Raw genomic sequence first — 72,089 nt, 5'->3', positions numbered from 1 at the left:
GGTGCATAGCAGCAGAAGGCCGCCTCACCACTTCTTTTAAGTTTTGTTTTTGGAATTCTAAGCAGACACTCATTTGAGGATCTAAGGTTATGATTTGGAATATAAAGTGTCAGACAATCCGATATATAAGATGGAGCAAGATTATTTAAGGCTTTGTAAACCATAAGCAGTATTTTAAAGTCAATCCTGAATGACACAGGTAACCAGTGTAGTGACATCAAAACTGGAATGTGCTCGGATTTTCTTTTTCTAGTTAGGATTCTAGCAGCTGCATTTTGCACTCGTTGCAGGTGATTTATGTCTTTTTGGGTAGTCCTGAGAGGAGTGCATTACAGTAATCTAATCGACTGAAAACAAACGTGTGAACTAATTTCTCAGCATCTTTCAGTGATATAAGAGGTCTAACTTTTGCTATGTTTCTTAAGTGAAAAATGCTGTCCTAGTGATCTGATTAATATGCGATTTAAAATTCAGATTACAGTCAACAGTTACCTCTAAGCTTTTTACCTCTATCTTGACTCTTCTTTCTCCATCTGCATGAGAAACTGCTCAAGGCGGGTCTTGTTCAGAAAGCAGACGTCACTTGAGATGGCCTTTCCCTCGCACAAATACTAACCTTAAGGTAAATAAAATAGGTCCCTGATATTAAGTCACTATTTTAGGGCTAAAATGATAAAAGAAATGTGAAACCTACTTATATACCTAATCGTAATTATTGTGAAACAACCAAGTGGCGTCTGCTTTTTGAACAAGAGCCACCAAGGCTATACTCGATGTAACTGCACTACTAAGTGCTCAACAAATCGCTGCTCTTGCCTTTTTTCTTCCGACTTTGGCCGATCGCCCCATGCCACTTTGCAAACTGTCTGGCTAAATCCCGAAATTGAGGACGATTTTGGTTTTGGCCATAACATATATATATATATATATATACACACATATAGTGTAAAAGAGACAAGAGGAGACAGCATAAAGGTTTGGGGTTTCTGGCCCCGCATACTGTACAAAAATCCACAAAAAAGAAAACAGGTCAAAATATATAAACAAAAATTGTTCATATGCGCGACGCCATACAAGACGTCGGCGGCCATTTTAGAAGGGAGGAGCTGGAAGTGGAGGAATGCTGGGAAGGAAACTTGAGGGAGGATGGGACTGATGACGTCAGGAAAAATGGCGGAGGAAGGGCGGAAGTAGCGTACTGCGGGAATGAGGCTTATGGTGGCGGAGCGTCTTTTCGTGAACTTATAGGGTTGCAAGTCCAGAAACCACCTGGTGACCCGCGGATTCGATTCTGCAGGGACATCCACTGAAGCGCAGCGTGATCGGTCACTAAAGTGAACTCGCGACCCAACAGGTAGTAACGGAGATGGGTTACAGCCCACTTAATGGCCAAGGCTTCCCTCTCCACTGCTGCATACCTGGTCTCTCGGTCCAGCAGTTTCCGGCTTAAGTACATCAAGGGGTGTTCGACACCATCGACGCTTTGGCTCAACACGGCGCCCAGGCCTGTGTCAGAAGCGTCGGTCTGGAGGATAAAAGGGAGCCCAAAATCAGGGGTCCTTAATACAGGTGCCAACGTTAGGGCCTTTTTTAGGTCACTGAATGCGTGTTCCGCCTTGTCGTTCCATACCACATGCAGGGGAGCACCCTTCTTTGTTAAATTGGTCAAGGGTGCGTCCCTTTCGGAGAAGTGGGGTGCGAACCGGCGGTAGTACCCTGCCAACCCCAAGAAAGCCTGCACCTGTCTCTTGGTATTCGGACGGGGCCATTCCAGGATGTCTTTGATTTTGGAACATTGGGGTCTCACCTGTCCTCGTCCCACAAGGTAGCCTAAATATTTGGCCTACTTCAAGCCAAAAAAACACTTATGGGGGTTAATGCGGAGGCCGGCTTTAGCTAGTGTCGCGAGGACAGCAGAGACCTGCAATAGATGCTCCTCCCAGGTGCCGGAATAGATGACGACGTCATCCAGGTAGGCGGCACTATAGGACTGGTGGGGCTTCAGCACTCTATCCGCCAGATGTTGAAATGTCGCTGGGGCCCCGTGCAGCCCAAATGGGAGGACCTTGTATTGCCAATGTCCACTCGGGGTGCTAAAGTCCGTTTTTTCCTTTGCAGATGCCGTTAAGGGAATTTGCCAATACCCTTTCGTCATGTCAAGAGTAGTCAAGTATTGAGCCGCACCCAGCCGTTCAAGTAGGTCATCAATGCGGGGCATCGGGTAGGCGTCGACTTTGGAGACCTGATTCAGTCGTCTGAAGTCATTACAGAACCTCCAGGAGCCGTCCGGCTTGGAAACGAGGACGATAGGACTGGACCAAGGACTATGGCTTTCCTCAATAATGTCCATATCCAACATCCGTTGCACCTCCAGTTCCACTTCAGCGCGTTTTGCCTCTGGGAGTCTATAGGGTCTCTCCCGGACGATTACTCCGGGGTCCATGACTATGTCGTGCGCAATTAGCGAGGTCCAGCCCGGTGACTCGCTCACTACTTCGGGGACGGCCCGGATTGCATGGGTTATCTCCTGCCGCTGTAGGGGTGTCAGCTCGTCACCGAGGTTAAGGGCAGACATGCTAGTGAATAGGGAGAGGATCTACGAGTGTCGGAGACTCCTCCCTGTCCTTCCAAGGTTTTAATAAATTAACGTGGTAGATCCTCTCACTCGGCCGACGATTAGGTTGTTTAATTAAATAGTCGACGAGCCCCTTTCTTTCCTTAACCTCGTATGGCCCCTGCCAGTGAGCTAGCAACTTGGAATGGGAGGTAGGAACGAGCACCATCACTCGATCCATCAGGCGGAACTCCCGGAGGATGGAGTTGCGGTTGTAACACCGGGCCTGTGCTGCCTGCGCACGAGTCACATGGTCCTTTTGGAGTGGCCTGATTTTAGTGAGCCTGTCGTACAGTTGAGCCACATACTCCAATATATTGGAAGAGGGAAGGGCCTCAGCCTCCCAGCCCTCTTTTAGTATGTCCAAAAGTCCTCGGGGTTGTCGCCCGTACAATAACTCAAAAGGGGAGAAGCCCGTAGAGGCCTGGGGCACTTCCCGGTAAGCAAAAAGCACGAGCAGTAGGAGTTGGTCCCAATTCCTGCCATCGGCGTTGACTACTTTGCGGAGCATCTGTTTAAGCGTCTGATTAAAACGCTCTACCAGCCCGTCTGTTTGAGGGTGATAGACAGACGTCTTCAGGTGCTTTATCCGGAGTAATCTGGCGACCTCCTGAGCGTATCTGAGGTGAAGGGTGTACCCTGGTCCGTGAGGACTTCTTTGGGTATACCCACTCTAGAAAATAAGTTGACTAATTCCGTGCAATATTTTTGTGTTAGCGGGCGCGGGAACGCCTCTGGGTATCGGGTAGCGTAATCCACCATGACCAATATATATTTATGGCCACGGTTTGAGGGTTCCAGGGGTCCTACTAAGTCCACCCCTATTCTGTCAAAGGGAATGTCTATCAGGGGTATAGGGACGAGAGGAGCGTGGTCCCTCCTAGGAACCTGGCGAATCTGACATTCCTTACAGGATCGGCAGAAACGCCAGACCTCCTCGTTGATCCCAGGACAGTAAAAGCGGAGTTTGATCCTCTCCAAAGTTTTTTCGGCCCTGAGGTGGGCGCCTAGGAGGTGAGCGTGAGCTAGTTCACATACCTCCCGCCGGAAGATGCAGCGGAACTAGCAACAACTTCCGCACCTCGCCCTCGTGGGTCGCCACCCGATACAACAGATCATTCTCAAGAACAAAGAAAGGCTCGCATGGCATGGATCCGTCAGCTTGTGAGCTGCCTGTAAGAACAATCGCATTCCGGGCAAACCGCAGTGAATCGTCATTCCACTGCTCCCTTTTAAATGAGGCAGGTGTGGACCGAAATTGATGGTCCAAGTTGCTCAGGGGGTCTTGTGAGCAGGTCAGCGGAAGCGTTCCCTGGCTCGTCCCTTCTCCGCCGGATACTTCCGGGTCAGGGTCCGTCGCCGAGGAAGCGTCCCCCAATGTGCCTGCGCCATTAGGGCCTGCCCCAGAGCACGGCGTGGAGACCGCGGGAAGGGTGCCCCGCCCCCTCATAACCATACCCAATGAGGCTCCGGGAGCGGTGTGTGTCTTACCGCATTTTTTGTGTGACCAGTCTTGTCCCAAAATCACTGGATAAGGGGGTTCGGGCAACACCGCGACCATCAAGTTAGATAATTACCCCCTCCAGGTGATGTAGCACTGTGTGTAAACGGTATGACTTGGTCTCCCCATGCATGCAAGTGACTTGCAAATGTTGCTTAAGCCACTGTCGCGGTAATACATAGGCGGCGACAATGGTTATGTTGCTGCCGGAGTCAAATAGAGCCACCACGAATGCCCATTCAATAACACCACTCCCGTGTTCGGACTGCGCCAGGGTGCGGCGATATAGTACCTCTCTGCGGTGGACCAGGTGCAGTCCATCGGCTCCGTGGTGGTGTTCAGGGGACAGGTCGGCAGTAGGTGGTCGGTCTCACCGCACTTGTAACAGCGCGGGTAGGCCGGCTTTTCTTTGGGTTTCGGCGGCGCTTCCGCAGCGCGTTGAGAGGGCTCGGGGGTGGTCGGTTCCCACGAGTTTGCCTTTCCGACGCCCCAGCTCGGAAGACCGCGAGCTGACGTTCCAGGACTTCCAGGAGTCCTGGCATGTCCTTATAAGGGTGGCGCCGGACCTGCTGGGCGAGGGAGCTAGGCATGGCATTTACCAGGCCCTCAAAGGCCACTTGGTCGACGACTTTCCGGGCCTGGGGACAACTCGGGCTGTAACCAACGCCCCATTTTTCCCCAGAAGTCGAAGGCCTGTGCTCGGGCCGGCTTCTCAGGGTCAAACTGCCAGCTCCGCCATTCACTCGCCTGCTGGCCGGTGATGCGTGGTGCCAGGATCTCCTGTTTTAGGAGGTCGTAACTTGCGGCCTCCTCCTCGGGGAGATCGCAATAAGCCCGCTGCGCGGGTCCCTTCAGGTAGGGCGCCAGGATGGACGCCCACTCGGACCGCTGCCACTCGTTCCAGGTGGCCGTCCTTTCAAATATGCCCAGGTATGACTCTATGTCATCCGCTTCTGTCATAGGTACTAGAGGCAGAGGCGTTGGTCGAGGTGGGTCGGGCCTTACCTTCTGGGCTTCCGCTAACCTGGCCTTCGTTGCCTCCAACTCCCGGGTAGTAGTGGCTTGCGCTTGCTGCAGGGACAGGATCTGGGCATTCATCCCCTGAAGCACTGTGTTGAGGTCCTGTCCTTCAGTCATTTTACTCGGATTTGTATCCTGCTGACTACGCCACTGTAAAAGAAACAAGAGGAGACAGCATAAAGGTTTGGGGTTTCCGGCCCCACATACTGTAGAAAAATCCACAATAAACAAAACAATATATACAGTATATACACACTCATGTGTGTCTGTGGATCACCTTTTCGGCTCAACTCGGGTATGTGAGAAGACATTCCTTGCGTGTAATTGAATCCGACCTCCTTTGTCCATGAAGTCCCAAACAATCTGGTCTGAGCAAAATAAAGATGGCTGTTCCTGGAGTGTGGTGTCTCAGTCTTGACCTGATCCTACTGAAGGACGGAGCTCAATAAACAGACCTTAATGAAGAGCCATCAGTGACTACAACTTATTTCTTTGTTTTGTGCTTGCCTTATCGGCCACCTCTTTATTTTGTTTAAGTTGCAGATTCATAGGACAGCCAGAGTCCTTCCCCCAGCTGGTGTTCATTTCCTTGTTTAATGTCCTTTCTGGGTCAATTATTTATGTTCATTTTATTTTTGTTAATTTTCTGCTTTGCTATCTACAGTGTTATGTGCCTTGTGTCCATAAGCAGGACCACCTGCCCATCACTGCCAGGGACTGCTTTCAGTCCTATAAAGGTTAGGGTTTCCCTCCATTCCTGGCAGTTTATTCGAATGTGCTAGGGAGTTGGTGAGTTTACTTGTGTGTGTGTGTTTGTGTTTTTTGCTGTGCTTGTGCTTTTGTGATTTATTCTGGATTTTTTGGACCTCCTTCTCTGTTTATGGACCTTTTTCTGGATTACTGTATTGCAACTTGGTTGATTTTGCAATTGCCTTTTGCAGGCATTGTGTACCCTTTGTGCTCCTCAGAGCCTCACAGTGTAACAGAGACACACACACACAAATTAAATTCAATCACAATGGGCCATGCTGCAGTTATCAATTAAACAAGCACATCACATCTTTGAGATAGGGGAAGAAAACCCAGAGAATAAGCAACACTGAACGCTGAAACAGGTCCCTCGAGTTGGAAGGTAGCAACATTAACACCTGTGCACTGCCCTTAGAGATTAAGGAGCCCAAATATATTTAGAATTGTCTTCCAATTATTTACTGAACCTGTCTAGTCCAGCTAAGGTGGAGTGGTGCCATGTTCAAGCCTAATTTTTGCCTTACAATCCAAGCGATGCTATTAGGTCACAGACCCCAGCACCCCATAGCCCTGACCTGAAACGAGAGAGCAGTTAAAGTGGTAAAGAGAGGGAGAAAGAGAGTTTGAAAATGGAGGAATGTGTGTATTTAATCCAGTCTTTATGCAGGTCGAGAGCTCAGAGCTGTGGCGTGCCTGGATTTTTGTGCTTCTGTGATTTGGTGGCATTGTCATATTATTGCATGGAGAATGGGCTGATCATTCTGAATGGTCCTTTTGTTTTCTGCTGATATTTTTGAAAGATGTTTAGTTACATTTCTAATCCCTCTGAAAACCATGGTGGAAAGCATCAGCTCACAATAGAAAAATACAAAGATCATGCAACCTGTCTCCTTCACAGCACAATGTACAAACACAGGTCTCCTCCACTGGCACACAGTCACAGCGCACCGTCATGTATCACGGCTAAAATAAACCTCATGGTTGAAACTGAAGTCTCCAGAATCTCTTCATTCTTTCTCGTGTTTTCTTTTCTTATTGCTGTCTACCAACATGACAACTTTTCCAGGGTATCTTGAGCACTATTTTCTGATGCCCAGGTGCTCTTGGCATAACATGACATAATATAACAAACCCAGCTAATTGCTAATTCCTCTGTGCCCCATACATGTGTGTCCATGCCCAGTGCACTCCTCTTCTCTGCTCTTCCACTTTAAGCACAACCCGATGTGATTTAAATCAGCAGCAGCAGCCGAGAAGACTGTCCATTCATTTACATCAGCAAACTGTTTGAAACACATCTGTTCAGGGTCTGGGGAGACAACAGTAAACAGCTGAAACAAGAGAGGAAATCAAACATAACATCAAAGATCTCAAAACTAAAAGTGATGATGACAAAGGGGACAGTATGTAATAAAAGAGAAGAAAAGACAGTGATTTGTCAGCCTCCCACGATAGATACTGTACTTATAAGTGCCACACTTTTGAAATATTCACAACTATACCATTAGGCTCAGCACAAAACTTAGAATAGCTACATTTAATTAAATAACCATTGTTATTTTGGACTTCCAATGCACTCCAGTAAAGTTTAGGGTGCTTGATCACCTATGGGAAAAGGTATAATTACCCCCACCTGTACTCTAGTGTCGTCACAGGTACCCCATAACAGAAGGAGCTCATTCAGTTCTATTCTATTTCTAAGGTAAAGAATGCTAGCTACAGATTAATAAGTCCCTGAAGATAATGGAACTACAGATATCTAAATTAAACAGAGACCAGCAAGACTGCACCCTGCAGGGGATTAGGTTCCTTAATTTGGGCTAATTTAAGCCTTTTCGCAAACTGGTCGCCATGTTTTTGGAAATTAGGAGGAACTGCAATGAAAATTCACTTTTGAGACACAATCACATACCATTCTAGACTGAATGATGACCACGGAGCCATGTTATACAGTATGGCCTGCCACAGAGATGCATACGTCTTCAGCAATTTACTCTTACACTTGAATACATGCTCAGTGACGTTATACTGGAGATTGCAAAATATTTTAAAGCAAATACAAGTAGGGGCTACAGATGTAGAGATTCGAAATGAATGGATCTAGAGATGAGATTAAATTTCTCAGTGGTGCATAACAGGCTAGCTTGTTGGTATTATATTTTCTTACCTTATGTGTTATTTGTATCAGTTTTGCTAGCTCTTGTCTTTATTGCTCTGTGCTGGGTATGACGTTAATCTGCATCCATCCCTGCATGTAGGCCTTCCAACCTGCAGGGTAAAACTTGGGGGTTGTTGGCAGGATTGGCACTCCAGCCACCATAAAAAAACCTTCCACTCTTCCACTCCATCTGAACTAGTGTGGTGCTGAGGTGTTACCCGTTGATTGGCTGCACTCGGGTCCTAATCTGTGATCCTGATGTGGTTTGTCATGTGGTGGGTGTGGCAATGCGCTCTATCAGTTGTGCGCCTAACCTCTCTCTCTCTCTCTCTCTCTGATGTCTTTATGTTACTGTAAGGACACATTGCCATCTAGTGGAAATCTTTAGGAAGCACATTTTTATAGAAGGAACACAAAAATACTGGTTAAAAGAAATCTCCAGATCACTGCCATTTGGACTTATTCCATTTCCAACTGTTACATGTACATAAATGCATAAGTCCTCATTAGTGTTTGTCTGTCTATCTATCTATCTATCTATCTATCTATCTATCTATCTATCTATCTATCTATCTATCTATCTATCTATCTATCTATCTATCTATCTATCTATCTAAAAGCTTTTTATATTAATTTCTTTTTATTTCTCCCTATAAGTACACCACCCTTGTTGGTCTGAGAAATAACCATTCAGTATTCAGTGCCTTCGAAAATATGTTGCTATGTTGCCGCCTTGTGTTAAAATTATTTTCAGTTTTTCCCTCATCAAACATACTTAATACACTAGAGTGACAAACTGCAAAAAGAGAATTTAAGATTTTTTGCAAAATAATAGGCCAGGGCTTGGTAACATATACCTTTTAACAATAATCTCTGGAAGAACATCTTCTCAAAGCTTTTACACTGTCGTGTCTTCTCTCACCAATAGATATGATATTCAAAAAGGGTAAAGTTGTCATGAAAGTAAAGTTTTTTAAAGAAATTATGTCATATTGACTGACCAAGGATAAGACTAAGGAAAATTGTTTGAAAGAAGTGGATAAGAGAAAGTTTGAAAATAATAAGAAAAGGCACTTCAAAATAATAATAGACAGAAAGCAAGCTAGTAAGGTCAAGGAATTTTGATTTATTTTTTTCACTCAAAATCATGGGAAAGGTGCTATATAAATAAAACGTGTTATTATTATTTTTTTTAATTATTAATATTCACTGGTGCCAATTTTTTTTTAATGGATTTAGGGTATTTTGAGGGTGCTGAAATCAAAAAATCCCATTACTTTTGCTGAATTGGTTCTAGTTTTAGCAAGCTGATTTAGCATTTAAAGATATCCATCCATCCATTATCCAACCAGCTATATCCTAACTACAGGGTCACGGGGGTCTGCTGGATCCAATCCCAGCCAACACAGGGCACAAGGCAGGAAACAAACCCTGGTCAGGGCGCCAACCCACCACAGGGCGCACACACACACACACACTAGGGACAATTTAGAATCGCCAATGCACCTGACTTGCATGTCTTTGAACTGTGGGAGGAAACCGGAGTACCCGGAGGGAACCCGGACACGGGGAGAACTTGCCAACTCCACACAGGGAGGACCCGGGAAGCGAACCCGGGTCTCCTAACTGCGAGGCAGCAGTGCTACCCCAATGCGCCACCGTGCCACCCCATTTAAAGATATCTTAAAATGAATATATATCCATCCATCCATTTTCTAACCCGCTGAATCGAATACAGGGTCATGGGGGTCTGCTGGAGCCAATCCCAGCCAACACAGGGCACAAGGCAGGAACCAATCCCGGGCAGGGTGCCAACCCACCACAGGACACACACAAACACACACTAGGGCCAATTTAGAATCGCCAATCCACCTAACTCGCATGTCTTTGGATTGTGGGAGGAAACCGAGCGCCGGAGGAAACCCACGCAGACACGGGAGAACATGCAAACTCCACGCTGGGAGGACCCAGGAAGCGAACCCGGGTCTCTTAACTGCGAGGCAGCAGCACTACCACTGTGCCACCGTGCCACCCCATGAATATATATTAAATATATATATATATTTATATTAAAACAGCTCATTTTTTAAGATACTGTATGTTAAGCACGTTTCTAGATGTTCCTTTACATTTTAAGATACCTACCATACTTTTAAGATATCTCTTCAGTGTTAAATCAGCTTGGCATTTGCCATTTTCTAATCCTCTTAATCCAGACCAGGATCACAGGGGGGCTGGAGCCTATTCCAGCTAGCATAAGGTGCAAGGCAGGATCAAACACTGGACAGAGCGTCAGTTCATCGCAAGGCAAACAATCACACACACCCACACTCACACACACACGTACACACACCAAACACGACAACTTAGCGTCACCAAGTCACCTAACCTGCATGCCTTTTTACACTATGGGGGTACCCAGAGGAAACCCACACAGATACAGGAAGAACATGCAAGTTCCACTCAGGGAGGACCCTGGATGGAAACCCTGGTCTGTTTACTGCAAGGCAGCAGCACTTACCACTGCACCACCGCGGCTTGGCACATGAAGCAGGAATAAAAAGAATTGTTAGGCACCAAATGCAGATTCTTTCTGTCTTAACAGCAGTAGACTACATCACAGCAAATCTTTATTTTCCTTCACAAGGTGTCTGTTGTGGATATTTAGAAAGCACTAGAACTGATCGTCTAGTACTATATATCTCTGTGGTTTTTGTGCAATAGACTTTCAGTGAGGAAAAGTAATATTTTTTATAATGAGGAATGCTGAATTGATTTTATATACAGTACAGTATGTATTTAAATCTCTCAGTAACATCAATAAAGCAAAACCCTTAACACCCTTTGGTTTTCTAGTTGCTGTCAGCTTTTGGGTTGTGCTTAGAAACAAACCATTTGGTCGTAATCAGAGAAAAGGGCACTTGGACCAATGAGAGGAAAGGGGCAGGGGCTTGTACCACTGTGGCCACGCCTCTGTGCACATTCCTGAGTCAAATAATTTCCAGCCTGTGGTTTAATTTGACGGCACCGCTCACTCAGAGCATGTGTGTCTGTGGCACACTGGTTAGGTAGATCGCTCTGTGCCAAGTAGATGGGATCTGGCAGGTGGAGTAGGTGAGGAGCAGGTGTCCTCGTGTTATTTTATTCAGTGGTTGTGTCGTCTTATCAGTGACTTTCGGCATACTGACTTGAGGTGGGGAGGCTTTGTCATTATGATGCTCATGAGGAGCACCTCTGCTGCCGTCTTTACGATGACACATTACCTGCTTATGAACCTTTGTTTTGTGTGCTTTTAGGTCCTCTCTTTCTCTCTCACTGTCTCTCTCTTTCTCTTTTGTTGTTGGCCATATTTTTGGGCACATTGAATTTTCCTCTTTTTCACAAAGAGGTTTTATGATTGTAATTTTACATACAGCAAATCAAGTGACGCTACTAAGACAGATCTTAGGTGTTATTTTACTGTTTAAACTTACAGTTCTTGAGTGCTATGCACATTGGGAGGGAGAGTGCACAGGGAGCGCATGTTATATGACAGCAAAGAAAGGCTTAAGTTGAAGACAGACCAACAGAGTCAACATGTCTTCTTTCACAGTTTCAGTGGCATAATAAAGACAGAAGGTAAAAGTCCAGCATGGCCTCAGGATGTCTCTGCAATCACACATTCACTGCTTGCCTTTGCTGCTTGAGAACACCGACACCATATGTCCGACTTCAAGGAGCTGGACTAAGAAGATGACTGTAGGACTGCTGCCATACACTTTAAAGGTCTACTGGAAGAGGAGAGCTCTGCTGCCACAGACACCATCTCCACCCTGGTAGTGACAGTATTCTCCTCCCAGCGAAAAGAACATCCATCCATCCATTATCCAACCCGCTATATCCTAATACAGGCTCATGGGGGTATGCTGGAGTCAATCCCAGCCAACACAGGAACAAATCCCAGGCAGGGCGCCAACCCACTGCAGGGCACACACACACACCAAGCACAATTTAGAATTGCCGATGCACCTAACCTGCATGTCTTTGGACTGTGGGAGGAAACCCGGGCAGACACGGGGAGAACATGCAAACTCCACACAGGGAGGACCAAGTGAAGCGAACCCGGGTCTCCTAACTGCGAGGCAGCAGCACTACCACTGCACCACCCTGTGCCACCCTGAAAAGAACATGACACTTTATATTACACCATAAATGTACATTTAAATCTTGAGCACAAAGTAACTTTACAGTTTATTTTTAGAAGAGTGGCTGGTGTGCCAAAATGTGTTTGAAGTCGCATAACCAAAAACACTCATGGTGTACTGGTGCTGATATTTCTAAATACTATTTACAGATCTGTATTTGATACAGTATTTATCAAATCGCAACTACACAGTACAACTCGTCTCTTGCAACTTGTAATAAAGGGCTCATCTGAGCGGATCAGTCATGGAGAGTTCCAACGTGCAGAGGCTTTTCCCTGAAGTGAGATGCCCTCCTCTGGGAATGTCTCAGCTTTATAGCATTCCAGTCTGAAGGGGTGGGGCCTCTGGGGTGCTGTGGGTGGAGTTCAATTGCCCTCATGGGGAGGTTTCTCGTTGCTGTAGAAACAAAAAGAGATGAGACAGTCAGTAACCACGCCCCCTTTCATCCCCTGGGTGGTATTGCATATCGTGGAAGAGTCTGGAAGGTGATCCTCAGATGCCCATGTGTGACAAAGTGTACAATCAATCAGAAAACAGTCTACTGAATGCAATCCTGTAACAGAGACCTATAAATAAAATATTGGTTTAGTTTTAATCCTGTTATTTGAAAACAGATATATTTTAAAACAGTGTGATCTGATGGTTCAGTGGCCTTGTGATGAGAGGTCTGTGGCAAAATGCCATTTTAAATAAATAATTGCATCCCGGGAAGTGCAGACTCCAATTGGGTGCGGACATGCGTGAGTATGTATTGATGTTTGGGGTGCTTAGCTGATTGTGCATTCACATGCAAAAGTGAGCAGATCAGTCACGTGTCTCCTTCATAATTTGTAGGTAGCAGCGTGTCACACTTGTACCTGATCAGGCCATATAAAGGGAGCCTGCGCAGCAGACAGAGGGATAGAAATAGAAACAGGAAAAGTTTAAAGAGGAGAGAAAGAGAGAGAGAGAGAGAATAATGCAGCAGGACTGAAAACAACCAGAGAGCAAGGAACCAACTCGGACCATAACAGGCATTTGTTTGTACCTCGAATCTTCAGGGTCTTGGGTTGGGGATGGAAAAATGGGATGAATATTAGTTACTTCACAGCACATGAAAGACAAAACATACATTTTTTAATTAAGAAGTATTACTGATACATTTCCAGTATTCTGTATTAAAGCAGGTAATCATTCATGGCACACTCACTGATGCTAATCATTTCATACGTACAGAGAGAGGAGAACATGCAGACTCCTTACAGGCCCTGGCGCTGGGAAGCAGGAATGACAGCTCTGAGCTACAACTCCGCCAGTGTCAAAATGTCTGTACTAAAATTCTAACTGGATTAAAACTAAATACCTATATCTTTTATTTAGTTCTTATCACTTGGTTTGCAAGCTCCGTGCACCCCTGAATTGTGAATTTCCCCTTGAGATTAATAAAGTATCTATCTATCTATCTATCTATCTATCTATCTATCTATCTATCTATCTATCTATCTATCTATCTATCTATCTATCTATCTCTCTGTCAATAACTGTCACTAGATGACTGAAACATGCTTGTGCACAATGATCACGGAAGCAGCCTGCAATGTCTTTGAGAAAGAATGCAATAATTATTGTGAAATAATGCAATACTTTTGTGAAGTAGCACAAGATATATTGGCAGCACGGTGGCACTGCTGCCTTGCAGTTAGGAGACTCGGGTTCGCCTTCCGGGTCCTCCCTGCATGGAGTTTGCATGTTCTCCCTGTGTCTGCATGGGTTTCCTCCTGGTACTCCAGTTTCCTCCCACAGTACAAAGACATGCAGGTTATTTTCATTGGCGATTCTAAATTGTGTGCTTGGTGTGTGTGCCCTGTGGTGGGCTGGCATCCTGCCCAGGTTTGTTTCCTGCCTTGTGCCCTGTGCTGGCTGGTATTGGCTCCAGCAGACCCCCATGACCCTGTGGTAGGATATAGCGGGTTGAAAAATGACTGACAATGTGGATTTTATTGTGGAAGGAATAAGCATCCATTCCAGGTAAGAGACTTCTTTTTAATTTTTACATTTAACAGCAGCAGGAGCCATGAGCTGGTGTATGGTGTGCATATGCACCTACCCTGGAATTTTAACCAACTGTCAAACTATTAAGAGAAAAATATACAAAATATACAAGTTAAAGCAACCTATTTCAACATAAATTTGAAGCAGTAAACTCATCCATAACTGAAGCTTACTAGTATATTTCTCTGTTTTAAGACAGATGAATTTGCGAAGTCGACAATGCTTTTCAATAGGTGTGATCAGAGGTCTGGGTGCAGTGCAGGTTTTTAAATAAATGATGGCGTCCTGAGAGCATGCAGGCTCCTAACAGGTGTGGGTGTGCATGACGGCGATGCTCCAAGGTTGACGGTGGTGCTCGGTTGATTGCACACTCACTTGAAAATGCAAGCGGATCAGTCAGGTACCTCATTCACCCCTCGGAGCGGGTGGAGAGACACATCCTGACCCGATTAGGCCGTATAAAGAGAGACTACATGGCAAGGGGCAGGGGGCAGAAAGAGAAAAAGGAGAGAAAGAAAACAAAAATAAAAAAGAGTCGGAGGTAAAAGAGGTGGGAGAAAGAAGGTAAGATCGTGAGAAGAGAGCCGGTGCGGGAGAATGGAAGTAGGCAGCCAGGAAGAGTCCCAGGAGAGGAGCATGTGGCCGCGGCTCAAGATGGGTCTGAGGTTTGGTCCTGCTGAGAAACTTGGAGGAGTCGGAGTGACCAACTGCTGCAGGAGGGCTCCCACACAAGGCAAGTAGGAGGTGCAAGGCTCAGAGAGGTGCCCTGCCAGGAGAGGGTGATGGAGCAGGGATCCAGGACAGTGAAAGGGATGGTTGCGCCTGTTGGTAGGACGGCTCCTTGTGCTGCAGGATTTTAGAAGAATGCACCAGGGCTTGTGTCTTTTTTGTGATTTTAACCTCATTTAATTGATTATTTATTGAACTGTTTTAACCTCTAAGTTCACTTGCTTGTACTGTATGAGATTATTTATGTATGTATTGTGAACTTTCATTTTTGTTGGTTTATAATGAAAGCACGGACACTTTTTGCACAGCCCCTTGCTGAATGTGTGTGTCATCATTTGCCCGGCTCATCTTCTTGATTATCGACGGTGCCGGGTTGAAGAGGCTACCGGTTGTGACAAGGGAGAGTGGAGCTAACCCAGACTGTCACAATGGGAGATTCTGAAATTTCAAAAGGTTGTACAGTGAGTCCTACTTGAAATATGTCAATGAAAACTGAACTGCCTTAACAAGTTTCTTTGAAGAATAAGTACAATACAATACAATACAATTTATTTTTTGTATAGCCCCAAATCACACAAGAAGTGCAGCAATGGGCTTTAACAGGCTCTGCCTTTTGACAGCCCCCCAGCCTTGACTCTCTAAGAAGAGAAGGAAAAACTCCCAAAAAACCCTTGCAGGGAAAAAATGGAAGAAACCTTGGGAAAGGCACCTCAAAGAGAGATTCCTTTCCAGGTAGGCTGGGCAAACAGTGAGTGTCAAAAAGAAGGGGGAAAATACAATACAATACAATACAATACACAGAACAGAACAGAACAAATCCTAAGTACAGTATAAAAATAAAAATTTTAGAAGTACGGAATAGAATTTATCAGTAGATGATATCACAATATGATTTGGATTTGTTTAATGTCACGGAGACCTCATGCATCAAGCTGCCTCCCCCATTTGGCCATTCCACAGCTGAAATAGCGCTAATCCGATGAAAGGACCCCTCTTTCCCATGATTCCTGCAATCCTCCAACAGGGATGACTTTACTACTATTATTGACTAGGCAGGCAAAACAACTTGGCAGGTGGGCAGTGGCATCAAGTGCCACATTTGAGTACCAAGAAGAGAAACAGAATAGGTGAGGGTTAGTAACAAATTATAACTATCATGTTACTTATGTTTTAATGCTAATGACTAACAACAGAGATGCAGTCTGTACAGTTAATCAGCAGCTCTAGATAGGGTATGCTAAACTGAAGTAGTGAGTCTTCAGCTGGGATTTAAAAGCTGAGACCAAAGGGGCATCTCTTATAGTAGCAGGCAGACCATTCCACAGTTTAGGGGCCCTGTAACTAAAAGCTCAAACTCCCACTGTTATTTTATTAATCCTTGGAATCATAAGCAGACCGGCATCTTGAGATCTTAATGTGCACTCTGATTTGTAAGTCATGATAAGTTCAGACAAGTATGCGGACCTTGGCCATTTAATGCTTTATATGTTAAAAGGAGGATTTTGAAATCTGCCCTAAACTTAACCGGGAGCCAGTGTAAGGATTTAAGAACCTGGAGTTATGTGTTCGTATTTTCTTGTTCTTGTAAAAGTTCTTGCAGCAGCATTTTGGATTAACTGGAGGCTGAATAAAGAAAAGTTTGAACATCCAGTGAACACCACATTGCAGTAGTCAATCCTACTAGAAATAAATGCATGAATTAATTTCTCAGAATCCTGTTTATTTAGAAAGCGCCTTAATTTCCCAACATTTTAACAAAATCAATCCACTAGGAGATGATTCATGTGGACAGACAGACAGACATGACTATCACAGTAGGTGCTTTTTATTAGATGTGAATGCCCCAATAATTAACAAAGATCAGTATAACCATATAATAAACATATGTATTCATGCAAAGTGAGCTCTGCACGAGTGAATGCAATATACATAAAGTATGTACTGCTGTAATCAATGAACACACTGGTCTACAAAAAAATATTTTTTGTTTGCTACTGGGAACTTCAGATCAGCTCTCTATTAAGTTTTTTACACTGATTTCATATGTGAAATCGGGATTAAGCTAACACATCAGATTTTTGAGATACACATCATTGCCGTTTTGACACTTTTGAATAGCAATATAATATATCAACACGGTATCTGGAGTTGGACTGTGTCCCACCAAAACTGTTTGAATGTGTTTATTCTGAAAACAAACCAGAAGACGATACCAGAGACACTTTAAAACATGTTTATGTCAATTTACCTCAATATAAAAGCGAGGTCAATGTGCTCAATGTTGTCTAAGGCAATTGCTTTTGTGCTTGTACTGCACATCCTGCTCTCTTTGCATGAACCAACAGTAGTCACCCATCATGCTTGGAGTAAATTTTCCCTGATATTGATTTTCCGTCACCTTTATATCTTGATGAAATCTTTTCTCATGCTCATCTCTGACATCACTTAGATTTGGTGGAAAAAAGTCGAGATGAGAATGTAAAAAATGCATCTTCAGTGACATTCTGGCTCCCGTAAGCTGATATACTTTCAGCATATTTTCTACAAGCTCAGCATAATTCTCTGCACTGTGACGGTCAAGAAAATTCTGGACAACCTGCACGAATGAGGGTGCTAATTCAGTTGGCTTCAGTTTCCCTTTGAACTCATCGTCAAGCATCAGTTCACGGGTTTCAGGGCCAACAAAAACATCTTCCTTAATTTTGACCACACTTTTTTCTTAAATGTTGAAACGCATCACCTTTACTGTCCAGTCACCCTAGTTGTCCAAGACCTGGAACATCATAACTAAAAAATGGGACGTGCTGGACGGAAACGGTTTTCAGATTTGTAGTCAGCAAGTGAACTTTGTTAAAGAAAAGTTGAAAGAATCACAGCAGCAAAATGCTTGTTGACCAGAGTAATACATTCTGGGAGAAGTAATAGTTTTTACCAAAATAACACCTCCACCATTTTGGGTTTGTCCGCAGGTCTGGGTAATCGTTGGAATTAGCTGGTGACTCTACAATAAATGTCTCTAGAATAAGTGTGCATTATGCATGTTATAAGATTCACTAGTTTGATAGCAGCTGGACAACCTCACTAAGGATGCTACATTAAATCTGTCAGCTTCTTCTCTTGTGAGGCAATCAAGGATCAATCTTTTATTTCCTATATTTTACTTCTGTTTAAAATTCTCTTTATTAGGTTTGATGTCAGCTGTATGTGCCAGAAAGAAATATGCAATACATTTTATTAGTTCACAAATGACAAATGCCTGACATTGTAGGTATCACAGACTGCAGTTACACCAGGCTGTCTTCATTTCAGTTAGTTTTGCACTTAAATTTAAGAGTTAGGTCAATTGACTGGTCCAGCTAGTACATGTATATTTCAAAACAGCAAAACCATAAGAATAACTGCATATAATATTTAGCAAAATGGATGTTAGTCAGGAGTGCTTTATCATGCTCTTAAATGTTGTCAGCAAGCAGAAGCGAAGGGCTGAGCTGATACTTATGTGGCTGTTTTAAGCTCAGATGGTGGAAAATTGTTTAATCAAGGAATCTAAAACAGATAGCCATCTTTGTTAATCCATAGGTGAGAAAAGTGCAAAACAACCAAAAAAACTCACCACTTGAACTAGCCTAATGGACTAAATCTCCAACAACAACAAAATGTACATAAATGTATTTCTTTTTTGAATTTACTGTATTTATTGATTCATTTCAAGAACATAACTTAGTCAAACTAGACAAATCAGAAAAGTTTATAAAGAAGCAGGAGCAAAAAAAAGACAAAACCAAACAATACAGAATTCAACCCCCACCCAAGAACAAATGTATTTTTATAGCACATTTTCATGAAGTTTCATGAAGATCAAAGTGGTTTACAAAAGATCAAAGAAAAACAACACAATAGAAATAACTAAGTGTATGAATAAAGAATGAAATAACATAAATAGTATATAAGAACTCAATAGTAAAATAGTAATAGTAAATAATAACTCAATATGTACTGTAACAAAAGGCACTATATAGGCGCCTGACCCAACACAGAAGGACACAGAGGTACGTATAAAACCAACAAGACTTCATTTTTCTTCACCCGTGGGCACACGTCTTCCCCGTGACCCACAGGCATTACACAGTCCCAAGCACTATTCCACCACACAGCAACAACCTTTCCTCTACAAGCATAGTCCTTCACCTCCTGACTCTGGCTCCTTGAGTGGTGGTGGCTGGCCTTTTTTATAACCCACCCGGAAGTGTTCCAGGTGCTTGACCACCTGGTCCTAATTGCACCTCCGGGTGGGGCTGAAGATTCGTCCAGACAGGCTGCTGAGTCCATGCAGCTCCCCCTAGCGGCCATCCGAGCCCCAAACCAGGCTGTGGAGGACTCCATCTCCCATGGAGCCCTGTGGGTGGTTGGGAAATCACCGTCAGCCATGGAGGCTGCCACCAAGTGTCCAGCGGGAGGTACTGGAGTGCCCATGGTGGCTCCCCGAACATAAGCAGCAGGGTCCATGCGGCATGGGACCCAGCTGTCCTTCACTTTACTTACATAACACAGATATAGATAGATAGATAGATAGATAGATAGATAGATAGATAGATAGATAGATAGATAGATAGATAGATAGATAGATAGATAGATAGATAGATAGTGTCACACACTTGCGATTAGGAGTCAACTAAAGGGCCTAAATAATGGCAATTCCATATCCGACCAGGGGGCAGCGGGGTGCACTAAATGTCTTTCTTAATCCCTTGCAGATCATTCTTGGGAAATCTTGGGAAATTCCACAGGGTTCCGGCACCTTTGCTGACATCACTTCCGGTTCCAGCATCGTCGATGAAGCCACTTCCGGCCCCCGGCTCTGATGACAGAACTTTTGGCCTCACCTATGATGATGTCACTTCTGGCCCTGCCTCTGATTATGTCACTTATGCTTCTGGCCCCAGTGATGTCACTTCCTACACTGGCCTTTAAAGCCGCCATCTTGATTCAATACCTTTACACATTATACACATTATAAGGGTGGCTGCCCCAGACCTTTATGATGTCTATTTGTCATTCTTGTGACAATAGATAGATAGATAGATAGACAGACAGACAGACAGAACTTTATTTGCCCCAGGGTAAAAGTTGGCGTTTTACAAAAACTCTTTAAGTAAATGAATACATAAATAGAAAAATAAATATATACACACACCAGACCATAAAGTTCTGACTCGGCAGTCCCAGTCATAGTTAGGAGTTATGCAGACATATTGCTGTTGGTATAAAGTAGCTCCCGTGCTGTTTCTATGTACACTTGTTCTTAATAATTCATTGGCTGAAAGTCCTCATTGTTAGTGTATCAGAGAGAGAATGTGCAGCATTGTTCATAATGACACTCAGTTTTGTCTTCATTCTCTCCTTTGCTATGACCTCCGAGGTAGGGTCCAGAGTGCATCCTATAACTGAGCCTGGCCATTAAACTAGCCTATTGATTTGGTGGGGCTCTTTGAAGTGGTGTCACCAACTTGGCACAGCACAGTGTACAAAATCACAGTGGCCATCACAGACGTGTAGAAGATGTGAAGGATGTCACTTCCCACATTAAAGGATCGCAGTCTCCTAAGGACATTAGAGTCTACTCTGCCCCTTCTTATTTAGTTCATCTCTGTTCTCAGACCATTCAAACCTGTCATTGATGTGGACCTCCGATTGCTTGTAGGAGTTGACCACCTCTAAATCCACTCCTTGAATAGCAATACAAAAAAGGAGAATCCTTATATATAGATCCATTTTTAAGGTTCTAATGTAAATCCAAAAGTACCAGGTAGGACAGAAAAAAATAAAATAAAACAGACACCATGGGTGAGAACCCAAAGCAGAAAACAAAATCTGGATGGGTTCCACTCAACCCCACTGGGCGTTCTACCACACATAAATGTACTTAAGGGGTTCTTTATTGTTTTGTAAGCCTCATCCTGGAAGGTTCAATGCAGTGGGTCTCATCGACAGTTAGAGTATTCACTTTTATTCAAACATGAGAAGAAGTTGCACAGAACTTTGATCAGGTGGTGATGTCACAAAACGCCATCACAGAAAACAAGAAAAGAAAACAGGGAAATGTAGAGATTAATAATGAGATCTACGAAGTATATAATACTTCCATACATACAGCATATAGTCTATTAAACAAAGAACTAAAGTGCAGCTATGAAAAAAGCCAAATTAGAAAAGCAGATTTTAAGATATTTTTAAGATATATGGTGCTAGCCACTATTGGTAAGTATTCAGGAGTTTTGGTGCATGACTGCAAAAGGCATCATCACCACCATTTTTTATGTTTAGCTCTTAGAATAATAAGGATACCAGAGGGTTTAGGATTTTGACTGGGAATATAAGGAGACGGGCTCTGCAAAATGTAAGATAGTCAGAGCATTGTGTATCACCAATGCAACAATACTAAAACTGGTGAGATGCACTCAACTTTTCTTTTTCTGGTTAAGATTCTTGCTTCCGTATTCTAAACTAATTTCAACAGACTGATGTCTTTTTAAGGAAGTCCAGCTAAGAGTGCATTACAGTAATCTAGTTCACTAAAAATAAAAGCATGAATGAACTTCTTAGCATCTTTCAGTGTTATAAAATGGCTAACTTCTGCAATGTTCCTTAAATGGAAAAAATGCCGTACTAGTAAACTGATTTAGTGTAATTTAAAGTTTAGGTCAGAGTCGGTGGTTACAAGTAAACTCTATGTTTTCATTTTGACATTTAAGACCCTTTTCCACTTCTACCAACAACTCATCCATTCTGAAATGCAAGTATACATTGGATCAGAAGGCACAAAGATTCAGGGTCATCGGATATTATGGATAAGTAAAGCTGCATGTAATCTGCATAGCTGTGGTAGCTCCCCTTGTGTTCTGATATAATCTGGAACATGTAGAGTAGACTGAAAACAACAGTGGACCAGGTATAGATCCTTATAGTACCCCATACGCTAAATCACAGGTCCCCACAGCTAACAAAGAATTTTCTACTTGTTAAGTTAGACTGAAAGCAATTTAAAACACTGCTAAAGAGGTCCACCCACTACTAAGATGGTGAATGATAGCACTGTGGACTGTGGTGTCAAATGCTACACGCAAGTGTGACAGAATAAAAACAGTTATGTTGCATTTGCATACATTAACCCTCAGCTTTTTTAGCAACTCTCCAGAGGTAAGGGGACACACTGAAGCTGGTGTTGTTCTGTGGGACAATACCAACATTCTACACCATCACCTCTCAAGGAGGGAGGGTGTACACTTTATTTAAACCTCAGTCTCCACACTGCCTCAGAAGCGAGTACTCGGTGTGTAAATTGATGTCCAGGATATGCCAATGTAGAATGTAGCAGTGCTACCGTGGGGAGAACTTCATTTCCCAGCAGCCCAAGGGGATTACCCGCATAGGATGACGGGAACGGAAGAAAGGGCTGCTGGGGACGAAAGAGGCCAGCGGGAAAGTTAAAAAGGGAGGCGTGATGGAGGAACTGGACATCAGTGTTTTTGTATCCCGTCCAATGTGTCTTCTAACAAGTCAACTGTGCCCTGGATCATTTCACGTTAGATGAATGGACTGTCTCGTTCCTGCCTGTCGTGTTATAGTGGTGGATTAATTGTCATGTGTTTTTACAGGGAGTACTCCTGAAAAATCTCACCCCTCTCCGCTCAGGACTACCGGTAGGACTGTTTCATTCATCTTCACACCTTATCATTTCACCTGCTCTTGCTGTATTGGACTGTATAAGGACATTGGCTTGAGTGTTTATTATTGTGGTTTGTTTGTGTTTATTGCACATCGCCATAAGGGGACTGGGGTGGAATTATTTAGCGTGTAGTTATATTTCGTTATATAGTGTAGTTATATTTTTGCACACTTCAGTTTTCTTCCCACTGAGTAAAGATCTATTGGATAATTTGTCACTCACTCTAAATTAGAATTATATGAGACAGTGTAGTTTGACATATAAATGTGACCAGTGATGAACTGGTCCACCTGCCGTCTAAGGTTTCCTGCCTGGCACCAAATACTTCTGCTATAGGCCCAAGTTCTCTGTGGACCTTAGAAATGAACTAAATGGGGTCAGAGCATAAAGGAAGGAGTACATTCCTGTAGTACACTGCACCACAGGTAGCTAAAAAACAGTAATGCTGTTTACGATGAAAGTGCCCCTCCACCTCATTTTTGTTTCGTTTGAGTTTGAGCCGAATTTAGAATAACCACACTTTGAATATTTCAGTCAAACCTACCAGGAAATAACCTCTGCCATTAATTTAAAATACCTCATCTGATACTGAAGTAAAATCCTGTTTCCTAGCTCATGTGCAGCTGGCCATTGAGATATATAACTTAAACAGTGAGATGTTATTGAACGTCTTGTGTTGTAATAGTAATCACTGATAAACATTCACACCAGGTTGAAAATGGATACAGAGACAACATTGTCAATAATAACTGTTAAGCGTCATGAACTGCCGGCTCTGAGAATTTCCAAACCAGTACATTGATGTGCCTTGCTCTGGCCGGCTAACTAAAGCAGTCACTTGCTTCAATGTTCCGATGAATTCATCTACGACGACCAGTGGATGTCAGCCAGAAAGCTTGTAAATGAAGTAATTGGAAGTGAGGGAAGAAGGAAGAAGGCTGGGAGAGGCGGCCTGCTGTTTGGTATATCACTGCCATGCTTTAGCCAGCATTTTCCCCCTGGCTGGGTTTCAATTCATATTTTGGGTCTGTTTTGTCTAATTTTATGTCAGTTATTTGTGTTTTTGTTTATTTTATTTATCACTAGCCGTCCTCTGTGGCTCTGCCTGAGTAGTAGTGAACCAGGACAGCAAGGAGGGCCCTGCCCAGCTCCTGACTCCTGACGTCACGCTTCGCCTCTGTCTCAGATTAACACGAATATATCACTCCTGCAAGCGAACTATGATTCTTAGTGTGATGAGAGAAGTCACAAAATCAACCGGAATGTTCAAGCAAATGATAGAAAAAAAAAAGATCTAAATCCGTTAAGTAGTTCTCTCATTTGCTAGCTAAGCGGAGGTAAGTTATGCCACGAGACTGGTGCGTGACTGAGGAGGGCCCCACCCCACTGCCCTCGGCCTGCTGTGTCTCTCTCCAATTAGCACAAATAAATTGCTACCGCAAGCTTTGGTATAGCAGGTCCGCAGCTACAACAAAATATGTGTTCTCAATTGCTTCATTGGTTTCCAGCAAAGTGTGAGATTAAGGCGCTGCGCCCACGGAGACGGTTGTATACAGTATATACGGGCGGGAACAAGGGGAGATATAAAAGATATGACAGAACATAAAAGAGAGAAAAAGAAAGAACGGGATGGATGATGGAGGTTAACAGATGGTGAAGGGCAGTCAGAGAGAGATGATTGGGCCACCTGTTTGGAGAAGGCAGCTCAAGCTGGAGCTCTAGAAGGGAGTGCAGGCTGAGGCGCTCTAGGGGCTGGTTCGCCCCACTGACTAAACATGTAGAACGGGGCGAGCGAGATGTAAGACCTCCTAATGGATCTGAGGAGCGACTGAGGGAGCGTGAAGGATGATGGGAGGTGTGCCGACCTTGGACGGCCTGGCTGCACAGTGTGGTGGCAGCCAAGACGGGGGTCGGCAGAAAGGAGTTCGTGCTGCAGAGGCTCCACCGGCAATGCCTGTGATGGGTGAGCTGGAGAGACAGAAGGTGGTGGGCTGCGATCGGGTGAAGAGAGACTGCATTTTAACCTCTATTTTAACGGATTTATTTATTATGGATTTTATCTCCACGTTTCACTGATTTCTTGGATTTGTTTTTTTTGGAATCCTAAGCAGACCGGCATCTTGAGATCTTATTGAAAACTGCACAATGGACACTTTTGGTTTTAATTTTGTTTTAGATTGTTTTTTTTAATAAAAGCACCCGAGTATTTTACATCATCCCTTGGCGTCAATGAGATTTGTCCTCATTTGTCTATCGAAGTTCATTAACTATTGACATTGTTGGTTCAACAGACTCCCATGTGGGAAGAGGGATTCTGTAGGGGACATCCATCGCACACAGTTTTGTTGGCACTGGATCTAGGGAACAAACTAAGATACATAGCACAATAAGAGATGCTGCAAAATTAACTCATTGAATGTTCAAGTAAATTATAGAAAAAAAAAGTACCCTAGAACTAAATCTAAATAGTTCTCTCGTGAAAAGTGGACACACATACAGACAGACAGACATTGGATTTTATATATAGAAAGAGATGTATGTTTTTCTGTTTGTATGTTGGAAAGTGGTAAGGGCCTAGGTAATGTCCCTTGTGTTTTGTGGGTGTCTCCCCAAGTGCCAAGTGTCACCGCCAGGAATAGCCCTCCTCCCTATTTTAGGGAGAGCATCCCATAGTTTGTAGCAGTTCATTGAATGCACTAGGAGTGGAGAGTTAGTGTGAGCTTGCTGTGCTTTGTTAATTGTTTTGTGGTTTGTCTGGATTTTTGAACCCTAGCTCTGTTTTTTGACCTTGTCTCTGGATTTCGGATTGGGACGGTATTTAGTGTTATTTTTGAACCTCTGCTCTGTTTCCAACCATGATTTATGGATTCTGTATTGGGACTTTGTTTACTGTGTTGTCACCTTGCCTTTTCAGGCATCTCTTTTTTGTTCTTTGAAGCTTTGGGGTGTGCACAGCCTTTTTTCTCTAAAATAAGCATCTCTGCCCTTTGGGTTCCTAGTCGGGGTTTTGATGATGTTTCCCTCCTCTAGTGGGCAATGTTGGAATATTTTTTGACAGTTGTGCATTCAGAACTCAAGCACTTCATGACAAACATACTCCTAGCTTCATTGTAGTCAGAGGCCCAACTTGCTGCAGGAGTTCTCTCAGCTGAATGAGCTTTGGGTTTGTGGGCAGCCTCACCATATGAGAACATCAAACAGATCAGGCCAAACTCTGGATGACTCCTTGCCAGTGACAACTGACCTCTCTTTATCCAAGGTAAGTGCACACAGCATTATTGATGGATTAGAAGAGTCAAAGGTGAGTCCACTTTGAGTTCCAGAAGACCTAGCTGTTGATTATAAAATTGTGTTGTCCGGTTATTAGGCTGATAGTATAATCTTTTTGTTCATGGATCCATCACTTTCAGCTGCAGACCAAAAGACTGTTAGAGGGTTGCCGTCATCCAGCTTCTCTTTACATGAAGAAGGCTAAGGATATCTCTTTTCTCCACAAAACTCAACACAAGTTATGTGAAAAGCACACAAAGCAATGGTTTCACACATAAATCAACAGAAATGTGGCACCTGTTTGCTGTTTGCTGAGCAGAAATGTGGCACCTGTTTGCCGTCTCTGGCAGCACTGACTATGAGGGGGCAACTCGAAGGCAAGCAGGAATGCACGGTGGGCCTGTTGATGGCCGTCCTGTCATGGCAGGTGGGTGGCAGTGGCAACCGCAGTACAACACAATCTGGTGTGCTCCTCTTGTCATCGTTAGTGGAAGTCCTACCAGGCGAACGTTGCTGTAGGCACATGAGCTACATAAACATCTTCAGCACCATGATCAGCTGATCCTGGTACCTTGCTTTTGTTTTCGATGTCCATTTCCTGATCACTTGCATCAAAATCAGAGTCCCACAAAGTCCGTCTGATTCAGTGATGACACGCAAAATGTCATCTATGGTGTATTTTGCTTTGCGTATTCGCATCGATATCTTGCCAGAAGTCAACGTCATTTTAGAGGTTCTTTGCTCTTCATTACTCATGAACGCGCAGGGAATCAAGGTCAGATCAACATAACTAACTTTTCTTCTAGAATAGAGAGTCGAACTAAGATGTAACCAGCCGATTACCATTCTCTACTCCCGAATTTCAACAAAAGTCAACATCTGCCTTTAAAGAGTTAAGCAGGGAAAATCATGGCCACTGTTTATTTAGTTTGTTTTTTTGAGAGGTAGAGGGAGTGATCTGGACAGAAAGGACATTACATGGTCAAACTCTAAACTCGGATCTCTGTGTTCATGCTTTTTAAAGGGTGCAGAATCATTTAACTCTTTCAGGGCTGATGTTGACTTTTGTTAAAATTCAACGGTAGAGGACAGTAATCAGATGTAAACTGTAACAAAACTTGCCCTTACATTTTAGCTCAGCTCTCTTTGCTAGAAGTTATATAGCTTTGTTGATTTAACCTCGATTTCCTACGCGTGCATGAGTAGCAAAGAGCAAACATCCTCTAAAATGGCATCAACATATAGCAAGAGACCAATGCGAATGTACAAAGCAAAATATTCCATGGATGTTTTACGTATTTCATTGAATAGGACTCTTACTTATCGGATTCAGAGTTTGATGCAAGTGATCTGGAGATGGATACTGAAAATGAAAGGGAGTTACCAGCATCATCTGATCGGTCGCCAGCTGATCGTGGTGCTGAACACTTTCGTTTAGCTGACGTGCCTACAGCAGCCTTCGTCTGGGAGGATAGACACTTATGATAAGTGGTACAAACCATAATGCGTCACATTGCAACCGCCACCACCGCTCACCTCCTGTGCGAAGACTGGCAGTCAGTCGGCTCACCGTGCATTCCTACAGACTATCGAAGTCGCCCCCACGTTGCCACTGCTGCCAGAGATACTGAACATGTGTCAACAACAGCCACAGCACATTGCAACAGACGTTTTATGTTGATTCATGTGTGAAACAATTTTTTTGTGTGCTTTTCAGAAAAGTTTTTGGAAAAAATATTTAGCCCTCAAAGAGTTAAGAAGAGTCTGACCCTATATAAATGTTGCACAACACAAGCCACCGCAATACTCGAACGGACTGCTCTTCCCTATCCAGTCTACAGCAGAGTGGCACAATGGTTAGCACAGTCATGCCCTACAGCCCAGACCTTGTTCCCCTTAGAATTTCATCTCTTGGGATCCCTGGTTCTTGAGGCTGATCCTCCAATTAACTATGAACTACCCAATCTCACTGAGATTGCACAGGTGGTGAGCCAGCTAAGGATAGGGAAGGCTGCAGGGACCTGTGGTATCTGTGGTGAACTTCTCCAGGGTGGTGGTAAGGCTGTCCTCCTGGCATTGCAAGCAATCTTTGCTTCCATCTGGGAGACTGGCATCATCCCAAATGACTGGAAGACGGGACTTATCATCCATATCTGGAAAGGGAAGGGTTATCACCTGGATTGCAGCAACTACAGGGGGATAACACTGCTCTTTGTCCTTGCTAGGGCTGTCCTCAATAGGATCTGTGATCACTTGCTCACCTACCAGCGACTGGAACAGTCTGGTTTTACACCTAAGAAGTTTACCATCGACCGCATCCTGGCACTGAGGGTTCTCATGGACCGCAAACGCAAATATCTGCAGAGTTTCTTTGCATACTTTATCGATTTTCATAACGCATTCAACTCAGTTCATCCTGAGGGTTTGTGTGATTCCCTCGAAGCTGCTGGATATCATGGCCGGCCTGTACACTGGTACTGTGAGTGCTGTGCAGAGAGGAGGCAGGACCTCTGTGTTTTTCCCAGTTGATTCTGGGGTTTGTCAGGGGTGTGTTCTTGCACCTACTCTGTTCAATGCTTGTATGAACTGGGTGTTGGGCAAGGTCGTGGGGTCCAGCGGCTGTGGGGCATCTGTTGGCGAAGAAGGATTCATGGATCTTGACTTTGCTGACGATGCTGTGATCTTTGCGGTATCAATGGAGGCTCTGATTGGGGAGCTTGAGAGACTGAGTGAGGAGTCTGAGTGTCTGGACTTGCGAGTGTCCTGGATAAAAACCAAAGAGTCAGGCCTTTAATGACCTCTTGGGCACGGCCATCAGCAGTGTGTCTGTCTGCAGAGAGAATGTCGACCTTGTCGAGAGGTTTACATACCTTGGCAATGACATTCATGTCTCTGGTGACTCTTCCTATGAATTTAGTAAATGGATTAGGAGAGCATGGAGGGTCATGAGGTCGGTGGAAAGGGGTGTGTGGTGCTCCCCATATCTATGCAAAAGGATGAAGGTCCAAGTCTTTAGAGTCCTGGTGCTTCCTGTCTTATTATATGGTTGTAAGACATGGATGCTATCCAATGACCTGAGACGAAGACTGGACTCCTTTGGTACTGTGTCTCTCTGGAAAATCCTTGGGTACCGCTGGTTTGACTTTGTGTCGAATGAGCGGTTGCTCATGGAGTCCTGAATGAGGCCCATTACCTGCATTGTGAGGGGCAGTCAGTTACGACACTGCGGCCATGTGGCGCGTTTCCCCGAGGGTGATCCAGCGTGTAAGATCCTCATTGTTGGAGACCCAAGTGGCTGGACCAGGCCACGGGGTTGCCCATGTAACTCCTGGCTGCAGCAGGTAGAGGATCATTTCCGGAGAGTGGGACTGGACCGCATGTCTGCCTGGGGGGTTGCCAACTGGGATCCCGAGTTGTTTTGTCGTGACTGGGATCCCTAGGAGTGATAATAAAGTTTTTTTTGTCGCCTTTCCTCCGTTTTCGTGTGCGTGTGAATGCCTCTTCACCAGCACTCCCTTTCTTGATCGTATTTCTGTAAAGCCTGCATCTCGTACTCTTTCATTATTTGCAAAGCATGTTTTTCACCTCGTGTCTGATTTTCTAGTTGCTGTCTTCGCAGGTGTCTGCATGGCCTTTACTCCTCCATGTACGTCTCGCACTCCCTTTCTTGATGCGTTACCAGAGCCATACTAACCAATCAGATTGCTCTGAGGGAGTGGACACAAAGACCTTACTGTTTTAGTAGATAATTTACAGGTTTACAGTTCCACATTTATTCCATTAGTATGGTTTCATAGATTTTGTGAAGCTTTCTGAGTGTATCAACAAAATGTGTTCTTGGATTTTAATTTTTTAAAATTTAAATGTGAAGAAAACTTTGGTGTTATGTGTAGGCTTCAGGAAGCATTGTGAAAATCATCTCTGACAATTCTTTAATCTTGGGTAATAGTAAAATCGATATTAGCTCTTCCTTATGTAATCTGGGTGTGGTGCTTGACACAGAACTTCACAAACAAAAGCCCCGAATAAATCTGCTTACTTCGATTTAAGGAACATTGCTCAAATTTGTCCATTTTTCATCTGCTAAAATACTAATTCATGCTTTTTATCCTTTCTCATTTGTGTTATTGTAATTCTTTATATAGCAGTCTGCCCAAATAATCTACACATAATCTTCAAATGGTACAGCATTTAGCAGTATGTCTTTGGACACATCAAGATGTGCTAAACCATAACCCTGGCTTTATACTATTTGAATTGGCTTTCAAATGAAAAGTGTATTCATTTTAAAATGTAGTTTTTAACCTTCAGGGCCCTACACTGTATCAAACTGTAGTTTGATAGACCCTTAAGTACCAAACCGAGCTCATCTTCTTGAGGTTCCAAAGTACAATTATAAACCTTCAGGGCTCGCTGTTATGTGCTTAAAACTTTGAAATTCTCTTCTGATCAGCAGGCAGCTGCAGTGTTTTGATGTGTTCAGATCAAGACTTAAGGCTTTTGGACTCATTTTAAATTCCTTTTTGGCATTTTTATTTATTTTACTATATATTTGTATCTATTTTTCTTTTTTATGTATTTTTTTATGTTGTCTGTTGTCCTTTAGTATGTTTAGTATTTCATATGCTTTTATAATGTAAACAGCCTCAGATTTTAAACAGACACTGAAATAAAATCCTTGAAATTCTTGACAGGTGAATGTCCCAGTGTGACGGGGCTGGCAGAGCTCAACAGTGTTTTATAGCAGAGAACAGCCTTATGGAGGTCAGGCTCAGCATGGGGAAATCCACAACTTACACCACACAAAGATGTCAGAACCATGGGTGCAGAAGTATCATTATGTAGACTTCAGGCTGCTAAGAAAGAGGAAGAGTTTATATATAAATTTGTGCAAAAGTATGCTTGAGGTGAATAAATAAAGAAGTAACAACCGCGAAAGCATGCAACTGCACATGTCCTGCCCTTCTTAGCTGATGCTTGTATCCAAATGCACTTACTGACAACAAACTTACAATTGTTTCTCCTTTTGGTTTACAGTCCTGTGCCTTAATCGTTAGGCCACACTGCTTCTGGAATTAGCAACACCAGGTGCCATATAACAGTTAATACATATATGACCTATCAGAACATTTGGGGTAAGTCAATGGCATGAACAGTAGTGTCAAAAGCAGTAATAAGAAGAAAAGCAGTCAAAAATTATAACAATGGAGGCATTTCCTGCACTGGAGGAGATAAGAATATCATATACAATATGTGATAATGTGATTTTTGGACTTTAATCACATCCAGGGTTGGATTAATTAACTTTGGAGGCCCCTAGGCACTAATAGAATTACTCGACACTATAAACTCACTTCAGAGCGGGAAGGCACCAGGTCCTGATGGTTACCATGCTGAATTTTATAAGAAAATTTCAATTAAATTAGCTCTCAAGCTGTTGTTTTTTCCCAATTTTCATTTCACTTAATCTGTTTCTTCCATATGAATGAAGGGAACTGGCAATTAAATTAAAATTCAGCATTTTCTTTAATTCCTTAAAATGTCATCACCCACTTGCTAACTTCCAGGATGTTTTCTTACTGTACTACCGCAAGTTGTTTCTGACCTTCCTGTTAGCCTTGTATAGGATGGTCCAGATCTAATTATGCAATTTTCACTAGCTATAACTTATTAAGTTTACTCCGTACAAAATCACCCGAAAAATCCCGACCATCGAGAAGTTTGCAAACTGATTACATGAACAATTGTCTTTGCGCCGAACTGGAACCGTACCCACATAAATCAATGTTATCCAGACATTCTGGATCTGCACAATTAGAGCTGGACCACCCTGTAGTTTACAATACTGCAGTGAGATGTCACCATCTAGTGGTCATTTGTATGAAATACATTTTGGCAGAAGAATAAGTCCATTCAAGATCTCTGCCTTCAAGCTAACTATCAGATCTGGATTTACTCAGTGACCTGACAGAAAGACGTAACGAATGATCAGCGTCTCTTACTCTTAGAGTTCAATGAAGCCTCCGTATAGACAGAAAGATACAATTAAATCACAAATTACTGTATCATAATTTGGTTGGCTGGATAAACATGCTGTGCCGATATGGTTTTGATTCTTCAATTTGATTTTGAGTAGATGTGCCTTTTCTTGTGACACAATTTAGCATTGAAGTCTCTCTTGCAGTTAAGACAGTATGCCCTATACTCATTACCGATGCAGGGCTTCAGTCACCCTTTGAAATCAGGGTACGACCTGCATTCTTTTCTGTACTTTTGCAAATATAACTTTGAATAGGACATCTTCAACCAATGCCAAGCAAGAACCTTTCTTTTAAATGTGTTGGTTATGTGTAGTGCTTAAGAACAGGCCATCTGCATTTAACAATTTTTTTGTTATTGACTTGCTGCAGAATAAGTAGATTTCACAGAAATGGGAAAGAATTAAAATCCTAGGTATTTGAAGAATATAGTCTAGCTATTAACTAAATCATTTCATGTTTAAAGCAAAGAAAAGGCATTTTCCTTAGTGGAGCATCAGTTGCGTTTAATAATGCTTGCTAGCTACTTTGTCTCATGCGATTGCAGCCTATTTGTGACACAAAACAAATACTTTGGTAGATTTCTACTGCACTGCATAGCAATCTGTTTCTACATGAATTGCTGTCAGCAACTTAAGAAAAGAAAAGTTGCTTATGTCAACTGAAAATGTCACTAGTTTTGTTGCTAGGCTCTTTACTATTATTATTATTATTAATAATAATAAGAAGAATCATGACAATAATACATTTTATCTATATGGTGCATTTCCCATGCTCAAGCTGCTTAAAATAAAGTCACCAAAAGGGTCAGAAAATAGTGATAAAGTCACTAAGTTGGCAACACTGCTTGTTAATAAAGTTAAAAACATTCACAGGATGAGTACAAGCTGAGGCAGGATAAACGGTCCATCAATTCCAGACCACTCTGATCTCTGACCATTTATAAAGGTGCTTTGAGATGAGTGAACAAAGTAAAGTAAAGTAGTATTCTGGGTATTGTTGGAAGATAATTTCATCAAGCATTTGGGGTTGGCCTGCGGTGGGCTGGTGCCCTGCCCAGGGATTTCTTCCTGCCTTGCACCCTGTATTGGCTGGGATTGGCTCCAGCAGACCCCCGTGACCCTGCATTAGGATACAGCGGATTGGACAATGGATGGATGGATGGATTTGGGGTTGGCGAAAATGTGGAAGGTGTGGAAGTCTCTTTCCATAGGAAGTTAATTCACATAAAACAAATCCCCCTTATTTTTAAGAACCTTCTGCCATGTTATATTTTTCTCCCTCCCATATTTCCACCCCAATAGCCCTCATTTCCCACTAAAAATGGGGGCATACCTGTAACCTGGCATTGCCAGTGTTGCCAGTTTTGACAGGCACACCAGAGCCCAATCCCAGTCAAAATACCGCCCAAATCCATAATATCTAGCCTAATATTGATTAGCAAGTAAACTGTCATCCAAACACACCTTCCTTCTCTCCAACTTGCAAACGTCTGTGAACTTCTGTTTCAAGGATATATCTCTGCAACCCTGGAGCTTCCATCCTGAAGCTCCAAGTAGGTTATGTTAACGCTAAACAACACCAATAAAGTCTAGCTGCAGACCTCCAGAGCTCCACCCGGTTAGACTATAGTTATGGGTTGTGGGAGAGATATCTGACTTAAATAATGACAAATGTCCCTCAGGTCATCTCCAGGTACTTGGAGCTCCAGGGTGGAGGCTCTGGGACGCAGAGATACCAGACTGCTCTGTTTGGCTAACTAGTATTTACTAGTGACAGTATTTTCACCGAATGCCAAATGTCAGAGGATATAACTAACAGAGCAAAAGATTTAAATAGATTTCTTTAAATAGATATTACGAGAGCCTATTTAGCTATGTGTGTGGCATGTTGTTTCTTTTTAAGTGAAGCAAATAACACACAGTGAAAGGCTATGCCCACTTGCATCTTCAAAGGAAAAAAGTTAACAGGTTCTTTTTATGCTGAAAAGGAAAGAAAGTAAGAGGCCAAATGTTTTGGCTGTACAGCCTTCATCTGGTCTTCCACTGAAATGCTGAGTCTCTTACTTTTGGTTAAAACCTTTTAACTTCTTTCTCCTTATCAGAAAGAAAAGACATCGCTAAATATAAGCAATACAATTACAAACAAGTCAAGTCAAGTTGGCGAGCATTGCTGCACCCACTACACGAAGAAACAACTCGGGATCCTGGTTGGCAACACCCCAGGCAGACACGAGGTCCAGTCCCACCCTCCGGAAATGACCCTCCATCTGCAGCAGCCAGGTGTTTTGTGGGTGACCCCTTGGCCTGGTCCAGCCACATGACCTTAGTGTCATAACTGACGCTCACTCACAATGCAGGTAATGTGCCTCATTCTGGACTCCATGAGTAACTGCTCTTTTGACACAAAGTCAAACCAAGGATTTTCCAGAGAGACACAGTACCAAAGGAGTCTAGGCTTCGTCTCAGGTCACTGGATAGCGTCCATGTCTCACAACCACATAGCAAGACAGGAAGCACCAGGACTCTAAAGACTTGGACCTTCATCCTTTTGCATAGATATCAGGAGTGCCACACACCCCTTTCCAGCGACCTCATGAGCCCCCACGTCTACTGACTTCATAGGAAGAGTCACCAGAGACATGACTGTCACTGCCAAGGTGCTTTTCTTTTTTAAACAGATGGTGACAACAGCAGCAAAAAATGCGAACGTCAATATCAAGATCAACAATGAAGACACTGAAGTGGTTGAAAATTTTGTCTTTCTTGACTCCCTTCAATCAAGTAAACTCCAGGTACTTGGAGCTCCAGGGTGAAGGCTCTAGACTGCAGAGATACCCGACTGTTCCCTCCGTTTGGCTAACTAGTCCATAATTTGCATGGGGTGGAAGGGGAGAGACTTAAATTTTGACAGCATTTTCACCGAATGGCAAATGTCAGAGTATATAACTAACAGAGCAAAAGATTTAAATAAATTTCTTTAAATAGATATAATAAACAGTAGAAAAAAAATATGATGAGTGCCTATTTAGCTATGTGTGGCATTTTGTTTCTTTTTAAGTTAAACAACATAACAGCAGTTATTCCACCTTGGCATTCCTGTTTAAAAGAGGCCATGAGAGATCAGAAGACATGGAGAGCATTGATCCATGGAATGGCCGAGAGTCGTACTCGACTGAACAGATAGTGAGCGAGGTTTAATCAGCCGTGATTGGTTGACTCCCAGTGAGCCGCCCAATTTACATCAATAATTGGGAAGCTGTAGCTGTGACGGGCAGGTCATTGGTTGAATGACATGTAACGACCTGTGAAATTCACTGGTTTTAAACTTGAAAAGATAAACACTGGGTGACATTTCACAGTCATTATGTTGGACAGAAAGGGAGGCGGTTTTATAGGCTAAAGGGGTATGGAAATGCAAATAGACAGTGTTTGTCTTTACAAAACTGCACACAATTTTAAGAAAAGTAGCCAGACTGAGGACTCACTCTGAAGCCATTTTTTTCCATAATGATAGGATTTAAAAATCGTCAATTTTGGTGTGAAAATGCCCAACCTGCCAAACTGGTAAGCGGGGTGCGTGTTTTGAAGCCTCTTTTTCCCCCCTTGGCCCTCTTCTCTGTATAGTTGGAGCATCCCCAGTGAGTAACGCCACCTGTTAAAATGCTGGCCATGTGACTCATTCCAAATAAGCACACAGCAGCATCTCTGCATTTCCCAGAAGCCGCTGCTCTCTTCCTGACTACAGGCGGCAAGAACACCTCATCAGGAATATCAAGAGGAATGCTGACATGCTTAAAGCTGGTTTGTATCATTTTTTCACAGTTTGCACGCAAATATAAAGTAAGAGACTTCACTTGAAACTGTTAAAAGATGCCAAGTTCAGGGCTTGTAGTGGTGTCTGGATGTTCATTCAAGGGCAATTCTGATGTAGTGAAGATTTGTAATGTTTCAACTCTTGATTCTGTTAATGGTAACACACTGCCTGCTCTTTATGACGAACAGCAATGAGTCAACGGTATTTGTGTATTCAATATATGACATTTGTTCATGTTGTTCCTTCATTTGAGTGTGATATTGTTATGTAATATTTAGTTATTCCAGATGTTACATTTTAGCAGATTCACCCTGCGTGTATTTTAAATTAGACGAGTTATTCAGTCAGGCACATGGTAGCGCTGCCACATAAATAGAAGTAATCTGCTGTCGATTGGGTTTGCTTGTGTGGAAGGTACTTACATACTGTGATTGGCAGCGGTGCCCCGAAAGCTGGAACATCCGGTTTTCCTTTTATTTCCCTTGGATCAATTTGCATAAACTGCACCGTTTTAAAAGGAGAGAGGACAGCCAAGAGGAAGACGGGAAAATTCGGACAAAACAGATCAGCATCTGCCCGGGCCGTGAGAAGAGGTCCTGTAGCTCCTAAAGACCTGTCTGTTAGGTTAGGATTGCCAGATTAGAAAATGAGAAACATGAGACACTCTTAAAATCTCTCTCTGTATTACTATATATTGTCAGGGATGCCAGGGGACGGACCCGTGGGTCAGCCATGAGGGATCGGGATGGGGTCTGCCTTCCTGGTTGCTTTGGGGGCCACAGGTTGAGGGCATGGAAGCCCCACCCTGTAGGGGCTCGTGGTCACCGCCAGGAGGCGCCCCAATGCCTTGGGGACCTGTTCCCTCAGCACTTCCGCCACACCAGGAAGTGCTGGGGGGAAGATTAAGGAGGACACCATGTGAGCTGGTGGGAGAACAGCTGGCACTTCCGCCACGCTGGGGCGTGGCCAAGAGGGGAATGCCGGGAACCACCTGGAGCTCATCCGGGAGAGTATAAAAGGGGCCGTCTCCCTTCATTCAGGGCTGGAGTCGGGAGGAAGAAGGACGAGGCAAGAGAGGAGAGTGGAGGCGGCCGGAAGAAAGGCATTGTGTGGCCAGGACTGTGAATGTTGGGGTTTGTGCACTTTGGATTGGGTCTTAGTGACTATTTACTGTAAATATTGTACATAATAAAAAGTGTGGTGGTGATGAACAACATGTCCACCTGTCTGTGTCCGGGTCGGCTCCACAATATATATATATATGTATATATATATTTTTTTATATATATACACTTATACATGCCCCCTACAAACCCAGACCAATATATTATATAAAAATAGAGACATAAGTTAAAAACATAAAGCAAGGATTTTAATGGGTTATGAGGAAAACAAAAGTAAAATTATTTGAAAATTATTTAATACAAGCTAAAAAAAAATCTGTAACTGTGCAATCATTTGAAAATATTTATTTAATATAGACAACAGAGAAGTATTATTATTATTATTTAATATAGGCAGTGGCAAGTAGTAACAACACACTTTGTTGACGCTGTGTGTTGCAATGCTGATACAGAACTGCACAACAGTGCGGCTGGAGAGTAAAACAGTAAGAGTGTTGCTGTCCTCAGCCCACCAGAGCAACTGAACAAGCTGCAAACAGGCAGCAAACATGAGTTTCCTTGTTACATTTGGGTTATTTTCATCAAGAGAATCTGAGAAAAGAAAGTATAATTGCTTATAAAGTTACAACTAAGTACTGTAAAAAGGTAGTAAAATATATATATATATTTATTACGAAATTTGAAAATGAACTAAATACAGGACATTTGGGTGTCCCTGAAAGGTCAGTATGGGACAGGGAACAAAATGATCAAATATGGGACATGTCCCATATATAAGGGACATCTGGCAAACCTATGTTAGGTGGAAGTTGGTGATTCTCTTTTGATTTGTGAATTTGGTGTTCCGTTACTTCCCCACGGACTCGGGTGAGCTCAGGAAGACCTTATTTTTCTTTATCATGGCGCAGACTGACAGTATGGCATTTCACAGTTAAGACTTTCACTGTTTGTTGTTAACTAAAAACTGCATCAGAAATCAGTTTTCTAATACCTGGTCTGGTAAAACTACCCTCTTTTAATTTAGCCTAAAACAAACCCAGAAACATTCAGTACAAATAATTGAGACAGGCTCCATCTTTTGATACGACTTTGACAAACTGCTTCATTTAAACAAGCTTAATGTTGAGTGTTGGTAGCAGCACTTTACCTGGCAACAGGCAGGGTCTAATGATGTCTTTGGCACCCAGCTGTAGGCTTTTTCAAGACGACCATTCCTTCTGAGCCCAGTGTTAGTTTATCTGTTGTGCCACTCACAGAGAAAAACTGGGAATTTAGTATGGCCTGACTGCTCCTCACTGTCTTCACTTCCGACTATATTCTTACCATTATTGAACAAATGGTTTTGCTTTAAACATAGGTATTAATATTAGAAAATGATACATTTAAACAAATTATCATTTAAGAAAATTATATTTTATTAATTGCAAAAACTATGATTGACAGCTAAAAGAATATGCTTTGTGAAAAACTATTACATGATGAAGAAAAATGTTTTCTATTTTTGAACTCAGTGCTAAAAAAATATGTAAACATCACATGAATTGTTATTGATCTATTGCTGCCATCTAGTGGATATGTAATGCAAGTCATTTTATATTATTTCCAATGTCATGTATATGAGATATTCATTCAAACCATGCACATATCATATAAAATTGAAAGATTCTTTATCGTCAATCCCAAAGATTGTTCCTGTCTCCTTACCTTCGTGTTGTGTTAAGATAGTAGGGTGATGTACCAGGACAGCCATTGACAGCAAAATGACTCCTTTTATTGGCTAACTGAACAGATTACAATATGCAGGCTTTTGAGGCAACTCAGGCGCCTGCTTCAGGCAAGTTGTGGTACAACAACAACAACAACAACAACATTTATTTCTATAGCACATTTTCATACAAACAGTAGCTCAAAGTGCTTTACATAATAAAGAATAGAAAAATAAAAGACGCAATAAGAAAACAAAATAAATCAACATTAATTAACATCCAATAAGAGTAAGGTCCAATGGCCAGGGGACAGAAAAACAAAAAACTCCAGATGGCTGGAGAAAAAATAAAATCTGTAGGGATTCCAGACCATGAGACCGCCCAGTCCCTCTGGGCAATCTATCTAACATAAATGAAACAGTCCTCTTTGGATTTAGGGTTCTCACGGAAGGCTTGATGATGATGGTCACATAGACTTCTGCCTTTTAATCCATCCATCACTGTTGGAGCATCATGAAGCTTTGAGTAGGTGGAGGTGGCACAGGCCACCGCCACAAAAAAAACGGAAAAAGAAACAGAAAAAGAGAGTAGGGGTCAGTACAGATTTTAGAGCCACCATGAGTAATTATTATGAGGAAACTGAACATACAGAGAGAGTATCAGGTGTGGAGGACTGCTGGCTTCGTACTCCGGCCCTCACCCCAGGCCGCCAGGAGGAGCTCTCCCGACAGCAGGATCGTGCCCCGAGTTCCAGCAGGGCCTTATGGACTATGTAGTGTTTTTACACAGCCCTGCTGGATACCTTGGGGGCCACCAGGAGTCGCTGTGGGGGGGCTTATGGGCTCTTTTGTGCCTTATGACCCGGGAGTACGTCACAGTCATGTGAGGGGAAGGAACGACGTGCTCCCGGGTTGAAGTAAAGGACTGATTGCCCTGACCCGGAAGGAATAAGGAACTGTGGACTGTTGGGACAGAAACACCTCTGGGTCAGGTGCCTCAGCCCAGACAACGAGCTGAGCTGGGAGGAAGGGTGGCTAAGTGTCTGGGAGTTGGAGGATTGATTAAGAGATTATTGTGTTTATAGTAACGAGTTTATGAGTAGTGTGGAAGGTGCTTGGTGCACTGTGCAAAATAAAAAAGAGTCTGGGATTTTTACCTGGTGTCTGGAGTTGTACCTGGGGGTTCAAGGGAGCACTAGTGCCCCCTACTGCCACACAGGATTAAGTTAAATTAAGTTAAACTGAAGTTATAAAAAGGCCATTTTAAAGTAATATGTTTTCAGCAGTGTTTTAAACTGCTCTACTGTATTAACCTGGCGAATTCCTATTGGCCGGCTATTCCAGATTTTAGGTGCACAGCAGCAGAAGGCCGTCTCACCACTTCAAAGTACTACAGTAGTACTAGGAGTACTACTAGGAGCAGACCTGTGTAATATGCCTGACAGAATAACTCTTTTCTAATTTGAAATACCCACTGGAAGAATCTGCTAAATATTACATAACAATATCCCACTCAAATGAAGGAACAACATTAACAAATGTCATGTATCGACTACACAAATACCATTGACTCACTGCTGTTCAACATAAAGAAGGGGCCTAAGCTGCCTCGAAAGCTTACATATTGTAATCTGTTTAGTTAGCCAATAAAAGCTGTCATCTTGCTTCACTTCTCATTGGAAATACTAATATTACAGCATGACAAGAGAGAAAACAACAAGAAGAGATTTACAAGGAGGCAAGCAAAGGTTACAACTGGCAGGTCAAAAATACAAACACCGAAACCATTAAACTAGTATTAAAAATCACATTTGAAAGAAGAAACAAAATTCATTACAAAAGTACAAAGAAAACTTTTCAAAACAGTGTGGCATCACTGGGTCCTGACTTGAGAGGCACACACTCTTCAAGAGGCCATGGACTATCAGAGGAGTCGGCCATATAAGCAACGTCTCGTCTCCTGGCTGCTAAAGCACGTCGGTCCTAAAGCCTGGCAACCAGCAAGTCTATGATGTGGATCCTGGCCTTGGGTGGGTGCACAGAGCCAGGAGAGAGTGTGGCATGGACTTTGCCTTTGACCCTGAGTGAGCAGAGTGGGTGGTCTAAATGAGTAGGCAAATGGAGGAAGCAGCTGGGCGTACTTGTTGCCATAGAGGACCTGAGCAGAGTGGCAGAAGCAGCTGCTGATGGACCCAATTGTCCTTTTTAGGGCCACCTACCACAAGTCTGGTGAAGAGTGGCTGATTCCATTCCTCCAGCTTTAGCACCAACCCAGTTTTTTATAACATACAATAATAAAATTAAAATTAAAAACAGACAGAGACAAGATAGGTTAAAACTCACAAAGAAATTCTAAAGTATTTACATCATTTTTATTTTGACTAGAAGGCAGAGTAATAAATAAAAGACCTGGGGCCTCATGTATAAATGGTGCGTACGCACAGAAATGTTGCGTAAGAACTTTTCCACGTTCAAATCACGATGTATAAAACCTACACTTGGCGTAAAGCCACACACTTTTCCACGGTACCTCATACCTTGTCGTACGCAAGTTCTCCGCTCGGTTTTGCAGACTGGCGGCACCCAGCGTCAAAGCAGTGCTACTGTTCCTGTGTGGTTACACCTTATTTTCCTGACGCTTTATAAATACACTGAAACTAACTGCATATTGTTTATTAGTGTAATGCATCTGATTGTAATTAACTTGTAACAATATAATGGCCCAGGGAATAGCCATAGTATACCAAATACCATAACTGCTTTAGCGTTGTTACTCTCACTGCACCTTCTTCTTCTTTCTGCTGCTCCGTTAGGAGTTGCCACAGCTGATCATCTTTTTCCATATTACTCTCACTGCACCACTCGGAGTATTTATATCACTGTATCTGAGTGTGAATCACAGCAGCAGCTGATCGAAAGAGAATTATCGGTATACAGCTTCAAGCACACGCTGTCTCGCCACGCAAAACGTTTTAAAGCCTTTCCTGTACGGACCTCACAGTTCAGAAACAGTTTAATCCCAAGAACTTTAAACACACTCAATCAAGTGCTCCTTGTAGAACTGTTTGCACTTATAAGTACAATTACCTCACTGTAAACTTGCACTACAGTTATAATATTACACAACCTGCGCCACTTTATAAAGCGTGTATTTACATATGATGACGATATCATTTTTAAGATGAAATGCAGCAAAATATGTTTATTATATTTTACAGATAAAACTTTAACTTCATTTAAATAATCTAAATTCTTCACTGGTACTTGCGTGAAGGATAGAATAATTAAACATGTACTTTAAAGATATTTCAATGTTCCTTTAACGTTTTGAAGTATCAGCGCTCTAAGCTTACAGATGGCTTAACGTCTATTACTGAGCTGATTGTGTGGCGATCCACTGTGCATAGGATAACATATTGACATTGGACTTTTTCTATTGGACATAGAGCCTCCCCTGAGTACTACTGCAATAAATAATTTCATCGAAGGTTGTACACAATCACTGCGCCGTGAAACTCATGTTTAATAACGTGCTTTAATGCCTATCATCATAAAATGATATCACGTATACATCTCAGTATTTTAGTTATTCAGAGAGCTGTAATATCACAAATGTAATGGACTCTGTGTCCAGTTGGAGGAAGAGAGCCGGTTTAAGAAGCAAGTAGTGATTCACACACATAGGCACATAGAAGATCAAATACAAAACAAAGCATTTAACGTGCTACTTTAATTACCATGTGATTTGAGAAACTGGTTAATTAAACGATTTTAAGATGAAGTTTATGATGTTCTACTTCAATGACAAAATAAACTATGTGATTAAAGTGGAAAGGTGGAGATTGAAGTTGACATTTCCTGCTTTTTCCCCACTGTGCCTTTTTTCTCTGTACCCTAATAAGCTTTCATATGACACTCAGACAGTGGGCTACAACTCTTCTTTTCACGGCGACTTTGATATGTGACTTCTTTTTTTTTCCGCACTGTGCGATTTTGTGAACGTGAGCTTTCAAGTTTCTCCAACACTCTATGTCACTCGATCAACTTCCTTTTGTTGATTATACCACGGTTTATTTGAACAAATAGTATGTTTTTCCTTTGCCTCCACTTGGTATTTGCTGAAATTCTTATATTTTCCCCCATGCTTTTCCAATTGTCTTTTCACAGAAGGCTGAGCTTAAGGGCTATTTATATTCATTTGCATATTCAAAGAGGCGTAATTTGGGAGGAGTTGGGCGTTACATAAAGCGCGTGCACGAGCGTTACTTTTCACGCTGATCGGGATTTATGTAGCAGAAGAACGTGGAAGTTGGCGAACGCACAGATTCCTGCATCTTGATTTTTCTGTGTGTAGGCACATTTCGGCTTTTGTGCTTACGCCATGTTATAGTGCGAATTCTACGCACGGCGTTATACATGAGGCACCAGGAGAAGATACGATTGAAATTCGGGTGACTAACAATCTGTCACCAAATACAAAACACTAAACACACTTCTAGTTTATTAAATGTGCTAAGTTGAAAACCTTATTAAAAAAAAATCAAAACATTTCTCAGTACTTCACTATGTGCCAGACAGATGGGATCCTGCTGGTAATGAAGATGAGGTGAGGTCCGCTTATGTTTTATTTTTGACTTCAACATGGAGTCACTTATTTTAGTCACAGGATTCTCATAAGGTTGTCTGCCTGCAGTTTGGCACCATTAAGTCTTTAACCACAATCCAATACATAAACCGGAATCCAGACTAAAGCAAACAGAAAAAAAGAATTAAACCCTGAAAACCAAAATCAAAGCAGCACTCATGGTTTGTTTCAAAGTTATCCACAACATTCAACAACTTGGAAATGCATAACATTGATCTTTATACTGTTACTCGAAGAAGTTACCCGCAACTTACAGTTGTCACTTGGCCTTGGCAATAGGAGCCATTGCTAACACCACCAGACTATTCCCTAAAAGTACCCTAAAAGGCACTGCCTGTGTAAAACTAAATGTTGAGCAGGAACAAATAAAACATAAAATTAAAAACAAAATCATGAGTGTGCTCCCCTTGACTTTCTCGTATACTGAGATAGAGGAAAAGGTCATCAGAACCACCTCCAGTTGCACAATATTTCCCAAATATCATATCTCTTTGTTTTTTATCACAACTAATTGATAATATCGATACACAATCATTTATCTCTATTTATAGTCTAACTTTATATCTAAATTATATTTTCGTACTTAGGGAGGTCGAAAATGGTGGTGGAGTTATTTCATGATTGCATAGGCCTGTTAAAGCCCATTGCTCCACTTCTTGTGTGATTTTGGGCTATTAAAAGACATTGTACTGTATTGTATTGTACTGTATATGCATTAACAAAAACAACATTTATTTATATAGCACGTTTTCATACATAAAGTAGCTCAAAGTGCTTTACATACTGAAGAAAAGAAAAATAAAAGACAAAATAGTATGTGCAAAGTATAAAAGTTATAGTCACCTAAAACATAGAAAATGTGTTAATATTATATAATATTTGTTGCAATACATTGCTATAGGTAAACTGCATTTATCTACATTTAATTATGATAATGATGGCGAAAGGAGAAAAATATAAAATTAAATGTATTACCAGGAACACGATGGGGATGTAGCACCTTATTGTTCCCATTACATCTTTATATTTATACAGCATGTTCAATGTTTACACGTTATTGTTAAACTGATGATGTATGAATTTAAATAAAATAATTATTGAAAGAATATGCATTATATTGAATACAGTTTTTAATATTATGTATACATTTATATTTACATGATACAAATACTTTGGATGGTTGTTTAAATAAAATACTTCTTCCAGTTGAGTAATTTTTCATATATGTTTGCTTTTTATCATTATAAATATCTATGCAAAATTTGAATCATCTATCTGTAATTATAACCTTAGTTTACTTGAAAATACCCGAAAGTATTTAGTCAAAGTATCATTTTGCGGTTGCCAGAAGTGGCCCAAAAGTTGATAGGATTCCTTATTTTTCGTATAAAGCAGATGTACAAAATCTCATTGACCTAGGTCTTCGAGTTATCGTGTTTACACACAGACACACAGAAAGGCATCAGTTTAAAAATGGCATTTTCGAACTCAGGAAGGTCTAAAACGTCAAGATTCATCACAATCTTGAGGACAAATTTTTTCATGATTCCTATACTTTCTCCATACTATGTATATGAGAACTTAAAAACATCAACACCTAAAACTAAAGTACCTGTTTGTATTATTGTGATATTCCCCTCTACTTACCCTTGTAGAAGATTAGCCCAGCTACAGACAGACACACAGACCAACAATGTCCAGAACACACACGTTTATTGTCCTTTGGCACAGCACAATGCACAAACCATAATTAATCTCCGTCTGTCCTTCCTTCTATTCTCTGACCACCTCTACTCCTCTCCCACAAGCTCTGTCTTCTTCCTCTCAACTCCGGCCTCCTTTCTGGAGTGAGGCGGCCTCTTTTATACCGCACCCGGAAGTGCTCCTGGTGCTCCTTGATCAAGTTCCAGGTGTGGCAGAAGTGCTGCGAGGGAATCCGGTTCCTCTTCTGATTGCACTTCCGTGTGTGGTGGAAGTGCTGTAGACCACGGCTCCCGAACTGTCCAGGCGGCCCCTGTCCTGTCCCATGGCCCCGATGTAAACCAGGGGCTGCCCTCTTGTGTTCGAGGTATATGATATGTCCACTCCCCCGATCCTCTCCTCAAAATGGCGACCCGGCCGTCTATCACACCCTTTACTTATTTTCTTCAGGGATAAGTGTACTCAGGTTTGCTACCGGGTTGGTCTACTGTCGCACCTTAAGATTAACACACACATATACAGTGTAGGTATCCTCATACACACTGACCCTAACCATAAAAGTGACGTATGAATGACTTATACACCACTCTCTAGTTCTTGTTCCACATAAGTACCCTTTGAATGGTGTGCCACCCTCTAGCACTCCAGAGACTTTTTTATCTTCAGCATGAGCAACGTACAATGTCTTAGATATATCTCAGACCATATTACTTTTGGTCTCCAGGAATATATATATATATTCAAACATGCAAAGGCTCAACATCCTTGGCTATAGACCATTTATCAACCAATGATGCCTTACTTTAACTCCCTGCTCATTATTGGACAGAGGTCTTCATCTCCAGCCTGATAAACCTTGCAGTTCGGATCATAAGACATTTCCTTACTGCACCAAGTGCTCTAAATATTTACCTTATTACTTCCATCACTCTAGATATGAAGACAAAGAATAGAAAGTTAAAAGCAATATGGCATTTATTAAAGAACAATAATACCAATAGAGAAAAGCAAAAAAGAAAAGTCTGGATATATGTAGTCTTTAGAAAAAGCGTACGAAAAGTTAAAGATGTCAAAGATGAAGATCTCAGGGTGCCATTGATTTGGCAATTAATATTCATGAAATGCTTTAGCTGGTGATCAGATCAAAATGGTTGCACATCTCTCGCCCTCTTCTGATGTGGCTCTGTCTTCGCTGTTTCCTCTTTTTCTTTTGATGTTGCCTTTCAGACAAGGCATATTTATCATAAGATTCCACGTGGCATGTCTTTCTCTCCCAAGCTGTAAACCAATTTGGCAATTCTTTGTTCCAGTTGCCCATCCGGTCGCAGGTTATAAAGTAATCCATACAGCCTGAGGAGTCAGCATGTCTTCATTTCCCAAGGTGTAAACCAGTTTAGTCATGGATGCCCATCACTTCAGAGATGATAAAATAATCAATACAGCTGGAGGCACCTTCTGGTTTTCTGCTCTGTTTAAACAGATGTTTCTGTGATTGATACCCATACAATTCAGGAAAACAGAATGCTTTGATGTCCTGCCTCCTTAAATGTTAAGTATTTGATCAAAATATTTGTTTTAATATGATACAATTCAGGAACTGTCCTGATAAGATTAAATATATTTTTCCTTGTGTGAGCAAAAAAATAAAGCAAAATATAAAATGTAAAATTCATGACACTACACTATTTAAATTCAGTACGCTTCCAAGCCCCCAGATACTTAGAAATAGACATGAAAGTTGCAAGATTAACTGTAGAGAAGAACCAAGCAAAATGACACCTTTTATTGGCTAACTATAAAGATTACAATATGCAAGCTTTCGAGACAACTCAGGCCTCTTCTTCAGGCTTACCTCGAAAGCTTGCATATTGTAATCTTTTTAGTTAGCCAATAAAAGGTGTCATTTTGCTTGGCTCTTCTCTACATTCATAATGGCTAACACGGTACAACACCCTAGTACTAAAGATTAACTGTGAAATCAAACAAAAATCTTGGAAAATCAGAACATTTCTCAGTACTTCACTATGTGCTGGACAGATTGGATCCTGCTGGTAGAGAACGTGAGGAGAGGTCCACCTGCTTTTGTTTTTGACTCCAACATGGAGTCGGTTGCTTTTGTCAGAGGTAGCTTTGATTCTCATAAGGCTGTCTGACAGCATTGTGGTACTGACATAGTTACTTCTACAATTTATAAAATACAATACAATACAATTTATTTTTGTATAGCCCAAAATCACACAAGGAGTGCTGCAATGGGCTTTAATGGGCCCTGCCTCTTGACAGCCCCCCAGCCTTGACTTTCTAAGAAGACAAAGAAAAAGTCCCAAAAAATCCCTTGTAGGGAAAACAAATGGAAGAAACCTTGGGAAAGGCACCCTTAAAGAGAGACCCTTTCCAGGTAGGTTGAGTGTGCAGTGGGTGTCAACAAAAGAGGTAAATACAATACAATACACAGAACAGAACACAAGTAATCCTCAATACGATAGAATAGTGCAATAGAAATATTACAAGATGGTATCACATAATACGATACGAACTCCTTTTTCTTTGTATGCTTTCAGGGTCCTCTATTTATGTGCTGTATTTATCTCTTCCTCTTCCACAGATGTTTGACCCACATTTGCCCACATTTCCATCTTCTGTTTTTAACAATACAGATTTTACTGTCAGAGGAGTGCAACAACACAGGTCAAGTGAAACTACAAGCAACACCCAAGAGTTTTTTGTTTTGTATTTTAATGTGTTGTTTGGGAGGGGTGTGCCTACTGAAGTGGGAGAGGTGGGTGATATTAGGTTATATAACAGTGAAGGAAGCCATAAGATGAAGACAGCACAGTAAAGCCTCCCCCTCTTTCACAGTTTCAGAGGTGTAATAAAGACAAGCAAACAAATGCCCCACATGGCTCCAGGATGTCACCATGTCTGTGTCAATATGAGCACACACATCGTTGTGCTTTGCAGCTTGAGATGAGTGAGAACCGTGTGACCGACTTCTGGTAGCAGGGCTGACAAGACGCTGTTTACAATGCAGGGCTGCAGCAATGCATTTCAAAGGCCTAGTAGAAGAGGAGAGCTCTGCTACCACGAACATCAAACCCCCCCTGTCACCAGCTGACGGCACCTGCACTCCATCACCCTCCACCCCGATGTTTAAACGCCTCCTGGTGAAATGAACATGTCATTAGTTTTTCTCTCATAAAAGTAACTTCTGCAGATCAGAAAGTGTTGTGGCTGGTAGGATTAAATGTTTTTGAAGGTACCTAACTAAAAAGGCTCACCATGTACTAATGATGCCATTCAGAATCACTAGGAATAGATTTGTGTTTATATAGTGACATTCAAATGACACCTGTGCCACACATCTTATCTCACATTTACTTATCCAAATATCTATGCAGCCACACAATGGGATGTTAGAGGATATGAGCCTTCATCTCGCAGTTAGCCCCAAGTTCTTGTTGGCTAGAAAATCACACCTCGTGAATGAATATCCAGTGCCTGTTAGTGAATTTACAGTATTAGGCCTTTTTAGAACATTTGAGCATTAGAACACTCTGGACAAGAACAGGCCATTCAGCCCAACAAAGCTCGCCAGTCCTATCCACTTATTTCTTCCAAAAAACATCAAGTCGAGTTTTGAAAGTCCCTAAAGTCTTACTGTCTACCACACTCCTTGGTCGCTTATTCCAAGTGTCTATCGTTCTTGTGTAAAGGAAAACTTCCTAACGTTTGTGCGAAATTTACTCTTAACAAGTTTCCAACTGTGTCCCGTGTTCGTGATGAGCTCATTTTAAAATACAAGTCTCGATCCAGTGGACTAAATCCCTTCATAATTTTAAACACTTCAATCGTGTCACCTCTTAATCTTCTTTTGCTTAAACTGTAAAGGCTCAGCTCTTTTAATCTTTCCTCATAATTAATCCTCTGTAGCCCTGAAATCAGCCTAGTCGCTCTTCTCTGGACCTTTTCTAGTGCTGCTATGTCCTTTTTGTAGCCTGGAGACCAAAACTGCACACAGTACTCAAGATGAGACCTCACCAGTGCATTATAAAGGTTGAGCATAACCTCCTTGGACTTGTACTCCACAGATCGTGCTTAATATCCTAACATTCTTTTGGCTTCTTAATGGCTTCTGAACACTGTCTGGAAGTCGATAGCTTAGGGTCCACTATGACTCCTAAATCCATCTCATAAGGTGTACTCTCGATTTTCTGACCGCCCATTGTGTATTTAAACCTAACACTTTTAGTTCCTATTTGTAATATTTTACATTTACTGACATCAATTTTCATCGTCCACAAATCTGCCCAAGCCTGTATGCTATCCAAGTTAAAAGTGGAACTTCCTCAGAGCTTTCTCAGCTCACAACCTGCCTTAGTGAAATTAAAACCTGGATGGAGCAGAACTCTTTGAAATTAAACTGCAACAAAACTGAACTCCTGCAAATTGGGACTAAAATGCAGCTTAATAAAATGAGCTCCTTCCCAGTCCATCTTGGTGGTGATCTCATCAGACCTGCCTCTACTGCAAAGAATCTTGGTGTCATTTTTGATTCCTCCCTTTCTTACTCCACCCACATAAATCACATTAAGAAACTTTCCTACTTTCACCTCCGTAACATATCCCGTGTTCGCTCCTTCCTTTCCTTTTCTAATGCTGAGAAACTTGTCCATGCTTTTATCACATCCCGCATAGATTATTGTAACTCATGCTGGCAGGCGCCTTCTAATCTTATATCACAGCTCCATCTTATTCAAAACTCAGCTGTAAGAGTCCTCACTCAAACCAGCAGCAGCGAGCACATCACACCCATCTTGCTCCGTCTTCACTGGCTCCCTGTGTCTTACAGAATCGAATATAAAATCCTACTAATAACCTACAAAGCCTTAAATAACCTCGCCAAACTACATCAGTGACCTTGTCCATCACTATGTGCCTGTCCGTCCACTAAGGTCCTCTGATTCTGGCAATCTTGTTGTGTTCCACACTAATCTTCACTCCATGGGTGACAAGGCCTTCAGCTGTATAGCCCAGACTCTGGAATGACCTACCAAAATTAATCAGATCAGCTGACTCCATGAATTCTTTTAAAAAACAACTTAAAACTCATCTGTTCAGGAAGGCTTTTAGCTCTGCTTGACTTTATTCCCTTCTGTCAGTTTACCTCTCTGTCAAGATGCTCATGTAACCCGTATGTGTGTGTGTGTGTGATAGACCATCAATTATGTTGTCTGTTAGGTTTTCTCTGAATTTACTGTCTCAGTCTTCTTATTTGTTTATTTGCTTTGTACTATGCTATATACTGTATACCCTGCCGTTCTTTCTTATATTCTGTAAGTGCCTTGAGCATGGGAAAGGCGCTATATAAATAAAATGTATTATTATTATTAAGTCCTTCTGTAATGATATAACGGATTCCAAATTATCTGCTAATCCACCCATCTTGGTATCATCTGCAAACTTAACCAGCTTGTTACTTATATTCCTATCTAAATCATTTATATATATTAAAAATAGCAGCGGCCCTAGCACTGACCCCTGTGGACACCACTCATAACATCGGCCAGTTCTGATGAGGTTCCTCGACCACCATCACCCTCTGCTTCCTGTGTCTGAGCCAATTCTGCACCCATCAAAACATCACCCTGAACTCCCACTTCTTTAAATCTGATGCCCAATCTCTCATGTGGCACCTTATCAAATGCTTTCTGAAAGTCCAGATAAATAATATCATAAGTTTCACTTTGATCGTATCCTTGTGTTGCCTCCTCATAGAATTCCAGCATGTTAGTTAAACACGACCTCCCTCTTCTGAACCCATGCTGACTGTTCTGCAGAACTCCTGTCCTTGCCATGTGTTGCTTGATCTTATCTTCAATAATTCCTTGCATTAATTTTCCTGTAATGCATGTTAAGCTTACTGGCCTATAGTTGCTTGGATCTGCCCTGTCACCATTTTTACATAATGGGATGATATTTGCCATTTTCCAGTGAGCAGTGACTTCCTAAAAATATGTGTCATGCGGTGTGAATTTAAATTACAATTGCAGCTTGTGTTCACCTTTCATCATGTTTACAGATTGTAAAGTGACATTAGGGTCATTCTAATGTTGACCCAGCCGCTCACCCCACCTGGCCCTGGAAAGGTGCGTCAACAGTGTCAGTCCATCATATTTGTCTTCCAATACAGCGTATATAAAAGGTATTCACCCTCTTGGAAGTTTTCACATTGTATTATGACACAACATTGAATCACAGTGCTTTTTATTTGTGACTTTTTTTGTAGCAGAAAAATACATTTTAATGTCAAAGTGATTTAAATTGAATACAAATATAAAACACAAATAATTGATTGAATAAGCATTCACCCCTTTCAAGGTAACATTTAGTATTTGGCAGCCATGACAGCGTTACGTCTGTGGGGTGTCATTTTAAACAGGTTCAATGCTATGCATTTAATTATTTTGATATAACGGATTCCAAATTATCTGCTAATCCACCTATCTTGGTATCATCTGCAAATTTAACCAGCTTGTTACTTATATTCCTATCTAAATCATTTATATATATTAAAATAGCAGCGGCCCTAGCACTGACCCCTGTGGAACACCACTCTTAACATCGGCCAGTTCTGATGAGGTTTCTCGTCCACCATCACCCTCTGCTTCCTGTGTCTGAGCCAATTCTGTACCCATCTAAAACATCACCCTGAGCTCCCACTTCTTTTAATTTGATGCCCATCCTCTCATGTGGCACCTTATCACATTGTATTATGACACAACATTGAATCACAGTGCTTTTATTTGTGCCTTTTTGTACCAGAAAAATACATTTTAATGTCAAAGTGATTTAAATTGAATACAAATATAAAACACAAATAATTGATTGAATAAGCATTCACCCCTTTCAAGGTAACATTTAGTATTTGGCAGCCATGACAGCGTTACGTCTGTGGGGTGTCATTTTAAACCGGTTCAATGCTATGCATTTAATTATTTTGTGCCTTTTGAAATTGGACCCCTGTAGGAGATTCACCATTTTTGTGTGGTTGACAAAATCAATTCAACAAATGAGAGGTCAAGGTTAAGGTGGACTTCATCATCCTTGAGTGGGAAATTGAATTGTCAATGTATATTGTGATTACATTATAAAACTATTACATACAAGAATATCCATCCATCCATTATCCCACCTGCTATATCCTAACGACAGGGTCACGGGGTCTGCTGGAGCCAATCCCAGCCGCACAAGGCAAGAACAAATCCCAGGCAGGACACACATACACACACCCACACACCAAGCACACACTTGGGACAATTTAGGATCGCCAATGCTCCTAACCTGCATGTCTTTGGACTTTTCTAAAGCCAGGTATCCAAAATATAAAAATGCTGCCGTTTTATTTAATCCACACTGCACTGAAAACCTCTGCCTGATTTCAAAGAAGCCTTTGGTCCAAGGGGTAGCTTATTTGTTTAGATTTCATGATGTTTAGTTGACAGAAGGTAGAGTGCAAATAAAAGAAGCAGAGTCAGTCTGATTGTGGCGTAAAGTGAATGAAAATACCAAAACTGGGGGGATAGAAAATGCAGAGGAAGCAGCAAAAACAATTCAAAAAGGCCGACCAAACTGGGAGGAAGATGCAGTTTCATGTAGAAAATGGCAAAGTACTACATAATGACCAAAAGAATACTATTATTAATACAAGACGGGCAGCACTGAGGTTAGGTAATTAACCACAAAAAAAAGAATTCAGAAGTTGACATCAATGCACCCATTATGGCTGAGACCGTATCAGCAAGTCTGTAACTTTAAATCAAAGAAATACACCAGGATATGTCAGGCTTATCTAAAATACAAAAAATACCTCTCAAGGATTATAAACATAATAAAATATTTCTTTGATAAACAGAAAAAGCATGTGCTTGAAGTTAAAAATTAAAGGCAAAACTTTTGTAGTTGAATGTTCAAAGCCAAGTTCCTTGTGCTGGCTATAATTAAATATCTCTCGCTCACGATACACCATGTAACATGTCAACATGACCAGCCACAGATGTCTTTAACACGACTGCCTCAGTGGAAATAAGACTTAAAATGGTGGGGCCATAAAAAATAAAAAACCGCCACAAAATGGTGATGTGGTAATGTCATCAACCTAATGCTAAAAATAAACATTGAAATAACCAGTGAAAAAATAAAACAAGAACATGCTTGAAATGCATTCATGAAACAATATTCTGATTTGCCAAGACAATACGCTGAGGAAATTTTAAGGGGGTGGCACAGTGGAAGCGCTGCTGCCTCGCCGTATGGAGACTTGGGTTCGCTTCCCGGGTCGTCCCTGCGAGGAGTTTGCATGTTCTCCCCGTGTCTGCCTGGGTTTCCTCCCACAGTCCAAAGACATGCAGGTTAGGTGCACTGGCGATCCTAAATTGTCCTTGGAGTGTGTGTGTGTGTGTGCCCTGTGGTGGGCTGGCGCCCTGCCCGTGGGTTTGTTCCTGCCTTGCCTTCAGTTCCAATCACCAAACTAAACAAAGACAGTGTTCTAGACGCTGTGCAGAAAAGAGAGTAACATTTCAGACTAAAGCTCGTTCTCCTCCGACATGTGAAGGGAATTAAATGTTTTCAGTCTCAAAATAAAAATATTACACCAGGCCCTAATCCAGGTTATTAAAATTCTCAAAGGCATCACCCAGCAGAATTCTGGAAATTAAACTGTAAGTCAATTACTCAAGGAAGTTCATTTAAAAATGAAATGAGGAAGCATTTCTTCATGCAAAGAATCATGGGAATCTCAGACAAACTGCTGTGGTATGTAGTTGCAGTGGGCATCTTGACAACTTTCAAAACGTATCTGAATATCATAGCAATTTAACTATTAGCTTCAACAACAAACTTGAGTGACAGAACGGTCCCCTCTCATTAGTCAAATTTATGTTCCTGTGTTCACACACAAACAGATTCAGCTTTGCATTTTACTACTTAATAATTTTAGCCATGTCTGCTAACATCTCTTCTGCTTGTGTCCACTATACTTGTGACACCTTCTGATGTCTTAACAGAGCCAGCTGGCAACTTTGTGATGTGAAGAGCACGTGAAGACATTTTTGTGATTGTTGAAGTTCACATCAGGTAAGCTGAAGTGTACAGTTTACATCGTTTCTTATATCCTATAGGATTGGACTGGCATAGGAAATGCATGTATGAGCATCCTCCAAGTAAAAATTAAAAAAAAAAATCAAAAATTGAAGAGTCTGTTTTGTCAGTCAGTCATTGTCCAACCTGCTATATCCTAACACAGGGGTCTGCTGGAGCCAATCCGAGCCAACACAGGGCAGGAACAAACCCCGGGCAGGGTGCCAGCCCACACACACACCAAGCACAATTTAGGATCTGCATTGCACCTAACCTGCATGTCTTTGGGAGGAAACCCACGCAGACACAGGGAGAACATGCAAACTCCACGCAGGGAGGACCCGGGAAGTGAACCCGGGCCTCCTTACTGAGAGGCAGCAGCACTACCACTGCACCACCCTGTGTCTGTTTTGTTCACTTCTTTATTCTAATAAGAAACAAACATCTTACTGATGCCAACAAACAATTCTTTAATACACTTGCTTCTGTATGGATAACTTGGTCTGCCCCAGATCTCCCTTATGGCTAACATTAATAACTGTCGTAAAAGAAACCTCTATTACTGATATCTAGTGATCGTTATAAAGTACATATCAATACAGTGTCCCATTGTGTTCAAGCTAGAAGATACCCCATATTATATGTAAAAACGCTTTTAAACTTATTGCATTGCTCATCGACTATCTCCAGCCTTATAAGCCTATCCCAGTTCATCCTCCTTAAACTTTGCTGCATCTGCTCCAAATTTAAGTTAAACTTAACAGTTTTAGACTTTGTATCCTTGTAAAAGTATGTACATGTGCCTCCAAAGTCATCAAATCCTTAATCCTTAATGATATTACATATTCACCTCACTATAAAACAGTTTAATAAGTGATAGAATAAAAGCCGCTTGAAATAATTTATCATTTGAACCTTCAGAATTTCCGCAGCACCACATAATAAACTGCAACACATGTAGTTTTCTTTGCACCTTTATATATACTTTCATATTCTTGTATCACGGTGGCACAGTGGTAGCGCTGCTGCCTAGGAGCTTCCCGGGTCCTCCCTGTGTGGAGTTTGCATGTTCTGCCCATGTCTGCTTGGGTTTCCTCCCACAGTCCAAGGACATGCAGGTTAGGTGCATTGTCCCTACTGTGTGTGTGCGCCCAGCGGTGGGCTGGCACCCTGCCCAGGCTTTGTGCCCTGTGTTGGCTGGAATAGGCTCCAGTAGACCCTGTGACCCTGTCGTTAGGATATGGTGGGTTGGATAAAGGATGGATGGATATTCTTGTATGTAATAGTTTTATAACTCAATCACAATATACATTGACAATTCATTTTCCCACTCAAGGGTGATGAAGTCCACCTTGACCCTGACCTTGGCTTGATAGTTATGCTTGTGTTTCCCTCATTCTTCGATTTTGACTTTGATGTCTGTTTTTTCGACTTAGTCGTTCAACGCTCCTTTTCTTTTAATAATATGCTACTGAACCTTTTCTTCTATTTTAACTTTCTTATTGTGACTGTTTTGATGTTTCCATAAAGGCTGGGCCAGACAAGAGTGAAGCAGACATACTGTTGTGGGGAAGGTGGATATGATAGTCCAGACGACTGAATTGTAGTGATATGGGCAAGAAAGGAAATTAGAAAGGAATTAGTTCACGCATTTGTGTTCAGTCGACTAGATTACAGTAACGCACTCCTCTCAGGACTATCCAAAAAAGACATAAACCATTTGCAACGAGTGCAGAATGCAGCTGCTAGAATCCTAACTAGAAAAGAAAATCCGATCACATTTCTCCAGTTTTGATGTCACTACACTGGTTACCTGTGTCATTCAGAATTGACTTTAAAATTCTGCTTATGGTTTATAAAGCCTTAAATAATCTCGCCCCATCTTATATATCGGAATGTCTGACACCTTATATTCCAAATCGTAACCTCAGATCCTCAAATGAGTGTCTCCTTAGAAATCCAAGAGCAAAACTTAAAAGAAGTGGTGAGGCGGCCTTCTGCTGCTATGCACCTAAAATCTGGAATAGCCTGCCGATAGGAATTCACCAGGCTGATACAGTAGAGCACTTTAAAACACTTCTGAAAACACATTACTTTAACATGGCCTTTTATAACTTCAATTTAATCTTAATTTAACTTTATCCTGATACTCTGTATGTTCAATTTCCTCATAATAATTACTCATGGTGGCTCTAAAATCTGTACTGACCCCTACTCTCTTTTTCTGTTTCTTTTTCCGGTTTCTTTGTGGTGGTGGCCTGCACCACCTCCACCTACTCAAAGCTTCATGATGCTCCAACAATGATGGATGGATTAAAAGGCAGAAGTCTACGTGACCATCATCATCAAGCTCTTCCGTGAGAACCCTAAATCCAAAGAGGACTGTTTCATTTATGTTAGGTAGAATGCCCAGAGGAGACTGGGTGGTCTCATGGTCTGGAATCCTACAGATTAAATTTTTTCTCCATCCATCTGGATTTTTTTTTGTTTTTCTGTCCCCTGGCCATTGGACCTTACTCTTTTTCGATGTTAATTAATGTTGATTTATTTTGTTTTCTTATTGTGTCTTTTATTTTTCTGTTCTTTATTATGTAAAGCACTTTGAGCTACTGTTTGTATGAAAATGTGCTATAGAAATAAATGTTGTTGTTGTTGTTGTTGACAGAAATCAAAGAGTAAAAGCAAGAGAATGGCCTAGAGAAGTGTGAAAGGTCAAAATCAAGAAGGCAAAAGAGATCAACGAGACAGAGCAGAACTACTAGCTGCCAAGCATCTTTTCCCTACAAAACTAATTTGCTAAAGAATGTTAATTTTATTCTGAACCTCAGATATTCATTTCACCACCGTCTTAAATAATGTAACAACAGCAACAACAACATTTATTTATATAGCACTAGGGGGCTCTGCCCTCTGCTTGCTTCGCTCACCCACCCCTGGGTTTGGTTAACCAGATATACAATTTAAAGAGATTGTTATTTTCATTTCATTCATTTTTTATTTCTTGATATTTGCCAGTAATAAAGCTGTAGTGAATGAGTTATTCCTCATCCTCCCCCCGGGGTGCGCTACGCATCAGCCACTTTGCGTCTCTACCTCTCATGTAATAAAGAGGGGGCTGAGCACGCTAACGAGATGCGGTCACTCCTCTGAAACCCCTCTTAAACGGTGATACAATGGCAAACAAATACAGTGTTTTTTACCTCCTCTATGCCCGATAAGCTGGCTTGCTGCTGCTGCTTGTGCCAAGCTGCATGATCTGCATGTCATGCTGTGTATCGATCATTTAAAAGCCTGTACACCAGTTGTCCTTTTGTCTCACTTCCTTGTCTCGCAGTGCTTTAAAGTGTCTTTGAGAAAATCACGTCTCGATCCAAGATTTTTTTTATTATAATAAAGAGATATTTTCATACAAATGATGTACCTCAAAGTGCTTTACAAGATGAAGAAAGAAAAGTTTACAAAAAATTAAAACATTAAAATAGAATTAGTCATTACTAAGTAACAAAGAATAAAGTAAGGGCTGATGGCCGGGAGGACAGAAAAGCAAACAAAAAAAGAAAAAAAAAAACAAAATCTGCAGGGTTTCAGAGGTCACGAGACCACCCAGCCCCCACTGGGCATTCTGCCTAACATAAATGACCTCAATCAGTCCTCATGGTTGTCAGGCTTCATGAGGAAGAATTAGATGATGACGGTCATATGGACTTCTGGCCTTCAATCCATCAATGTAGGGACATCACGGTGCTTTGATTAGGTGGTGGTGGTCCACAGAAAACCAGAAAAAGAACAGCAGAGAAAGAATAACATCAATACATAGTGACATTACCAGGATATATGACAAAAACAGATTCTCGTTCTACAATAACTTCCAAAAGAAACAAAAATTAGAATAGCAATAAGACATATAAAATCAAATATGGCCAACGAGAATCTGAAATGTTTCCAGATATCAAAGAGGCATAGCAGGCACTTCAGGGCAAATGCAAGAAGAGTGGCCTAAAGAGAGCTGAGTTAAAGAAGACTGCATCAAAAGAAACAGTCAGGCTCAAGCTCAAGACAAGCGTCAGTCATAAATATAAATCAGAAGCCCTTTACAAGCAGTTACTAGAAGAAAAATGATTGTTCTTTGTCAAAATGAAGTGCAAACAGTTTAGGGCATGTGACTTGTTCTTAAATTGGGTGGCTGTCAAATCCACATAGGACACACCTTCTAGCGATTTATGGAGTCTTAGCAAACAAAATTCCTAAATTGCCTTGTGTATTGTGGTGAAAAATAATAAAAAATCAATGATAACATTTAGAAGATTAAAACAGTATGATTTACAATTGCTGTGTTCTGGTTCTGTCACTCTCAACAAACAGAAATGTATTCTTTAGCAGCATCTTCAAGTTTTGACCTTTCACACATGACCTCCAGACTCACAAACAATCCCCGGTTCAAAAGAGAGGTTAGCCCTGGGTGCTAAACTGGTGAGGAAGGCAGGCTTTAATGTAGGCACGGAGCTGGACAGTTTGACATCCGCGGCAGAGCGACGGGCGCTGAGCGGGCTCCTGTCAATAATGGAGAATCCACTGCATCCACTGAACAGGATCATCTCCAGGCAGAGGAGCAGCTTCAGTGACAGACTGAGGAGACCCCACACTATGTGACTCTTCAATTCCACCTCCCGGGGGGCTGGGGGTTAACAGTAACATTATACAAAGTTATTGTCTGTTTTCACCTGCAATTTTATCACTCTTTAATTTAATATTGCTTTTTTTATCAGTATGCTGCTGGAGTCTGTGAATTTCCCCTTGGTATTAATAAAGTATCTATTATCAACGGCACCCGGGCACAGACAGGCAGACATCTTGTTTTGCACAACCACCACACATTTATTTACACTATTTACAATTGTTCGGTCACAAAGACCCCAGTCCTTTGGTCACACAGACCCACACAAGTGCACAAACCCCTATCCCAAAATCCTGGCCTCACGATGCCTTGCTTCGGGCGCCTTCATCCTCTCTGCTCCTGCCTTGTCCTCCTTCCACCCGACTCCAGCCTCCAATGTATGAAGGGCGGCCCCTTTTATAGAGTGCCGGATGAGCAGCAGGTGTTCCCGGCATTCCTCCGTTACCACGCCCCAGCGTGGCGGAAGTGCCAGCTGTCCTCCTGACAGCCCTCCGGTAACACCAGGTCTTCCCCAGCACTTCCTGGTGTGGCGGAAGTGCTGGGGCAACAAGTCTCCAAGACATCGGCGCCTCCTGGAGGTGACCACGGGCCCCTACAGGAAAGGCTTCCATGCCCTTGACCCGTGGCCCCAAAGCAACCGAAGGCGAACCCCACGTGATCCAGGCAGGGCTCTGACCCTCTTCCGGTCCCTCCTGGCGTCCCGGCGGGTCATGGCCACTGGCATCCCTGACACTATCTATCTATCTATCTATCTATCTATCTATCTATCTATCTATCTATCTATCTATCTATCTATCTATCTATCTATCTATCTATCTATCTATCTATCTAAACTGAAAGTGGCTCAATGAGTATGCAGTGACATGGCAGCCTCTTAGGTAAAGTTCACCTTTGTGAGAGGTGCACTAGTGATTTCCTTATGGTATGAAGGTGGCTCCCTTTCTTAACAGTGAAGGATAAGAACCGAGACATGAAGGAGAAGCATGGAACACAGTGAATAACAGAAATGTAGAAGACCAACAGGATGAGGAGGAACTAAGAATCACTTCAACTTCCTAAGGCAATAAATAGCACTTAAATTCTTTTATTGCACTCCTCTCAGGACTACCCAAAAAAGACATCATTCAGTTACAATGACTGCAGAATGCAGCTGCTAGAATCTTAACTAGGAAAAGAAAATCTGAGCACATCTCTCCAGTTTTAATGTCACTACACTGGTTGCCTGTGTCATTTACAATTGATTTTAAAATACTGTTTATGGTTTACAAAGCCTTAAATAATCTCACTCCATCTTATATTTCAAAATGCCTTTCACCTTACACTCCAAATCGTAACCTTAGATCTTCAAATGATTGTCTGCTTAGAATTCTAAGAACGAAACTTAAAAGAAGATGGTGAGGCGGCCTTCTGTTGTTATGCACCTAAAATCTGGAATAGTTTACCGATAGAAATTTGCCAGGTTAATACAGTGGAGCACTTTAAAAAACCGCTAAAGGCACATTACTTTAACATGGCTTTCTCACAGCTTCATTTCAGTATAACCCTGGTATTCTGTATATGCATTTAATTATCTTTTTTTTTTTCGTGACTCCATAATCTGTAGTAACCCCTACTTTCTCTGCTGTTCTTTTTCTAGTTTTCTGTGATGGCAATTTGCGCCTCCACCACCTGATCAAGGCACATTCATGGATTGAAGACCAGAAGTACGAAGACCAGAAGTACACATGACCATCATCATGAAGCCTGAAAACTATGAGGACTGATTGAGATCATTTATGTTATGTAGAATACCCAGTAGGGTCTGGACGGTCTCTTGGCCTTGGGACCCCTGCAGATTTTTTTAATCTCCAGCCGTCTGGAGTTTTTTGTTTTTTCTGTCCTCCCTGGCCATCGGACCTTACTTTTATTCTATGTTAATTAGTATTGCCTAATTTTATTTATATATATATTTTTTTTTTCTTTCTTCATCCTTTGAGCTACATCATTTGTATAAAAACGTGCTAAAGAAATAAGTGTTGTTGTTATTATTGTTTCCAATTTTGCTCAGAATTCAAAGAACCTTCCCAGTTATTTATCTCTTTATTATATATTACTCCTCATACATACAATACCTTCGTGATTTTTCTTTATATGAAAAGTAAAAGATTAACCATTGTTTTTATAATAAGCAGTATCTGGGAGTGTTTATTGTGAAGGAAAATTATTAAGAATGCTCACTAGCATTGCAGCCCTTTTTAAATTAACATTCACTGATGTAAGAATCGATTCACACAGCCTCCTAAACGTAGCCTCTTGTAAAATGTCTTTTGCGGCTTAAAGTGTTTTGAGTTTCTAAAGCTCTCTACTTGCAGTGTGGCAGGAATTCATATTCTGCCGTCTTTTTCATGCAGAGAGACCTTTAAGGTACATGTCTTTGATCCTCCTTATCAGAGATGACTGCTCATATGGGACAGGAAGAAGGCGGGAACACAGATCATTGAGCCGTGCAAAGTACAGTAGCAGAGCTTTGCAGAGCACCACATGGCTTGCCCTGCTGTTGGTACGTATCTGCACAAACCAACACCAGAGACTCATTATGTGCAGTTTGACTCTACTGGTGTTGAAATTTTCTCCAACTGATATTTTTATGTTTTCTTAATTTGCACTTTACACTTCTAGAGCACTGAGAATGTGTGCGTGATGAAAGGCACCATACATATGTGTATTCACTGCTGCTGTCTAATTCACTAAGATAAAGTTAAGCTAATGTGCTGGTGCTATGTGAGAATGCCCTGCAGAGCAAATCATGCAGAGGAGCTGTAAGCACAGTGAAGGCACTAACAAAAGCAGAGATGGCTCAGGAAGCAGCACTTTTGCAGTTCAGAGGAAATCATGTGGCATTCAATTATTGTTTATCACGTTCCTGTTTACTGCATTTGTCAAACTCAAGCTTTAAAACAGAATTGGAAGAGACCATTCTTATTAATGTTATGTTAATATCCCATTCCTTAAATACTTGGCATTCTTAGATGACTGAGACATGGTAGGCAAATTAAATTAAATCAAAAGTGCAATGTGCAAGAAGGATCCTTTTTTTTCTCTTAGAGAGGAGGGGTTGGAAACATACAGTGATACAGCACACTGCTGCACCCACCACATGACAAACCACCTCAGGATCCTAAATTAGGACCTGAGCACAGCCAAGCAACGGGTGATACCTCAGCACCACAATAGTTCAAATGGAGGAGAACAGTGAAAACTATTTTACAGTGGCTGGAGTGCCAGTCCTGCCACCATCCCCTGAGTTTTTACTGCAAGTTGGAGGACCTGGTGGCAGCGCTGGATGCAGGTTAACGTCATACTCAGGAAAGAGCAATTGAATGTTAAAGGCCTTGCTCAAGGGCTCAATGGAGTGGAATAACTTTTGTCATTTATGGGATTCAAACCAGCAACCTTCCTATTGCCAGCGCAGATCTCCAGCTTTGAATTCTCTGCCATCTCTTAGACAGTCAGTAATTCTCTGGGATTGAACTACTTGGACTTTTCTTGACCTACTTGCAGGGTTTCTGTTGAATTTTAGCATTTAAGAAGCTGGAAGTTATGATGAGCAGACTCCATGTACTGCAAAAGAGAGTCTTGTTAATTGTTTCAGACTGTCTAGTTTAATACAAATGTAGAGAAAAAAATGCAATCTATTGTGAACACGCTGAACGCAGCTCCAAGGGGACGTGTCTGCTTGTCCGAAACCCCCTCTTAAATGCTGACTCAATGGGAAACTAATAGTTTTTTATTTTCCTCTTTGCTTGTTCAGCTGCTGGCTTGCTGCTGCTGCCGTGCCCCGTGATCTGTATCTTGCGTGGCTCTTCGAACATTTAAAAGCCTGTATTGCAGCTGTCCTTTGGTCTCACTGCCTTGTCTATCTTCCCCCAGACATCCTCTGCTTTATCCTTTATTGTGCTGTTTATGAATAAAGTTTCTGTTTCTTGAAAACCCTGAATGAATCTGTGCAACTTTGTGACCCAAGCGTGACACTATCTATCTATCTATCTATCTATCTATCTATCTATCTATCTATCTATCTATCTATCTATCTATCTATCTGGCCTGTGTGTGTGTGTTTGCTTTTTGATGGACTGGTGTCCTGTTCATGTTTTGCACCTGGTGCTTGCTGGGATAGATTCCTGCAACCCTGACCTAAATAAGCATGTTTGGAAAATGGATGAATATGGGAACCCCCTACCTCTGTAGCTTTGACTCGTACACTCAGACTTGCAGTGTTGTTGGCAATACATAGCTAGCTACCCAGTGAGTACACAGGCAGTTCATTGTGGTCTGCTTTCAAGAGCTTCTGGGAGGCTGATTTCATCTTTCATCCATTGCATGTCTATCTACATTAGATGTTGTTGAATGATTTTCAAAAGCATAGCTGTAGTACTAGGGTGTTGTACTGTGTTAGCCATTATGAACGTAGTAAGAAGTTAATTAAAATGACACCTTTTATTGGCCAACTAAAAAAGATTACAATTTGCAAGCTTTCATGGCAACTCGGGCCCCTTCTTCAGGCAAGACATAATACAGAAACAAGAGTTCCCTGTGTTTATATAGACTCCAGGACAGATGCAATATTGGAAACCTTTAGGTGAGACATCTTAAATGTAAAAAAATAATAGACCTATCTAGGCTAAGATTCATTAAGCAAGAGAGGAGAACAATGTCTAGTCAAGATCTTCTGATAAGATAACTGTCCAACAAAGTCTTTTGAAGTTTCTGATGAGTTTTTCCATACAATGTGGGTCTTTTTGATCATAATAAATGATTCATTTTTTGGAAATGTTGTAATAAGACAAAAAAATATATAAAATAATGTGCAAATTCTGCTATTTCCAAATAAAATAAAAAATGAGTAAAAATAAATAACATGTTTATAAAATAAAGATGCACAAATAACAAAGTTCCAAATCTCAGTTTTTCACAACAAAGCTTTTGAAGCCGATACCTACAGTAGGTAACATGTATGTTTGAACAGTGCATTGAAAAGATATCCTGCACACTGACAGCATAATACTGCATATTCATTTGACCTCTGTGAGAGATTGACGGCAGCTTATCTTGGTCAATACATCCAGGCTGCTAGATGGAGTCCTCCCTGCAGCATGGAGGTGCCCCGGATTCCCGCAGGGCATCATGGGAGATGGAGTGCGACTCCACAGCCCTGCTGGGTGCCGTGGGTGCCATCGGAGCATGCTGCAGAGAGACATAGGAATTTCTATTTTCCCTATAGCCCGGAAGTACTCCCAAGTCACGGGGACAGAAGAACTGTAGTACTTCTGGGCTGAAGGAAAATAAGAGCTTTCATCTGACCCGGAAGTGCTTAGGAATCACATGAACAGAAGGACAGAAGCACTTCCGGGTCGAGGACTATTTAAATAACTGTGTGAAACCCAGTAAGCTGAGCTGGAGTTGGGAGGAAGTGTGGCGGAGCTGCTGGGTGGAGAGGAGGATTGATTTATTGTTGATTATTGTTTATTATTGATTATTATTGTGTACTAGCCAACCCGCTGCGTAGCATACGCCGCATAATCAGGCCGCTTTTTAAATGATTTTTAAGCACAGAGGAAAAAATAAACATTTGAAAAATCCGTAATTTAATAAACCACCAAGAAAAGTAACATTGCAACAATGCACGCTACGAACCAACATACAATTGTCCGTGACTGAAAACCGAAGGAGCGCCGTCGCGCTTTCTCCTTCCAAAGCGAAGGACGGGGTTGAACAGCGCTCGTTCAGTACGCACTGCCCGCATATGTGCCTGCCCGCAACTCCCTACCTGAGTCGCTTTCGTCTGTATACAGTCCACACACACCTGTGAGTCACATTGACTGTTAATTTTCCAAACACCGCCTCAGTCGGTTTCCACGTTGATTTTTCATTGTTCTTTGTGGTTCCGGCTGCTTTTTTTTATATATAATCCACCAAGTCACCCGACCATGGGGGGCTTTACAAAGGGCAGGGACGTAATCAGTGCGGCGCATGACCCGCATCGTAATGGGAATTTCGTTCGTGGGGAACAATTGGAAGCCACGGTCTCCATCACGAATGGGGTTCAACGGCTTACCCACACCAGGTAGATACACGTTGATCCATTCAGTGTAGCGCGCGTGCAGTACCGGACATACAAGTGCATCACAGACCTGTTAATGCTCAATCTCACGTGGCTGAAAGCCACTTGTCCCTCTAAGAATTTGGACGCCGACCGCTGTTGGGTCGTGTAACTATTTAGCAGGCGGGAGTCTCATTCGTTTTCGGAAATAACCAGCCAAATCGCTCCACCAACTAAGAACTGCCATGCACCACCACCCACAGAATCGAGAAAGAGCTATCAATCTGTCAATCCTGTCCGTGTCCGGGTGAGGTTTCCTGTGTTGAGTCAAATGAAGTGAAAGGCTCCACACCTGGTGGTGCCCTTCCGTCAATTCCTTTGTTTCAGCTTTGTAACCATACTCCCCCTGAACCCAAAGACTTTGGTTACCCGGTTGGCTGCCCGGCAGGTCATGGGAATGACGCCGCTGGATCGCCTGTTGCGGGGCCTGCATTGGTGAAGCAGGTGAGATGGTAATGAAACAGAGGCACAGGGCTTATTGGTTTTTAAAGACTGCTTCCTTCATTGGGTTTTAACCAATACACGGAACGAACCAACACACAATCATCTATGCGGCGCTCAGGGTGGAATGGGAGGAGAAGGACATCCACTCCGCTCCCTCCGTCATGCTAGTCTGCTGATTTCTCGTCCAGTATGCACTGCCTGCGGTTTTGGCTGCCTTTCTATATATAATCCACCAAGACACCCGACCACGGTAGCAGTGAGGTGGGAGGGGGGTGTGTACAAAGTGCAGGAGCATCTAAGAAGACGCATGTTTGTCGCGGATGCAAATTGCTGTATGTAGCATGTAAAACAGTTTGCTATAGTGCACGCGGTCGTGCGTCGTAACCGAAAACTCGTTTTTTAAAGACCACTCACTTCATTGTGTTTTAACCTCAGTTGTAAAGGAACGTTTTAAGGATCCCATGGGATACCCCTCGCAAACAGTTTAACATGCCACATATGGCGATTCACCTCCGCGAGAAACATGCCCCTATTAACAGTTAACATGGGTCGGAGCTGCATGTGACCTCTATAACAGATGAATATAAATGACACCGGTTTTTCTGTGTCGTCGCGTCCGAGTTTGTGGCCGTGGCTCTGTGAGTTGTCGTCATATCCAATGGTCTTGGAGTTGGTGGGCGTGGCTCCTTCCTGCGTGCACCATAGGTGTCTCACTTGTCGGCGGCTTAGTGAATCCACGCCCCTTCCAGCGTGCTTTCCATGGTTGTCTTGCCTTAGTGAATTATATATATAGATAGATTGTGCAGGTGGAGGTCCTTAGTGCACAGTATTGAAGAAATTAAATTCATTTCTGATACTTTTACCTGTTGTCCGGACGTGTTGTCTGCGGGTTTGGAGGAGCAACAGCGCCCTCTAATGTCACACCTCCAAATAGCACAGTTGATAGAAAATAACATTAGAACAAGGAAGCTTGTGCACGTACAAGAAGTCTCACTTTACCTTGACTGTGTGTGTCTGTGCATGTTTGGTTAAAACGTGCTTGTTCTTCACTCAGTGAAGTGATGGTTATGTTTCAGCAGGAGTTGGCTCTCATTTTTCATGTACCAGTTGAGCCTTGGATTGCGAGTAACTTGGTTTGCGAGTGTTTTGCAAGAGGAGCTAAAATTTTTTAATAAATTTTGATTTGATAAATGAGCGAAGTCTTGCAATACGAGTAGTCTGTATACGCTTTGTCTGTCGAGCGTCACATGATCACAACTGAGCTGATGGTTCTTCTTTCTCTCGCTGCGGGATTGTGGGTAATCGTCAGTCAGCGTGCCTCACTCATATAGTCAACATCCGTACGAGCGTATACTGTTTACTACAGCATTGTGACTGTGTGTGTGTGTGTGTGTGCTGTGAAGTGTGAGTCCCCGTCTTGTGCCCCAAAACACGAAGCTGAGTCTCAATACTTTAACAACACCAGCTTTATTCTGCTTGAAACAGGAACAGCTCGGTTGTTTATTGCAGCGGGATCTGCCACTCTCCTATACACAGACACAGCAATCAGGCAGCATCATGGCCAGGTTAGTGGCCAAGTAATACTGTGTCCTGTGTATATATAATATTCCTTGTATTACCCATCAATGGCAGGTACTTATAGCATGACCGCGATCTTTTCGGATTCGCTTTTACGGCGAACTGCTACAGCGCTTGGAGCCTGTGGTTGCTTCGGGACGCTCTTCCACATGTCGTCCCGTTGGGTGAAATCCCAAAAGAGTTTAGAAACTCACTCACACCAGCCATGATTCTTTTCAAAGGTAAAGTGCAGATTAATTTGTTTTATGTATTTTTGCTTTATATTTTGTATTAATCACTTTTATATGAATAGGTTTGGGTTGTGGAACGAATCATCTGAGTTTCCATTATTCCTTATGGGGAAATTTGCTTTGATATATGAGTGCTTTGGATTGCAAGCACGTTTCTGGGACGAATTATGCTCGCAAACCGAGGTTCCACTTATATTCTTGCTTTCCCAGTCCGCTGTCTGTGAGGAGTTTGTGCTGCTATGCCGCCGCAGTTTGTGTGTGGTCATGTGACTGCATGGCTACGTCTGATTTGTGAAACAGAGCCATGTGATTATTGCTGCTACGTCTGATTGGTGATATGGAGCCATGTGATTATTGTTGCTATGTCTGATTGGTGAAACAGTTATGCAGTAGATCCACTTACAGCTTCTCTGTGGAAAAATATATCTAATGTGTAAATGGAAAAAAGGTAACAAGTCGAGTGTTGCCCAATGTAGCGGAGTAAGAGTAGCGTTTCTTCTTAGCAAATGTACTCAAGTAAAAGTAAAAAGTATGGTGCAGTAAAACTACTCTTAGAAGTACAATTTTTTAAAAAAGTTACTCAAGTAAATGTAACGGTGTAAATGTAACTCGTTACTACCCACCTCTGGTTCTGAAGTTGCCCATAAGCACTGTGACTTTAAAGTCCTTCTCACGGTGTCCATGACTGTTGAAGTGGGCTGCTACAGGAACATCTGTGTTGCCATGTTTGATGCAGAACCCGTGTAAATTCATTCAGTGTTTGTCCAGTTTCTCCCACATGGAGTGCAGTGTCAGGACATTTCATACAGAGAATGAGGTAGACTACATTAGATGATCTGTAGGAAAGTGATCTCTTTATGCAATGTTCTAGTCGGCAGTGTGGTATAACTGTATTATAAATGTGAGCACACGTTTTGCATCTTTTCTGTAAGCAGGAAGATGTGCCATTTTCTGGTGGTTCACTTAGGGAGCTTCAGACAATTAGTTGCTGCAGGTTTGGCGGTTGTCTGTAATGCAGGAGGGGAGGGTTCTGGAAATACATTTTTCAGTGTTTCGTCATTGTGTAGCATTGGCTGAAGTTTTTATAATTTTTCAAAGTGCTTCAATTATAGGTGACAACAAGGGGGAATGCGGTTCTTGTTGTCTTTGTTTTTATATTTCAGAAGGCTGTCTCTGGGTATGGCAGTAGCTCTTATTATTCTGCATATTGTCATCTTTTTTAGTTAGTCCATTAAAAGGTGTCATTTTACTTGACCTCTCACTAAAAGCATAGCTGCAAATAGAAAGCAAACCTTATGTTCTGATGGAGAAGCAGGTTTGATCAAATCAGTATGAATATTAGACTATGTGCAGCTTGGCATTCATTTTAACATGACAGGATGTTTATTAATGATGCACACTCAATATGCTTTTTGTAGTTTATCAGAGATGATTACATCTTGAAGTCACGTATTTGGTATTGGATTCTAGATATATCACCAAAATGTCTTTAAGTTATGCGGTCCTTCTATTCACTGCAATGCTGTGTAATGGACTTTGGGGACTTGTTTCTCTTCACTTCCAAAGCCACGTGAATGTGGCCCCCAAAAGCTAAAAGACATGACAAACTAATTAAAGCACAATATGTTATTCTGTGTGGTTTTGTAACCGCACAGTTAATCTACAGTACTCACTTCAGTCATGTGGGATCTGCAAGGCAAACATTGTATTGTCTGCTTATGTACTGTGTCAGTATTGTTTTGACACTTTAAAAAATGAGAACTGTGGGAACAGCTCAGAATATCATCCTGTATGGCCCTTGAGACATTTAAGGGGAATTTCCCCAAATACTTTTCCATTTAAACCACTAAATAAAGTCCCTGAAAGAAAAGTGAACTTTTGAAAAAGTGCCTTGACTGCACTTTTTTGGCTACAGAAGATGGAACTGCCACCTCCCTGCATTAATCCTGTGGGCGGATTTTTCATGCTTTTTACTTCATCTGTATGGGTTTTATGTAAAGTTTATACAGTAAAACATAATTAATTGATATGTTTGTTTGAATTATGTTTAGTGAAAAAAAGTTGCAGACTGAAACAGACAAGGATAGCAGGGATAATAAGAGTGAGCCCATTCAACTGGTGTAGGTAGTCTGAAAGTCACTGAACGCGTCAGAGTCTTTTTTTTCAGAGTGAAAGGGGTGTGGCCAGGGGCGGAGTCTGAAGGAGGTCTTTGTTCTCTTTCCAGATTCTGGTTTTCCTGAGGGTGGAAGCAGGACGATGAGCAAATGGTGGTGCTACATCTAAATTACACCACAGTGTGCCCTTCATATTAGCCCATGTGAGAAGTGTACAAAGCTTGCTATCATGATTTTAAACCTCTTTTTTGACTTGTATCTCTGTTTTAATTTGTAGAAATTACTTTTGCAATTTTGGCATATGTTGCTGTTGTGATGTGAGATTTTACATATAACTTGATAAATATTTTGTATGTCTTTATTTGTAACTTAGGCAAAGCAATGGAATATTAGTGTTACATTAGTGAGAAGCATTCTTGTTTACAACCCATAAAAACCAAGAATGAGTCTCTTTGAATTTTATGACAGAGTTGGGGGAAGTGCCTTAAAACCAGTTTGGCAAAAGTTTCTCTGCTAAAGTCTTTCAACCCCCATAGGAAAGCCAGGCTGCCGAACTGCCAAGCTGTACCTTAACATATGCTTTGGGGGGATGGCAGGTGTGAAGATGTTCTATTCCCCCATTGGTCTGAAGTATGGTGTTTGGAACTGGCTTGTATCAGAAGCCTTTAAGTATCATGACGTCCTATTGGCTGTAGGGGTTGGACAGAACATCTATAGATTTGCTCACTCCCTCACTCTCTCTCTCTCACCAAACTGCTGAATGATCATCTCACACCATGAACTGAAAAGGACAACACAATGACGAGCACAGCTTGGCAGCCATATTGAGACAGGCAATGTGGCCTGCTCTGAAGAAAGATGACTACAAATGATGCCTTAACTAGAGACATTTTAAATTAACTAACAAGTCTGTGTGCCGCCTGAAACTACACATCACCATTTATCAGCTTCTATGGTTGCCAATATTCAAATGTACTTTGCATATTGTTATTATTTATGAATATTATCAATAATACATTGTTTAAATTATAACTTAACTCCTACTTGTCTTTTACTACACCTAATTGCCTGAGGTTATAGATGTGGAAGGGAAGGTGGGGAGAAGTTATATACTATAATACCTTATAAACAGTGGTAAGTCTGTGAGATATGAGGCATTCTGACAAAGGCTACATATTAATAATACAAAAGGGGAAAGTGAAGCAATATATTACTCTACCAAGACAAAACAGTTGCTTTTGTTTTTTTACATTTTGATGTTGATGTAACAGTGTTACCAGTCTGGGATTTTGTTTTACTAATGAACAGCACAGTTTGTGTGGTCTTTTCATGGGTGCAGTCATTGTGTTATTTAGGAATTTTATAGATATTGTCTTACACATATTGTGTTATACATATTGTGTTACATTAACAATCCCATTCTTGTGTGTGTTTTTTTTTATTTTGAATTTATTTGTATTGAAAAGATATATTTTGATTTCTGCCTTGTTTTAATTGTTTATGTGACACTCTGATTAGTGTCATGTGAGTGATAATGTTACACCAATGACATCATGAGATATGACGCTATAATTATGGCAACAGTCATATCACTTGCTACTCCTCGGTTGATCAGGTTCAGTTCAGGTTGTAGAGCATACACTGGTAAGGAGCGTTGCTGCACAGACCGCACGACGAAACAGCTCAGGATCCTGGATGGCAAACCCCAGGCAGACATGTGGTCCAGTCCCACCGTACAGAAATGACCCTTTATCTGCCCCAGCCAGGTGTTACGTGGGCATCCCCTTGGTCTGGTCCAGCCAGTTGGGTCCTGAACAACGAGGATCCTGCGAGCTGAATCACCCTCGGGGAATCATGCCACATGGCCATAGTGTCATAACTGACACTCCCTCACAATGCAGGTAGTGTGCCTCATTTGGGACTCCATGAGCAACTGGTCATTCGACACAAAGTCAAACCAGCGGTACCCAAGGATTTTCCGAAGAGATACAGTACCAAAGGAGTCCGGTCTTCTTCTCAGGTCACTGGATAGCATCCATGTCTCGCAACCATATAGCAAGACAGGAAGCACCAGGACTCTAAAGACTTGGACCTTCATCCTTTTGCTAAGACAAAGATATCGGGAGCACCACACACCCCTTTCCAGCAACCCCATGACCACCAATGGTCCCTCAATCTGTCTCTTGGTTGATGCTCATAACAAACCTATCAAGAATTTTACAGAAAGCTAGCTTCAATTCAAGTGATTTTTTTCCTCTTTTTCGAGCTACAACTTTGATTTTTGCTTTGTCCTTTGTTTTTTCAGAGCTTGATCTCTTTGTCAGTTCAGTTTTAAAAATGTGATCCTCTGATGGAGGTGTTCAGTTTTCGACCTGGATCTCAACGTTGACAGAGCTTCTGCTGAAGTAGCTGTCTGGGCACTAATCTTTTTTTATATTTCTACAATCATACTTTATACAAGGATTGCATGAAAGGCACACACAATCTTTTTTTTTTTAAATATGTGTTTCTTTGTTATTCATTAGTGGAAAATATTCCAAGGCAAAAAAATATTGTCATTAATTAAGATATTTTTATACAGTAGCATTATAAATAGATCTTCCCTGTGAGCCTGCTCTAGATAAGTGGAAACTGAAAATGGATGGAGGGATAGATGTAAATGCAAATTAAATTGTGTGCATTTGATTTTATATTTCCTGCTTTAATACATCAGGGACTATAAAACTGATTGGTTGAAAGCGAGCCATTGTTTCGATTCGAGG

General features: G+C 41.9%; 1 long non-coding RNA gene across 1 annotated transcript; it reads left to right on the top strand.

The window, feature by feature from the left end:
• Positions 1-35,768: 35,768 nt before the first annotated feature.
• LOC120514364 lies at positions 35,769-60,525 on the top strand. The gene is made up of 3 exons (XR_005630446.1): positions 35,769-35,824; positions 54,075-54,144; positions 60,459-60,525. It is a non-coding gene; the product is annotated as an uncharacterized LOC120514364 (long non-coding RNA).
• The last annotated feature ends 11,564 nt before the right edge of the window (positions 60,526-72,089 follow it).

Source organism: Polypterus senegalus, chromosome 14 (assembly GCF_016835505.1).
Source record: "Polypterus senegalus isolate Bchr_013 chromosome 14, ASM1683550v1, whole genome shotgun sequence".
Taxonomy (NCBI): Eukaryota; Metazoa; Chordata; class Cladistia; order Polypteriformes; family Polypteridae; genus Polypterus; species Polypterus senegalus.
This window is presented reverse-complemented; position numbering and strand designations above follow the sequence as displayed.